Source organism: Coregonus lavaretus, assembly GCF_964263955.1.
Source record: "Coregonus lavaretus genome assembly, chromosome: 30".
Classification (NCBI taxonomy): Eukaryota; Metazoa; Chordata; class Actinopteri; order Salmoniformes; family Salmonidae; genus Coregonus; species Coregonus lavaretus.
In genome coordinates this window covers 34,551,578-34,603,834 of record NC_140017.1, presented here as the reverse complement: position 1 = coordinate 34,603,834, position 52,257 = coordinate 34,551,578, and the positions used below count along the sequence as shown (strand labels likewise).

At 43.0% G+C, this 52,257-nt stretch overlaps 1 protein-coding gene and 1 pseudogene across 5 annotated transcripts; both read left to right on the top strand.

Moving 5' to 3' along the window:
• The first annotated feature begins 2,875 nt into the window (after positions 1-2,875).
• LOC311106147 (RAC-beta serine/threonine-protein kinase-like) lies at positions 2,876-36,676 on the top strand. 4 transcript variants are annotated; one of them, XM_084148475.1, is made up of 12 exons: positions 2,879-3,075; positions 9,921-10,068; positions 10,778-10,909; positions 11,206-11,317; positions 11,570-11,717; positions 12,531-12,662; positions 15,089-15,154; positions 15,268-15,459; positions 15,821-15,949; positions 23,318-23,532; positions 32,746-32,936; positions 33,088-33,685. In XM_084148475.1, the coding sequence occupies exons 2-12, from the start codon at positions 10,023-10,025 to the stop codon at positions 33,165-33,167; spliced, it is 1,443 nt and encodes a 480-aa protein (XP_084004601.1). In that variant the 5' UTR covers positions 2,879-3,075; positions 9,921-10,022; the 3' UTR covers positions 33,168-33,685. The 4 variants fall into 4 exon arrangements, with proteins under 4 accessions (XP_084004602.1, XP_084004601.1, XP_084004603.1 ...); XM_084148474.1 differs by having other exon boundaries at positions 2,880-3,075; positions 11,570-11,720; XM_084148476.1 differs by lacking the exons at positions 32,746-32,936; positions 33,088-33,685 and adding an exon at positions 27,514-32,734 and having other exon boundaries at positions 2,876-3,075; positions 11,570-11,720.
• A 5,114-nt stretch (positions 36,677-41,790) lies between these two features.
• Positions 41,791-51,842, top strand: LOC311106148 (cyclin-P-like; annotated as a pseudogene). The gene is made up of 7 exons (XR_014615860.1): positions 41,791-42,350; positions 43,658-43,804; positions 44,567-44,665; positions 44,899-45,052; positions 48,503-48,661; positions 49,172-49,348; positions 49,513-51,842. The product of XR_014615860.1 is annotated as a cyclin-P-like (transcript).
• Positions 51,843-52,257: the final 415 nt, after the last annotated feature.

The following is a 52,257-nucleotide window of genomic DNA, read 5'->3' as shown; positions in this document are numbered from 1 at the left end:
AGTCTGTGGTGGCAGGTAGCTTAGTGGTTAAGAGCGTTGTGCCAGTAACCGAAAGGTCGCTGGTTCTAATCCCCGAGCTGAAAAATCTGTCGATGTGCCCTTGAGCAAGGCACTCAATCCTAATTGCTCCTGTAAGTCGCTCTGGGTAAGAGTGTCTACTAAAATGTGAAATGTTGTCAGTCAGTTGAGAGATCCTGAAACACTAATGATGAAGAAGTTTAATTTTGTTGCCTTTATTGTGCAGGTGATTCATTGTACAGGACAAACTAACAAAATAAATGAACAAACAGGAAATTATTGTGAAAGCGGCTAAAAGGTTATTGGATCTACAGGCTGAAACGTTGCAGGGAATACTATCTGAAGATGCTTCCCCCTCTCAGGCCCCAGAGCCTGTGTAGGGATCTGAGTACAGTGAAGGAGTATATTATTATTTATTTTGAATAATATGAGTGTGTTTTATTTATATATAGTATTTTTTTGTTTTGTTAAAGTATCTCAGTTATTACCCCACCCAGTAGGTGGTGGCAATGCTCCTTTTTGGATGTAGTCCGCCAATAAAACCTTGAAGAAGAAGAAGAAGAGGGTCTCTTGGGGGGCGACGGAAGAAGCAGGCCAAGATGTCGACACAAGTCCAGAGGATAGAATAGACGCCGGAAGGGAAAGGAGGGGGAAAATTGAGTTCTTTGAGAAGAAAAGAAACCGATGGTGGTTAGGAGAAATGCATTATTATCATAAGGAGACGTATACTTGGATGAATGAGGAGGAATGGAGGGAAAAAGAGAGGCAGAGGAGGTCTAAGAGAGAGAGGGAGGAAGACTGTGAGTTTGAGTCGGGAAAAAATGGGGGGGGAAAGGGAGAAGGTTTGTTAAAGAAGAGTGGTAGGAAATGTAAGCAAAGTGAGCTGAAGACAGGAGGAGAAATGTAAGTGAATGAGGGTGAAGTATCGGAGGTGGTAGGTGTGGTGAAGTGCTCGGAGCCAGAGGCTTGCACAGAGGGTCAGGATAAAGATGAGTCTGTGACAGTAGGAGTGAAGTTTGTGGAAAAAGTGGATCCTTGCCTTTTGGCTGATCCATTTGTGGTTTCAAGATGGGTGAAAAAAGCGTTGGGTGTAGTGGAATCGGTGAGGGTAACCAGAAGTGGTCTAGTGATAATTGTTTGTGTTTCTGTTGGGCAGAGGGAGAAGGCGCTCAGAGTTTCTCTCAAGAAAAGGGCGCCATTGAAAGGAGTGATTACTGGGGTAGCAGTAAATGTAAAAGTGGATCAACTGAAGGAGATGATTCCCGGTGTGTGTGATGCTCGTCGTTGGGTGCGACACAAACAGGGGGTCGAGAGTGGGGAAACAGAAGAGTCATTGTCTGTTCTTTTGAGTTTTGAAGTTGAGTCTTTGCCTGACAAAGTGAAATTAGGATATATAAGTTATCCTGTGCGAGCTTATGTGCCGAGTACATTACGATGTTACAGGTGTCAAACTTATGGGCATGTGGCAGCAGTATGTAGGCGGGAGATTCCAAGGTGTGAGAAGTGTGCAGAAGGGCATTAGACAAAGGAGTGTGAAGCAGTGGGGAAAGTGGTGGTATGTGCTAATTTTAGGGGTGGCCATGGGGCTGGGGATCAGACATGTCCAGTGCGAGAGAAGCAGGTTGAGGTTTCCAGGGTAAGAGTAGAGAAGAAATTCATATGCGGAGGCAGTGAAGAAAGTAGAGGAAGAGGGGTCGGTAAGATTGGCTTTTTAGCGTTTATAGCAATGGTTATTAATTGTACTGCAGGGATGGAACGTAAGTCAAAGAAAATTGAGGTTGTGGTGGCAGCTGCAGAGAGATATTTGGGTGTGCGAGGCTTGACAGCAGAAGAGTTACATGGAGTGTTAAGTGGTGATGTCCCATCATTTCAGGTTGAGGGTATGAGGTAGGTGTGAGTATATTTAAATAGTGGAGAAGGGTGGGGTTAATTATTAGTAATAGTTTTGAATTTGTGAGTGTAGTGTTAGATGGTAGGGTATTTCTTTGCTTTGCTTTATTTTATTTTTCAAGGAAAAGAAAAGGGAGTTGTACTCCAGTCTAGTAGGTGGCAGTAATGCAACAAATTGGATGCCAACCGCCGTTAAACCTCATTGAAGAAGAAGAAGGTCTGCCTTCTCAGGTGTATTTGGGTTATATGAAATTCCCTGTGAGATCCTTCGTTCCTAAACCAATTCAGTGTGATAAATGTTAATAATTTTAGCCTAAATGCTGCAATTGTTGTGGTGAACATGCACCCAAATTTCTGAAGTGTCCTGTTAGGGTGAAGGAGACTGAGGTGGCGAGAATAAGGGCTGTCCAGAATGTCTCCTATCCGGAGGCATTGAGAAGAGTGGAAGAAAGAGAAGTTGAAGAAGTAATGGTAGTAGGAGTAGAGGCACAAGATTATGTTCCTTGTCAACATAGTGATCCTGACATGTTGCATGTTAAAAAGGTGGACTTTGTAGCGTTTATTACTTTGGTTATCAACTGCACCGCGCAAACGGAGAGGAAATCGGAGAAAATATGCATCATTGTGAGTGCGGCTGAGCGTTTTTTGGGACTTAGCGACTTTTCCGCAGAGGCATTACAAGGAATCATGTCGATGAATGCTCCGTCCTTCAAGGCACCTGAGCCAGTGTATGGATTTTTTATTTATTTAAATGTGACTGAAGGAGTGGGATGGTTGTTTGATTTATTTTTGTATTATCTCACCTACCCGACTTCTCCTCGACTTTCGTCTACAGTCGGTTTATTGCCTTACCACTCAAACGCGCCCTTTTGAGTGGCAGTGATCAAGACCACTGGGAACTCTGAAAAATAACGAGGTGAAGTCATGACGTCAGTGATCTTCAGGTTGAAAGTCGGGGCTCGAGTTGCCAGAGTTTCCGACGTGGAATTCCAAATTGGATGACTTGTTCAAAATATATATTTTTTCCGAGTTACCAGTTGTTTCAGGTAAGCCTCTCAAACGTCATATCCTGTTTGTGCGCGTGTGGAGGGTTGCTGTTCTGTCTGGTTTGGACGGGGCCTGGCCTGCTGATAGAACTGAAGCACCAGCAATAACAGGGAACTGAAGGTAAAAGCAAAAAAAAAAATTACGTCAAAGGGAGAACAATAATACCGAAAAAGGAATACATATGAATTGTAATTCCAAAACATAACGATTTGTAATTCTTTAAAAGTTGACTAGTCGCAACTAACGTACAATTCGCGAATACACCCGACCATTCTGTTTTACTATCTTGCTACAGTACGTTAATTAACTAACCTGCGACAACACGCCGCCGTTGTGGGAAGAAAAACAAGCTCTGCGAGCATTCGTTGGTGGTTTTTTGGAGGCTGTTTGATGACTGGCAGATGTCAATTCATTTAGTAAACATCAGTCATTGGTAACTAGGTAAGCTTGCTAGATGGCTAGCTAACCGGCCATTGTTCACAGCAGGTCTGGCAGAGGCAAACTGAGTTCGAAGAGCGTGTTAACGAACCATTATCCAGGTGTCATTGTTGTTAATTGACCCACACCTCCATGCAGTTTTATCTGGCAACAACATTATGACTGGGGCAGGTGTAGATATCGACCTAGCCGATTAAACTGAACTCCTCGATGTACGATGAGTTGAGTCGGCTAATATCGACCCAGGGTCACTGCTCGACGAAACGTTACTCTGAAAAGGCCCGGGTATTTGAGGCTTGCCCGCTTCAGTTGAAGTAGCCTAATGTGTGTTTAATGCAGTAACGTTATTTAGCTAAGTTATATCACCCACAACCTAGTTTTTCTTTTAAAAGTAGCTACCCACCTAGTTGATGCTGTTTAAAGTCTATCCGTTTTTGAATTTGTACCAATGCAAGTGGCTATTCCATTATCAAAATTAAGCCATTAAATAGTCCACAGATTTACACTTGATTAGTTTAATATTATATTTGGAATTGACTAAGTGGAAGGGATCCATTGGATTTAATCTCTGCAAACAATACAGTTCAAACAGACACATCAGTCACTTGTGTGTAATGTCAGGCCCCTCCCACTGTTTATAGTTTTATTGTGGTAACAGATCAACATTGAACATTTGACTACTCCTCTCCCATCACCCAATAGAATATTGTTACATCAGTGTAGCCTAGCCTGTAGCAGAACATGTTGTCCATTGTATGTTTCTAGGAAATTATCATGCTGGTTCCCCTGTGGGGAGGCAGGTAGCCTAGCGGTTAAAGGAACATTTCACCCAAAGACGTATGGTATTTGTTTCATTAGTCTCTACTTAGAAAATTGTATATCTTGAAATCTTGATTGATGACATGCAAAACATTTTGGGACTTTATCAACAATGGACTAATAGGTTTTGGGTGGAGTTTTCCTTTAAGAGCTTTGGGCTACTAACCAAAGGTCGCTGGTTCGACTCCCCGAGCTGACTAGGTGAAAAATCTGTCGATGTGCCCTTGAGCAAGGCACGTAACCCTAATTGCTCCTGTAAGTCGCTCTGGATCAGTGCGTCTGCTAAATGACAAATGTATAATGTTATGCTATTTCTGCCATCTTGCCATGATCGTGCTGCTGGGAAGCAGAATGTTTAGGATCCCCACAGACGTCTGACCTATTAGTAGATGTAGGGAAAAGCTCATCCTCAAAAGCGGAACAACTTTAGGTCTAATCTGAGATTTGACACTGCAGTGTTCAGGCATGTTGCCCATCCCTTGGATCAAAATACCCCCCCCCAGTCAAAAGTTTGGACACACCTACTCATTCAAGGGTTTTTCTAGATTTTTACTATTTTTTACATTGTGGAATAATAGTGAAGACATTAAAACTATGAAATAACACATATGGGATCATGTAGTAACCAAAAAAGTGCAAAACAAATATTTTATATTTGAGATTCTTCAAATAGATGACAGCTTTGCACACTCTTGGCATTCTCTCAACCAGCTTCACCTGGGATGCTTTTCAAACAGTCTTGAAGGAGTTCCCACAAATGCTGAGCACTTGTTGGCTGCTTTTCCTTCACTCTGCGGTCTAACTCATCCCAACCCATCTCAATTGAGTTGAGGTCGGGTGATTGTGGAGGCCAGGTCATCTGATGCAGCATTCCATCACTCTCCTTCTTGGTAAAATAGTCCTTACACAGCCTGGAGGTGTGTTGGGTCATTGTCCTGTTGAAAAACAAATGATAGTCCCACTAAGCCCAAACCGGATGGGATGGTGTATCGCTGCAGAATGCTGTGGTAGCCATGCTGGTTAAGTGTGCCTTGAATTCTAAATAAATCACAGACCGTGTCACCAGCAAAGCACCCCCACACCATAACACCTCCTCCTCCATGCTTTACGGTGGGAACTACCCATGCGGAGATCATCTGTTCACCCACACCGCGTCTCACAAAGACACGGCGGTTGGAACCAAAAATCTCAAATTTGGACTCCAGACCAAAGGACAGATTTCCACCGGTCTAATGTCCATAGCTCGTGTTTCTTGGCCTAAGCAAGTCCCTTCTTCTTATTGGTGTCCTTTAGTAGTGGTTTATTTGCAGCAATTCAACCATGAAGGCCTGATTCACACAGTCCCCTCTGAACAGTTGATGTTGAGATGTGTCTGTGACTTGAACTCTGTGAAACATTTATTTGGGCAGCAATTTTAAAAGTTCTTGAAATTGTCCTTATTGACTGACCTTCATGTCTTAAAGTAATGATGGACTGTCGTTTCTCTTTGCTTATTTGAGCTGTTCTTGCCATAATATGGACTTGGTCTTTTACCAATTAGGGTTATCTTCTGTATACCCCCCTACCTTGTCACAACACAACTGACTGGCTCAAATGCAATAAGAAGGAAATAAATTCCACAAATTAACTTTTAAGAAGGCACACCTGTTAATTGAGATGCATTCCAGGTGACTACCTCATGAAGCTGGTTGAGAGAATGCCAAGAGTGTGCAAAGCTGTCATCAAGGCAAAGGATGGCTACTTGAAGATTCTCAAATATACAATATTTTGATTTGTTTAACACTTATTTGGTTGCTACATGAATCCATATGTGTTATTTCATAGTTTTGATGTCTTCACTATTATTCTACAATGCAAAAATAAAGAAAAACCCTTGAATGAGTTGGTGTGTCCAAACTTTTGACTGGTACTGTATATATCTTTTTTAAAGGAACTCAGTCCAGCTTTTAAGTCTTTAAAGTTGTAATAGAATGCACAAGGTGCAATTTCAAAATTGGGTCATCAGTTCCTCTGGTCATGTTAGTCATTGCATACAAATGCATGCACATTTTGTTACGTTACAGCCTTATTCTAAAATTGATTAAATACTTTTTTCTACACACAATACCCCATAATGACAAAGTGAAAACAGGTTTTTAGAAATGTTTGCACATTTATTAAAAATAAAAAACAGATACTTTATTTACGTAAGTATTTATACCCTTTGATATGAGACTCGAAATTGAGCTCAGGTGTATCCTGTTTCTATTGATCATCCTTGAGATGTTTCTACAACTTGATTGGAGTCCACCTGTGGTAAATTCAATTGATTGGACATGATTTGGAAAGGCATACACCTGTCTATTTAAGGTCCCACAGTTGACAGTGCATGTCAGAGCAAAAACCAAGCCATGAGGTCGAAGGAATTGTCTGTAGAGCTCCTTGGCAGGATTGTGTCGATGCACAGATCTGGGGAAGGGTACCAAAATATTTCTGCAGCATTGAAGGTCCCCAAGAACACAGTGGCCTCCATCATTCTTAAATGGAAGAAGTTTGGGACCACCAAGACTCTTCCTAGAGCTGGCTGCCCGTTCAAACTCAGGGAGATGACCAAGAACCCGATGGTCACTCTGACAGAGCTCCAGAGTTCCTCTGTGGAGATTGGAGAACCTTCCAGAAGGACAACCATCTCTGCAGCACTCCACCAATCAGGCCTTTATGGTAGAGTGGCCCGACGGAAGCCACTCTTCAGTAAAAGGCACCTAAAGGACTCTCAGACCATGAGAAACAACATTCTCTGGTCTGATGAAACCAACATTGAACTCTTTGGTCTGAATGCCAAGTGTCACGTCTGGAGGAAACCTGGGACCATCCCTACGGTGAAGCATGATGGTGGCAGCATCATGCTGTGGGGATGTTTTTCAGTGGCAGGGACTGGGAGACTAGTCAGGATCGAGGGAAAGATGAACGGAGCAAAGTACAGAGAGATCCTTGATGAAAACCTGCTCCAGAGTGCTCAAGGCCACCGACTGGGGTGAAGGTTCACCTTCCAACAGGACAACAACCCTAAGCACACAGCCAAGACAACGCAGGAGTGATTTCGGGACAAGTCTCAATGTCCTTGAGTGGCCCAGCCAGAGCCCGGACTTGAACCCGATCGAACATCTCTGGAGAGAAAGTAGCTTTTCAGTAATACTCCCCATCCAACCTGACAGATCTTGAGATGATCTGCAGAGAAGAATGGGAGAAACTCCCCAAATACAGGTGTGCCAAGCTTGTAGCGTCATATCCAAGAAGACTCAAGACTGTAATCGCTGCCAAAGGTGCTTCAACAAAGTTCTGAGTAAAGGGTCTGAATATATATATATATTTTTTTTATGGGGTATTGTGTGTAGATTGATGGGGGGAGAACAATTTAATCTATTTTAGAATAAGGCTGTAACTAAACAAAATGTGGAAAAAGTCAAGAGGTCTGAATACTTTCTGAATGCACTGTACAATAGAGAGCTATTTATAACTTGTCAGAAATGTCCAGATCAACTAGCCCATGTCAGCTGTTTTTTTATTTAGGTTTTTTAGCCCATAGATATTGTTGTAATTTTTTTTGTAATTGGAATGTCACAGGAATACACATTAGACATGGCAAAATGTAGAGAACTGCAATAAAATTGGCTTTAAAACTTTACACATTTCTTTGCACCCCATGACAAAATGTGTAGAATTGCAGGAAATAAGCTTTTAACCTACAAAAATATTTGATAGTATGGTGACCGGGAGTGCTGCCAGCCTGTGCCAGGGCAAGCTGCGACCGGTGGCTGCTGGGCTCTAACTGTGCAGAGCTGGCTGCAGAACAGACACAGACCCAACATTGTCTGGTGATGAGGATTCACATACACACATCCAGGAGGTGTCCAGAAAGGGGAGTCAGTCAACAGACTTGTCGGTTTATTGACAAACATGTCAACCTTGATGATCAAATATTTTGCTCTCCTCACTTTACATCCGCATACCTGTAAAGGCATCCGCATACTTCCCATCCAAAACAGTTCGGAATAGTTAGTGCATATTTTATGACAACATTTTGTGACGTTTTTGTTCGTTTTGGCCTTCGGCAAGGGTTTTTACTTGAGGCAAGCAGAAGTCTACACCCCTTCATCGGTGATTGGTCAACTGTAGGGATTCTTCAATGAAGTGTTGTCATTCAACGATATACGACTCATTTTCATGCACATTTTGTCACTTGAGAAATACTGTACCAAACATCCTATTTAGGTGTAAAATTGTGAGACTAAGATCTACTCTGCAAAAACCTCAAAATTAATGACGGATTTCTTGAGTTATCTTACATTAATTCTGATTATTTTGAGGAAGCCTTAAGAGGCTGCATTTCTGTTTACAATCCTCAGCAGTTCTCCAGTGGAAGTAGGGCAATTCCATGGTAACAGAATTACGTAGACTTCGATTTTTCACTTTAAAATGTATACCTAACAAAAACAATTACTTTAGAAGTTTAACAAACAATAGAACCATGCACAAGGACTACTTTTAACAATTTCCACTGAAAATGTTACAAAAACACATTTACAGGAAGAACTGTGCAGATACAACATTTGCTAACTGTATAAAACTGAGGGAGATTTTACTGTAATTCTGTTACCAAACTTTGCATCTGCACAGTTTTTCCAGTAAGTGTGTTTAGAAAATGTGTTTACTATGTAAATTGTTCGAAGCAGTCATTGTGCATAGAGTTGAATGTTTTTTTTTTTGGCATACATTTTAAAGTGAAAAGTCTCCACATAATTCCGTTACCTTGAAATTTCCCATTATTTAAAAAGAAAAAAGTGTCAGAATTGCATTGAGTGTATGTGCTATCCCTTACTTTACCGTTGTACAGGTGAGGTAATCAGAACCTAGTAGCCTACAGGGATTTGTAGTCTTTGTAGTCTTTGGGTGGGCTGCCAAAGTATGTTTTTCGGTCGCCTACGTCCAACAAGTTATTTGTATTATCATTACTTTTCGTTATGGAAAAACACTAGGTGTAAACTTAAACGACTAAAACAAAATATATAAGTATGTAGAAAAGCTATAATGGAGCTATATATTTTTTAATCAGATCATCTTTGAGAACTAACAATCACCAAAATAAAAGGTAGACAGGGAGAATAGAACATTCCAAAAACCAAGTAATTTAGCAGTATTCATTTTGTTATGTTTGAGCAAAAGAACACTGCATTATCGATGGTAAAATGCATAGAATTGCAGGAAATTTTAGAAATTTGTAGAATTGCAGGAAATTGTCTTTAAAATGCCAAAATGTATCTGCAGCGCCAAGATGGGGGCCTCTAAAACGTTGTCTCGACGGCCGACCACGCCCCCTGCCACGCCCACCACCTAAGCCCCTTTTTGATCCAGTAAAAACCCTGGCCTATTTACCTGGTTGTTAAATGAAACCGGGCACAGAAAAAGTGTAACAGTGTTTTTCCTATCTGACTGTGCCTCTAATTTCAAGTTTACATTACACACATCTTGGAAAAGTTACATTTATGTCATCGTCATGCGGGCATTAATTTTCCATTGTCATACACCTACATGGTGCAATGTTTTCATGATCATCATTAAAGAGTATTCAGTTGTTTTCATATATTTTTTTAAATAATTAACAATGAAAGTGGATCCTCTTTCAATTGTGGCTAATTTCTTGGTATCTTTGTGTTCTTTCTGTCCCCCAGGCATTGTGAGACATTTTCGTCAGAGACACATCTGACGCCCTTCGCCAACAGTCACAGCTCCCCTTCCCCCTAATTCCCCTGTGACCCACCCTGAGCCCCAGCATGAACGACATCAGTGTGGTCAGAGAGGGCTGGCTCCATAAGAGGGGTGAGCTGAGCTTCACTCGTCTGTTCTCACTGTGTCTGTTAGGCTTTTTAGGACACTCTGTGTCCACTTTACTCACAATTAGTTAAACATAAACCCTAATATGTATGGCTCATGTGCCTCTCTTCCCCCCTCTCTCTTCCATTCCTCTCTCTCTTCCATTCCTCTCTCTCTTCCATCCATCTCTCTCTTCCCCTCCCTCTTCCATCCATCTCTCTCTTCCCCTCCCTCTTCCATTCCTCTCTCTCTTCCATCCATCTCTCTCTTCCCCTCCCTCTTCCATTCCTCTCTCTCTTCCATCCATCTCTCTCTTCCCCTCCCTCTTCCATCCATCTCTCTCTTCCTCTCTCTCTTCCCCTCCCTCTTCCATTCCTCTCTCTCTTCCATCCATCTCTCTCTTCCCCTCCCTCTTCCATCCATCTCTCTCTTCCCCTCCCTCTTCCATCCATCTCTCTCTTCCCCTCTCTCTTCCATCCCTCTCTCTCTTCCATCCCTCTTCCATCCATCTCTCTCTTCCCCTCCCTCTTCCATCCCTCTCTCTCTTCCATCCCTCTCTCTCTTCCATCCCCTCTCTCTTCCATCCCTCTCTCTCTTCCATCCCTCTCTCCCTTCCATCCCCTTTCTCTTCCATCCCCTCTCTCTTCCATCCCTCTCTCTCTTCCCCCTCTCTCTCTTATGCCCTTCTTCCATCCCTCTAACCCCCCCCCCGCAGGAGAGTACATTAAGACGTGGAGGCCGCGGTACTTCATCCTGAAGAGTGATGGCTCCTTCATCGGCTACAAGGACAAGCCAGAGATGACGTCCGACCACAGCCTCCCACCCCTCAACAACTTCTCTGTGGCAGGTTGGTCTCTGTCATTTCTGGGACAACTGGAGTCTGGTGGTACTTGGATGATGATTAGAGTTGCCTGGTCGGGTGCACACAGATTGTCTCTCTCTCAATAGTTTCTCTTTGATTCCTTGTGTCCGTCAGCAGGAAGAAGTGTTTCCTCTCCTTGAATCCTCTTCTCACTTTTTAAGCTGATGTTTTGAGGAGGTGTAGAGAAGATGGGAAGAGAGGAATGGATGGAAGACTATTAAGATTCACCGGATGTCTTCAGTAGCACATTCCAACACCTCTCTATTACTCCCTGTCTGCAGAGTGCCAGCTGATGAAGACGGAACGGCCCAGGTCCAACACGTTTGTCATCCGCTGCCTACAGTGGACCACAGTCATAGAGCGCACCTTCCATCTGGAGAGTAACGAGGAAAGGTGAGAACGGAAAGGTCCAGAGGCAGGGACAACAAGTTAAATGTTTTTTTTGTCTTTGTAAGTTGGGCAATGCCCTCCTTCTCCAAGTTGTATTATTTTTACTTCACCAAATATCAGGATTAGAGGTCTGTAATTAGTGACATCACTAGTCACCCTCATCCCCACCGTATCCACACACACACTCACAGACAATGTAGATTCATCTCTTTTGGGCTTGAAGTGATCTACATTTAACCCCCTCTCCCCTTCCAGGGAGGAATGGATGCGGGCGATCCAAGCGGTTGCCAACGGCCTGAAGACGCGAGAGGAAGAGGCGCCCATGGACATCACGTTTGGCTCCCCCAGCGACTGCAGCAGCATGGAGGAGATGGAGGTGGTCATGTCCAAGTCCCGCAACAAGGTGGTCAGTGTCCTCCTGTCCCCCTACCAACCTAGCAGACCTGTCAATTGTCCTGTCCCCTACAAACCTGTCAGTGTCTTCCTGTCCCCTACCAACCTAGCAGCTCTGTCAGTGTCCCGCTACCAACCTAGCCGACCTGTCAGTGTCCTCCTGTTCCCCTACCAACCTAGCAGACCTGTCAGTGTCCTCCTGTTCCCCTACCAACCTAGCAGACCTGTCAGTGTCCTCCTGTTTCCCTACCAACCTAGCAGACCTGTCAGTGTCCTCCTGTTTCCCTACCAACCTAGCAGACCTGTCAGTGTCCTCCTGTTCCCCTACCAACCTAGCAGACCTGTCAGTTTCCCTACCAACCTAGCAGACCTGTCAGTGTCCTCCTGTTTCCCTACCAACCTAGCAGACCTGTCAGTGTCCTCCTGTTTCCCTACCAACCTAGCCGACCTGTCAGTGTCCTCCTGTTTCCCTACCAACCTAGCAGACCTGTCAGTGCTCTTTGTGTTTGTCCAACAGCCCTCCTCTAGATGTGGCTGCTTTTGTCCATTAGAAACTCTGCATCCTAGTTCTGAGTATCTCCTCCTTAGTAACAATACCTCATCACAGCTGGTTTACTATCTCCCTATGTGACCTGGGCCATTGTGTGCGTCTTCTGCTCTATTCTCTGCCCGTTCTTCATCTAAAACCTTTGTGCAGGTCTATGTAAGCTCTTAATTACTTATACGCAGTAATTGTCATGGTCAAATTAATCCTGTCATCCAAACTGTCTCGAATAAGACTGAGATCTGAACCCTCATGGTGTTTGTCTCCCCCCCCCAACAGACCATGAGTGACTTTGACTACCTGAAGCTGCTGGGGAAAGGGACGTTTGGTAAGGTGATCCTGGTAAAGGAGAAGGCCACAGGGATGTACTACGCCATGAAGATCCTGAGGAAAGAAGTCATCATCGCTAAGGTGACCATTTGGCATATAAGGAAATGACAGTCGCTCAGACAGAGGCGTCCAAAGTGGTTTCTTATAAGTGCACTACTTTTGACCAGGACCCATAGGGCGCTGGTTAAAAGTAGTGGTGCACTATATAGGGAAAAGGGTACCATTCTGTATGCAGCCAGACTAGTGTCCCAGATTCACAAAACCTTCTTAAGAAGACATTTCTTCTTAAATGCAATTTTTTTCCCTTAACTATAGATCTTAACAAGAAAGTTAAGCAAAGTTGCTATTCCTCAAAAATGTTCTTGAAATGTTCTTGCGCTATTTCTTATGTTTCTCCTTAAGCAAAAAGTTAAGGAGAAATTAGAATCCTGAAAATGAAGTTATTGGAAATGTTCTTCATTCCAAGATGGATAAAACTCAGGGCAGTGAGAGAATAAGCTAATGAAAACAATTGAACATGTTTAATTCACTCACAAGCCTCATCTGAAGGTTTCAGTATTGATTATTTTAAACCCTAGAACATGTTTTAGAACAGTAATCGCACGACAAAATGTTTGATGGTTTTGATGACAATTTACATTTACATTTGAGTAATTTAGCAGACACTCTTATCCAGAGCGACTTACAGTAGTGAGTGCATACATATTTGTTCGTACTGGTCCCCTTTGGGAATCGAATCCACAACCCTCTACCAAGTGAGCCACACCACGACTTGTCCACGGTTACTTCTTGGTTCTATTGTGGGTTCTTGAGTGGCTCAGAAGTCCAAGTCCAGCTCTGCACTGCTGGGTGTACAGTGAGGGGAAAAAAGTATTTGATCCCCTGCTGATTTTGTATGTTTGCCCACTGACAAAGACATGATCAGTCTAAAATTTTAATGGTATGTTTATTTGAACAGTGAGAGACAGAAAAACAAAACAAAAATCAGGAAAAACGCATGTCAAAAATGTTATAAATTGATTTTCATTTTAATGAGGGAAATAAGTATTTGACCCCTCTGCAAAACATGACTTAGTACTTGGTGGCAAAACCCTTGTTGGCAATCACAGAGGTCAGACGTTTCTTGTAGTTGGCCACCAGGTTTGCACACATCTCAGGAGGGATTTTGTCCCACTCTTTGCAGATCTTCTCCAAGTCATTAAGGTTTCGAGGCTGACGTTTGGCAACTCAAACCTTCAGCTCCCTCCACAGATGTTCTATGGGATTAAGGTCTGGAGACTAGCTAGGCCACTCCAGGACCTTAATGTGCTTCTTCTTGAGCCACTCCTTTGTTGCCTTGGCCGTGTGTTTTGGGTCATTGTCATGCTGGAATACCCATCCACGACCAATTTACAATGCCCTGGCTGAGGGAAGGAGGTTCTCACCCAAGATTTGATGGTACATGGCCCCGTCCATCGTCCCTTTGATGCGATGAAGTTGTCCTGTCCCCTTAGCAGAAAAACACCCCGAAAGCATAATGTTTCCACCTCCATGTTTGACGGTGGGGGTGGTGTTCTTGGGGTCATAGGCAGCATTCCTCCTCCTCCTCCAAACACGGCGAGTTGAGTTGATGCCAAAGAGCTCGAATTTGGTCTCATCTGACCACAACACTTTCACCCAGTTCTCCTCTGAATCATTCAGATGTTCATTGGCAAACTTCAGACAGGCCTGTATATGTGCTTTCTTGAGCTGGGGGACCTTGCGGGCGCTGCAGGATTTCAGTCCTTCACGGCGTAGTGTGTTACCAATTGTTTTCTTGGTGACTATGGTCCCAGCTGCCTTGAGATCATTGACAATATCCTCCCGTGTAGTTCTGGGCTGATTCCTCACCGTTCTCATGATCATTGCAACTCTACGAGGTGCGATCTTGCATGGAGCCCCAGGCCGAGGGAGATTGACAGTTATTTTGTGTTTCTTCCATTTGCGAATAATCGCACCAACTGGTGTCACCTTCTCACCAAGCTGCTTGGCGATGGTCTTGTAGCCCATTCCAGCCTTGTGTAGGTCTACAATCTTGTCCCTGACATCCCTGGAGAGCTCTTTGGTCTTGGCCATGGTGGAGAGTTTGGAATCTGATTGATTGATTGCTTTTGTGGACAGGTGTCTTTTATACAGGTAACAAGCTGAGATTAGGAGCACTCCCTTTAAGAGTGTGCTCCTACTCTCAGCTCGTTACCTGTATAAAAGACACCTGGGAGCCAGACATCTTTCTGATTGAGAGGGGGTCAAATACTTATTTCCCTCATTAAAATGCAAATCAATTTATAACATTTTTGACATGTGTTTTTCTGGATTTTTTTTTTGTTATTCTGTCTCTCACTGTTCAAATAAACCTACCATTAAAACTATAGACTGATCATTTCTTTGTCAGTGGGCAAACGTACAAAATCAGCAGGGGATCAAATACTTTTTTCCCTCCCTGTATGTCTGTCCCTCATGGTGTGTTTTTGTGTGACGTGTTCCATCAGGATGAGGTAGCACACACGGTAACAGAAAGTAGAGTCCTTCAGAATACGAGGCATCCCTTCTTAACGGTGAGTTCCTAACTGACATCTAACCTTAATGAATACTGATTACAACATTTCACCAAGCAGCCACTTGATTCAAATTTGGTCACTAATTCTGACTGTGTCGTCCACACACACAGACACTAAAATATGCATTCCAAACACATGACCGGCTATGCTTTGTGATGGAGTATGCAAACGGAGGAGAGCTGTTCTTTCACTTGTCGCGGGACCGCGTGTTCACAGAAGACAGGGCACGGTTCTACGGTGCAGAGATTGTATCTGCGCTGGAGTACCTCCACTCACAGGACGTTGTCTACAGAGACCTTAAGGTAAAGGCTGCTTCCCTGTCTGTCTAACAAATGGGACTGACAATCTGGCTGATATTTCCCTGACTCACCCATACTTTTACACGTACCTCTTCACATTGAAAGTATATTCTCAAGACTAACATTTCTCACAATAGGAAATATGGGCTGTTTTCCTGGACCCAGATTAAGCCCGGTCTTTGACTAAAAGTGCTTCTGAATTAGTCCAGGGCTAGGCTCAAATCCTACCACAGACTGCATTAGAAGAGCACCAGCCTCTTGGTGAAAAGCCTGTGGTAGCCGTCATGTTAGCGGTGGCATTGTCTGCTGCTGACTCACTCACTCTTGTTCTCTCCTCTCTGTCTCTCATCTCTTTCTCTTCCAGCTGGAGAACTTAATGCTGGATAAAGATGGACACATAAAGATCACAGATTTTGGATTGTGCAAAGAGGGAATCACAGACGGAGCTACCATGAAGACCTTTTGTGGTACTCCAGAATATCTTGCACCTGAGGTAACTACAGCATAGTGAACAGAATCATACATTCCTGTAATGCTTTGAACAGTACATGGCAGTGTGTGCAGTTAACAATTTCAGATGCATTCCTTGCTGGTTTCTCATCTTGTCTTGGACTGGTTTCCAGTCAATAATTATCTATCCAGCAAAGAACGCTTAACATACAAAGTTAATAATTCTACTTTGCCATTGGAAAGTATATGATTATCAACTGAAATAGACAGCCGGACTGCAAATATATATATATATATATATATATACATACATACATACATACATACATACATACATACATACATACATACATACATACACACACACACACACACACACACACACACACACACACACACACACACACTCTCTCTCTCTCTCTACCGGTCAAAAGTTTTAGAACACCTACTCATTCAAGGCTTTTTATTTTATTTTTACTATTTTCTACATTGTAGAATAATAGTGAAGATATCAAAACTATGAAATAACACATGGAATCATGTAGTAACTAAAAAAGTGTTAAACAAATCAAAAATATATTTTATATTTGCGATTTTTCAAATAGCCACCCTTTGCCTTGATGACAGCTTTGCACACTCTTGGCATTCTCTCAACCTGCTTCACCTGGAATGCTTTTCCAACAGTCTTGAAGGAGTTCCCACATAAACTGAGCACTTGTTTAACATTTGTTTAACACTTTTTTTGGTTACTACATGATTCCATATGTGTTATTTCATAGTTTTGATGTCTTCACTATTATTCTACAATGTAGAAAATAGTAAAACAATTAAGAAAAACCCTTGAATGAGTAGGTGTGCTAAAACTTTTGACCAGGTGTGTGTGTGTGTATATATTTTTTTTTGTCATTTAGCAGACGCTCTTATCCAGAGCGACTTGCATGAGCAATTAGGGTTAAGTGCCTTGCTCAAGGGCACATCGACAGATTTTTTACCTAGTCGGCTCGGGGATTAGATCCAGCGACCTTTCGGTTACTGGCACAACGCTCTTAACCACTAAGCTACCTGCCGCCCCCATATGTATGTGTATGTGTATATATATATCTCTATATCTCACACACAGTGCATTCGGAAAGTATTCTGACCCCTTGACTTTTTCCCCATTTTGTTACATTACAGCCTTATTCTAAAATGGATTAAATTGATGAGGGGAAAAACAATCTACACACAATACCCCATAATGACAAAGCAAAAACAGGTTTTTAGAAATTGTAGCAAATTTAAAAACTGAAATGTCACATTTATGTAAGTATTCAGACCATTTAGACAGTACTTTGTTGAAGCACCTTTGGCAGCGATTACAGCCTCGAGTCTTCTTGGGTATGACTCTACAAGCTTGGCACACCTGTATTTGGGGAGTTTCTCCCATTCTTCTCTGCAGATCCTATCAAGCTCTGTCAGGTTGGATGGGGAGCGTCACTGCACAGCTATTTTCAGGTCTCTCCAGAGATGTTCGATCGGTTTCAAGCCCGGGCTCTGGCTGGGCCACTCAAGGATAGGGCTGGTGTGGTGACTGTATTACCGCCACACAGGTGGTCACGAGTCATGACGGCAGTCAAATTCCACATGACCGTTTAGTCACGGTAATTAGGCTTCTCCAAGCTCTGATGCTGCTGCTGGTCATTAGTAGCCTAGCAAACTTGATAACTGCCTGGTATTCAGCACTCTATTGTCACTTAATGAGAGCTCATATTGCGCAACATTTCTATAGGCTATGCAATTACGGGAGAAAACAGAGTGATGGCCACTAATAAAAAGACGAGGATCCCATCAGCTTTCTATAGGCTAGGCCTACTGTATTTATTTCTCAACTTTCCTAATATTAAGCACATTGCTTATATTTACAACAGGAGTATAGCCTACCTGGCTGGCATGAAAATAAACCACAGGGAAAAGTGTCCTCCATTCGGTATTTAAGTGCATAGATGACATGTATTTTTTCCCGCTGCACCTGTTTCGATACAGGTGCATGATAATGGTCCATTCTAAATCAAAACAAATACCACACATATATTATTTAGTATATGTAAAGACAAGATTAAATCAAGAATAGTCTGATGGGTGACAATATTAGCCTATCACTTGTGAATTATGTATTGTCACTTGTGAATGATGCCCAGCATAAGAAACAATGCCTTTTTTTTGCCACATTTTCGAATCATAGTCACACACCTCATGTAGCCTAGCTCATAGGCCTATATGTTTTAGTAAGGTTTGTATCACAACTAAAGTGGCCAAATAACTTCTTAAAATTAAGCACAGTAATCCGCTTTACAAGGGGTGTAGAGCCAAACTTGCATATATAAGCAGCGCGTGAGTTTCAAGTTACGGGAAGATAATTCTCACCATAAATATGCACCTTTATATATAAAAGCATTACATGCATAATTGCATTTTCGGTCACTTTTGATAATGGTGTTTTCCGCTAATGGAACATTCGCACTTATAGCTTACTACCATGTGCGCATTGCTGCACTTATAATGTGAAGAAATAGCCTAATAGTTTATCAACGTTTTACACTAAATGTTCTGATCTGTTGCGTCAGCCACATTGCGTAAAAAATGTTTTCTGATGCTAGTGGTTGTATTAATTTGGGATCTATCGCATCCCACAACTGTCCCAGACTATGTTTGGAATATTTATTTCTCGCACAGTATAGAATAGAACTACCTTTGTACTATGGGGGATAGTAGATTGACATAGGCTAGTGCTTTTGCTGTTCGTTAGGCCTACTCATCTTGTTGGCTGACGAAAAGTAAATGTGGACCGTTCTTCCAATATCTTCAATATGCACCTCGGAATTGGATAAGGACAGTTGTGTCCCCGGTGTGTCTGTCTTCACTTGTAGCCTGTGAGAAAGACCCGATCACGTGACGGAGAGCCATGTGAGTGAGAGACGCTTCGGATTGCGCAGCACACTCAGGGAGAAGGGCACAACGCAGCGCTCTGTGCCGCAAAAGGCATGGATTTTTTTAGGGTGCATTATGGCCACAAAGGGGATGCCGCCGTGAAATTCGAGACATTATCAAGTGCTTGTCAAATTGTGAATGAGAGACTATTGGAGTGTGTACAGCCTGCGCAAAAAAACAAAGCAGAGTTCATGCCTTTCAAGCGACTTTTTTCAAATCATCATTAGTCTCATCATGCAGCCTTACAATGTATTAAAAATCAAAACATAAAGCCCAATGTTTGTAAAACAACTAAAGTTACATGAATAACTCTAAATTAAGCATATAGAAGTATCTATTTCTTTGTTAACCGCTCAACACAGAATAGCCGCATGTGCGCACTCCCTCAAATCGTTTGTAGAAAATATTTATATTTATATGTTCAATTGTATTATTTTATAATATACAATAATTTGACATAGCCACATAAGGACAACTCAGAGTATGCTAGTCTTTTCATCTGAAATAGACTACATTTTCTTCATATCATGCTTCTTTAGACCTGTCTAAAATAAATAATGGATTTATTGTGAAGGTGTAGGCTATATTACATGGATTTATTAGACTTTTTAAATGGCTTGTAGGCTATTTGTGCAAGCCACAAGATGCTAAATGTGTTTATGTTAATTTAATTCAATTACAGTGAGACCAACAGTTTTTGCAATTTTGTGACCGCCACAGCCCTGCTCAAGGACATTCGGAGACTTGTCCCGATGCCACTCCTGCGTTGTCTTGGCTGTGTGCTTAGGGTCGTTGTCCTGTTGGAAGGTGAACCTTCGCCCCAGTCTGAGGTCCTGAGCGCTCTGGAGCAGGTTTTCAGCAAGGATCTCTCTGTACTTTGCTCCGTTCATCTTTCCCTCGATCCTGACTAGTCTCCCAGTCCCTACCGTTGAATAACATCCCCACAGCATGATGCTGCCACCACCGTGCTTCACCGTAGGGATGGTGCCAGGCTTACTCCAGGTGTGATGCTTGGCATTCAGGCCAAAGAGTTCAATCTTGGTTTCATCAGACCAGAGAATCTTGTTTCTCATGGTCTGAGAGTCCTTTAGGTGCCTTTTGTCAAACTCCAAGCGGGCTGTCATGTGCCTTTTTTATTGAGCATTTTGCTACACCCGCAATAACATCTGCTAAATATGTGTATGTGACCAATAAAATTAGATTTGATTTTAGGAGTGGTTTCCGTCTGGCCACTACCATAGAGGCCTGATTGGTGGAGTGCTGCAGAGATGGTTGTCCTTCTGGAAGGTTCTCCCATCTCCACTGAGGAACTCTGGAGCTCTGTCAGAGTGACCATCAGGTTCTTGGTCAACTCCCTGACCAAGGGCCTTCTCCCCCATTGCTCAGTTTGGCCGGGCAGCCAGCTCTAGGAAGAGTCTTGGTGGTTCCAAACTTCTTCCATTTAAGAATGATGGAGGCCACTATATTCTTGGGGACCTTCAATGCTGCAGAAATGTTTTGGTACCCTTCCCCAGATCTGTGCCTCGACACAATCCTGTCTCGGAGCTCTACGGACAATTATTTCGACCTCATGGCTTGGTTTTTGCTCTGACATGCACTGTCAACTGTGGGACCTTATATAGACAGGTGTGTGCCTTTCCAAATCATGTCCAATCAATTGAATTTACCACAGGTGGACTCCAATCAAGTTGTAGAAACATCTCAAGGATGATCAATGGAAACAGGATGCACCTGAGCTCAAGTTCGAGTCTCATAGCAAAGGGTATGAATACGTACAGTTGAAGTCGGAAGTTTACAGACACTTAGGTTGGAGTCATTAAAACTCGTTTTTTAACCACTCCACAAATGTCTTGTTAACAAACTATAGTTTTGGCAAGTCGGTTAGGACATCTACTTTGTGCATGACAAGTAATTTTTCCAACAATTGTTTACAGACATTATTTTACTTATAATTCACTGTATCACAATTCCAGTGGGTCAGAAGTTTACATACACTAAGTTGACTGTGCCTTTAAACAGCTTGGAAAATTCCAGAAAATTATGTTATGACTTTAGAAGCTTCTGATAGGCTAATTGACATCATTTGAGTCAATTGGAGGTGTACCTGTGGATGTATTTCAAGGCCTACCTTCAAACTCAGTGCCTCTTTGCTTGACATCATGGGAAAATCTAAAGAAATCAGCCAAGACCTCAGAACAAAAATTGTAGACCTCCACAAGTCTGGTTAATCCTTGGGAGCAATTTCCAAACGCCTGAAGGTACCACGATCATCTGTACAAACAATAGTACGCAAGTCTGCTAAATGGCATATTATTATTATTATTATTATTATAAGTATAAACACCATGGGACCACGCAGCCGTCATACCGCTCAGGAAGGAGATGCGTTCTGTCTCCTAGAGATTAACGTACTTTGGTGCGAAAAGTGCAAATCAATCCCAGAACAACAGCAAAGGACCTTGTGAAGATGCTGGAGGAAACAGGTACAAAAGTATCTATATCCACAGTAAAACAAGTCCTATATCGACATAACCTGAAAGGCTGCTCAGCAAGGAACAAGCCACTGCTCCAAAACCGCCATAAAAAAGCCAGACTAAGGTTTGCAACTGCACATGGGGACAAAGATCGTACTTTTTGGAGAAATGTCCTCTGGTCTGATGAAACAAAAATAGAACTGTTTGGCCATAATGACCATCGTTATGTTTGGAGGAAAAAGGGGGATGCTTGCAAGCCGAAGAACACCATCCCAACCGTGAAGCACTGGGGTGGCAGCATCATGCTGTGGGGGTGCTTTGCTGCAGGAGGGACTGGTGCACTTCACAAAATAGATGGCATCATGAGGAAGGAAAATTATGTGGATATTTTGAAGCAACATCTCAAGACAGCAGTCAGGAACTTAAAGCTTGGTCGCAAATGGGTCTTCCAAATGGACAATGGCCCCTAGCATACTTCCAAAGTTGTGGCAAAATGGCTTAAGGACAACAAAGTCAAGGTATTGGAGTGGCCATCACAAAGCCCTGACCTGAACCCTATAGAAAATGTGTGGGCAGAACTGAAAAAGCATGTGCGAGTAAGGAGGCCTACAAACCTAACTAAGTTACACCAGCTCTGTCAGGAGGAATGGGCCAAAATCCACCCAACTTATTGTGGGAAGCTTGTGGAAGGCTACCCGAACGTTTGACCCAAGTTAAACAATTTAAAGGCAATGCTACCAAATACTAATTGAGTGTATGTAAACTTCTGACCCACTGGGAATGTGATGAAATTTGAAACCCCACCTCTTTAAGGAATACCTGGAATAGGATAAAGTATTTTTATTTTTTATTTAATCAATTTTCGAATAAGGCTGTAACATAACAAAATGTGGAAAATGTCAAGGGGTCTGAATACTTTCCGAATGCACAGTGCCTAAAATTGATTAAATTAATGACCCTTTTATTCAGTACTTTTTTGTTGAAGCACCTTTGGCAGCGATTACAGCCTCAAGTCGTCTTGGGTATGATGCTACAAGCTTGACACACCTGTATTTGGGGAGTTTCTCCCATTCTTCTCTGCAGATCCTCTCAAGCTTTGTCAGGTTGGATGGGGGAGCGTCGCTGCACAAAAGTATGTGGACACCCCTTCAAATGAGTGGATTCAGCTATTTCAGCCACACCTGTTGCTGGCATGTGTATAAAATTGAGCACACGGCCATGTACTCTCCATAGACAAACCTTGGCAGTAGAATGGCCTTACTGAAGAGCTCAGTGACTTTCAACGTGGCACTGTCATAGAATTCCACCTTTCCAACAAGTCAGTTTGTCAAATTTTCAACTGTAAGTGATGTTATTGTGAAGTGGAAATGTCTCGGAGCAACAACGGCTCAGCCGCCAAGTGGTAGGCCACACAATCTCACAGAACAGGACTGCCGAGTGCTGAAGCGTGTAAAAATCGTATGTCCTCGGTTGCAACACTCCCCACCGAGTTCCAAACTGCCTCTGGAAGCAACGTCAGCACAATAACTGTTCGTCGCACACAAGCTTAAGATCACCATGCGCAATGCCAAGTGTCGGCTGGAGTGATGACTCACGCTTTTCCATCTGGCAGTCCCGACGGGCGACTCTGGGTTTGGCGAATGCCAGGAAAACGATACCTGCCCGAATGCATAGTGACAACTGTAAAGTTTGGTGGAGGAGGAATAATGGTCTGGGGCTGTTTTTCATGGTTCGGGTGTCCACATACTTTTGGTTATGTAGTGTAGGTAATTGTTTACATTGCATCAGAGGTAGAGACAGTTCATTGGCTTCCACAGAATTGGATTTGCTATTTCTCTTTTTCAGTTCTCTCCCCCTCTCTCTCTCTTTCCCCCTCTCTCGCTCTCCCTCCCCCTCTCCCGCTCTCCCCCGCTCTCTCCCTCTCTCTCCCCCTCCCCCTCTCCCCCTCCCCCTCTCCCCCTCTCCACCAGGTATTAGAGGACAATGACTATGGCCGAGCGGTGGACTGGTGGGGTCTGGGTGTGGTCATGTACGAGATGATGTGCGGTCGACTGCCCTTCTACAACCAGGACCATGAGCGGTTGTTTGAGCTCATTCTCATGGAGGAGATCGGCTTCCCCAAGAACCTGGCCCCCGAAGCCAAGGCTCTGCTTGCTGGCCTCCTCAAAAAAGACCCCAAGCAGAGGTAGGTGAATGGATTTGTGTGTTTCCAATGTCTTTTTTTTTTTATACACTGAAAAGAAATATAAGCACAACATGCAACACTTTCAAAGAGTTTACTGAGTTACAATTCATATAAGGAAATCAGTCAATTTAAATAAATTCATTAGGCCCTCATCTATGGATTTCACATGACTGGGAATACAGATCAAATCAAATGTTATTTGCCACATGTGCCAAATACAACACTTAGAGTGAAATGCTAACTTACAAGCCCCTAACCAACAATGCAGTTTTAAGAAAAATAAGTGATAAGTAAAAAATAATAAAAGAACAGCAGTAAAATAAAATAACAATAGCGAGGCTATATACAGGGGGTACCGGTACAGAGTCAATGTGCGGGGGCACAGGTTAGTCGAGGTAATTGAGGTAATACAGTTGAAGTCGGAGGTTTACATGCACCTTAGCCAAATATATTTAAACTCAGTTTTTCACAATTCCTAACATTTAATCCTAGTAAAAATTCCCAGTCTTAGGTCAGTTAGGATCACCACTTTATTTTAAGAATGTGAAATGTCAGAATAATAGTAGAGAGAATGATTTCAGCTTTTATTTCTTTCATCACATTCCCAGTGGGTTAGAAGTTTACATATACTCAATTAGTATTTGGTAGCATTGCCTTTAAATTGTTTAACTTGGGTCAAACATTTCGGGTAGTCTTCCACAAGCTTCCCACAATAAGTTGTGTGAATTTTAGCCCATTCCTCCTGACAGAGCTTGTGTAACTGAGTCAGCTTTGTAGGCCTCCTTGCTCGCACACACATTTTCAGTTCTGCCCACAGATTTTCTAAAGGATTGAGGTCAGGGCTTTGTGATGGCCACTCCAATACCTTGACTTTGTTGTCCTTAAGTCATTTTGCCACAACTTTGGAAGTATGCTTGGGGTCATTGTCCATTTGACCCATTTGCGACCAACCTTTAACTTCCTGACTAATGTCTTGAGATGATGCTTCAATATATCCACATAATTTTCCTTCCTCATGATGCTATCTATTTTGTGAAGTGCACCAGTCCCTCCTGCAGCAAAGCACCCCCACAGCATGATCCTGGTACTCCCGTGCTTCACGGTTGGGATGGTGTTCTTCGGCTTGCAAGCGCCCCCCTTTTTCCTCCAAACATAACAATGGTCATTATGGCCAAACAGTTCTGTTTTTGTTTCATCAGACCAGAGGACATTTCTCCAAAAAGTACGATCTTTGTCCCCATGTGCAGTTGCAAACCGTAGTCTGGCTTTTTTATGGCGGCTTTGGAGCAGTGGCTTGTTCCTTGCTGAGCGGCCTTTCAAGTTATGTCGATATAGGACTTGTTTTACTGTGGATATAGATACTTTTGTACCCGTTTCCTCCAGCATCTTCACAAGGTCCTTTGCTGTTGTTCTGGGATTGATTCGCACCAAAGTACGTTCATCTCTAGGAGACAGAACGCGTCTCCTTCCTGAGTGGTATGGCGGCTGCGTGGTCCCATGGTGTTTATACTTGCATACTATTGTTTGTACAGATGAACGTGGTACCTTCAGGCATTTGGAAATTGCTCCCAAGGATAAACCAGACTTGTGGAGGTCTACAATTTTTTTCTGAGGTCTTGGTTGATTTATTTTGATTTTCCCATGATGTCAAGCAAAGAGGCACTGAGTTTGAAGGTAGGCCTTGAAATACATCCACAGGTACACCTCCAATTGACTCAAATGATGTCAATTCGCCTATCAGAAGCTTGTAAAGCCATGACATAATTTTCTGAAATTTTCCAAGCTGTTTAAAGGCACTTAGTGTATGTAAACTTCTGACCCACTGGAATTGTGATACAGTGAATTATAAGTGAAATAATCTGTCTGTAAACAATTGTTGGAAAAATTACTTGTCATGCACAAAGTAGATGTCCTAACCGACTTGCCAAAACTATAGTTTGTTAACAAGAAATTTGCGGAGTGGTTGAAAAACGAGTTTTAATGACTCCAACCTAAGTGTATGTAAACTTCCGACTTCAACTGTATGTACAGTCGTGGTCAAAGGTTTTTAGAATGACACAAGTATTGGTCTTCACAAAGTTCGCTGCTTCAGTGTTATGAGATATTTTTGTCAGATGTTACTATGGTATACTGAAATATAATTACAAGCATTCCATAAGTGTCAAAGGCTTTTATTGACAATTACATTTAGTTTATGCAAAGAGTCAATATTTGCAGTGTTGACCCTTCTTTTTAAAGACCTCTGCAATCCACCCTGGCATGCTGTCAATTAACTTCTGGGCCACATCCTGACTGATGGCAGCCCATTCTTGCATAATCAATGCTTGGAGTTTGTCAGAATAGGTGGGTTTTTGTTTGTTCACCCGCCTCTTGAGGATCGACCACAGGTTCTCAATGGCATTAAGGTCTGGGGAGTTTCCTGGCCATGGACCCAAAATGTCGATGTTGTGTTCCCCGAGCCACTTAGTTATCACTTTTGCCTTATGGCAAGGTGCTCCATCATGCTGGAAAAGGCATTGGTCGTCACCAAACTTGTCTTGGATGGTTGGGAGAAGTTGCTCTCGGAAGATGTGTTGGTACCATTCTTTATTCATGGCTGTGTTCTTAGGCAAAATTGTGAGTGAGCCCACTCCCTTGGCTGAGAAGCAACCCCACACGAATGGTCTCAGGATGCTTTACTGTTGGCATGACACAGGACTGATGGTAGCGCTAACCTTGTCTTCTCCGGATAAGGTGTTTTCCGGATGCCCCAAACAATCGGAAAGGGGATTCATCCGAGAGAATGACTTTACCCCAGTCCTCAGCCGTCCAATCCCTGTACATTTTGCGGAATATCAGTCTGTCTCTGATGTTTTTCCTGGAGAGAAGTGGCTTCTTTGCTGCCCTTCTTGACACCAGGCCATCCTCCAAAAGTCTTTGCCTCACTGTGCGTGCAGATGCACTCACACCTGCCTGCTGCCATTCCTGAGCAAGCTCTGCACTGGTGGTGCCCCGATCCCGCAGCTGAATCAACTTTAGGAGACGGTCCTGGCGCTTGCTGGACTTTCTTGGGCGCCCTGATGCCTTCTTCACAACAATTGAACCTCTCTCCTTGAAGTTCTTGATTATCCAATAAATGGTTGATTTAGGTGCAATCTTACTAGCAGCAATATCCTTGCCTGTGTAGCTCTTTTTTGTGCAAAGCAATGATGACGGCACGTGTTTCTTTGCAGGTAACCATGGTTAACAGAGGAAGAACAATGATTTGAAGCACCACCCTCCTTTTAAAGCTTCCAGTCTGTTATTCTAACTCAATCAGCATGACAGAGTGATCTCCATCCTTGTCCTCGTCAACACTCTCACCTGTGTTAACGAGAGAATCACTGACATGATGGCAGCTGGTCCTTTTGTGGCAGGGCTGAAATGCAGTGGACATTTTTTTGGGGGATTAAGTTCATTTTCATGGCAATTAATTGCAATTCATCTGATCACTCTCCATGACATTCTGGAGTATATGCAAATTGCCATCATCAAAACTGAGGCAGCAGACTTTGTGAAAATTAGTATTTGTGTCATTTTCAAAACTTTTGACCACGACTGTACATGTGGGTAAAGTTAAAGTTACTGTGCATAGATGCAGTGCATTCGGAAAGTTTTCAGATCCCTTGACTTTTTTCACATTTTGTTACGTTAAAGCCTTATTCTAAAATGGATTAAATTGGGGAGTTGTCTCCTCATACACACAATACCCCATAATGACAAAGCAAAAACAGGTTTTTAAAAATGGTTGTAAATGTATTACAAATAGAAAACGGATAATACATTTACATAAGTATTCAGACCCTTTACTCAGTACTTTGTTGAAGCACCTTTGGCAGCGATTACAGCCTTAAGTATTCTTGGGTATGACGCTACAAGCTTGGCACACTTGTATTTGGGGAGTTTCTCCCATTCTTAATATATTATAATAATATAATAATAATAATCCATTCTTCTCTGCAGATCCTCTCAAGCTCTGTCAGATTGGATGGGGAGCGTCGCTTCACAGCTATTTTCAGGTCTCTCCAGAGATGTTCGATCGGGATCAAGTCCGGGATTTGGCTTGGCCACTCAAGGGCATTCAGAGACTTGTCCCGAAGCCACTCCTGTGTTGTCTTGGCTGTGTGCTTAGGGTCGTTGTCCTCTTGGAAGGTGAATCTTCGCCCCCAGTCTGAGGTCCTGTGCGCTCTGGAGCAGGTTTTCATCAAGGATCTCTCTGTACTTTGCTCCGTTCATCTTTCCCTCGATCCTGACTAGTCTCCCAGTCCCTGCCGCTGAATAACATCCCGACAGCATGATGCTGCCACCACCATGCTTCACCTTAGGGATGGTGCAAGGTTTCCTCCAGACATGAGGCTTGGCATTCAGGCCGAAGAGTTCCATTTTGGTTTCATCAGACCAGAGAATTTTGTCTCATGGTCTGAGAGTCCTTTAGGTGCCTTTTGGCAAACTCCAAGCGGGCTGTCGTGCCTTTTAATGAGGAGTGGCTTCCATCTGGCCACTACCATAGAGGCCTGATTGGTGGAGTGCTGCAGAGATGGTTATCCTTCTGGAAGGTTCTCCCATCTCCACAGAGGAACTCTGGAGATCTGTCAGAGTGACCATCGGGTTATTGGTCACCTCCCTGACCAAGGCCCGTCTCCTCCGATTGCTCAGTTTGGCTGGGCGGCCAGCTCTAGGAAGAGTCTTGGTGGTTCCAAACTTCTTCCATTTAAGAATGATGGAGGCCACTGTGTTCTTGGGGACCTTCAATGCAGCAGAAATGTTATGGTACCCTTCCTCAGATCTGTGCCTTGACACAATCCTGTCTCGGAGCTCTACGGACAATTCCTTCGACCTCATGGCTTGGTTTTTGCTCTGACATGCACTGTCAACTGTGGGACCTTATATAGACAGGTGTATGCCTTTTCCAAATCATGTCCAATCCATTGAATTTACCACAGGTGGACTCCAATCAAGTTGTAGAAACATCTCAAGTATGATCAATGGAAACAGGATGCACCTGAGCTCAAGTTCGAGTCTCATTGCAAAGGGTCTGAGTACTTATGTAAATAAGGTATTTCAGTTTTTTTTAAAATATATTTTCAAACGTTTCTTAAACCAGTTTTCGCTTTGTCATTATGGGCTATTGTGAGTAGATTGATTGAGGGGGGAAAATATTTCATCCAATTTAGAATAGGCTGTAACGTGAAAAAGTAAAGGGGTCTGTATACATTCCGTATGCATCTGTTGGTCAATCAATCACATGTATTTATAAAGTCCTTTTTACATCAGCAGATGTCACAAGTGCTGTACAGAAACCAGCCTAAAACCCCAAACAGCAAGCATTGCAGATGTAGAAGCACGATGGCTAGGAGAAACTCCCTAGAAAGGCAGGAACCTAGGAAGAAACCTAGAGAGGAACCAGGCTCTGGGGGTGGCCAGTCCTCTTCTGGCTGTGCCGGGTGGAGATTATGACAGTACATGGCCATTAAGGCCAGATTGTTCTCCAAGAGGTTCAAACGTTCATAGATGACCAGCAGGATCCAATAATAATCACAGTGGTTGTAGAGGGTGCAACAGGTCAGTACATCAGGAGTAAATGTCACTTGGCTTTTCATAGCCGGACATTCAGAGGTTGAAATAGCCCACGAAAATCTCCTCCACCACACGAGCCCGAGGGGGCGACAAACCGGACAGGAAGATCACGTCAGTGACTCAACCCACTCAAGTGACGCACCCCTCCTAGGGATGGCATGGAAGAGCACTAGTAAGCCAGTGACTCAGCCCCTGTAATAGGGTCAGAGGCAGAGAATCACAATGGAGAGAGGTGAACCGGCCAGTCAGAGACAGCAAAGGGCGGTTCGTCGCTCCAGTGCCATTCCGTTCACCTTCGCACCCTTGGGCCAGACTACACTCAATCGTAGGACCTACTGAAGAGATGAGTCTTCAGTAAAAATGTAAATGTCAAAACCGAGTCTGCGTCTTTCACATGGATAGGCAGACCATTCTATAAAAATGGAGCGCTATAGGAGAAAGCCCTGCCTCCAGCTGTTTGCTTAGAAATTCTATGGACAATAAGGAGGCCTGCGTCTTGTGACCGTAGCGTACGTGTAGGTATGTACGGCAGGACCAAATCGGAGAGATAGGTAGGAGAAAGCCCATTTAATGCTTTGTAGGTTAGCAGTAAAACCTTGAAATCAGCCCTAGCCTTAACAGGAAGCCAGTGTAGAAAGGCTAGCACTGGAGTAATATGATCACATTTTCTGGTTCTAGTCAAGATTCTAGCAGCCGTGTTTAGCACGAACTGAAGTTTTAGTGCTTTATCCAGGTAGCCGGAGAGTAGAGCATTGCAGTAGTCTAATCTGGAATTGACAAAAGCATGGATTAGCTTTTCTGCATCATTTTTGGACAAAACGTTTCTGATTTTTGTAATGTTACGAAGATGGAAAAAAGCTGAGAGATCTTGGTCCAGAGTAACGCTGAGGTCCTTCACAGTTTTTTTTTTTTTTTTTTTTTAGACAACTGTACAACCATCAAGATTAATTGTCAGATCCAACAGAAGATATCTTTGTTTCTTGGGACCTAGAACTAGCATCTCTGTTTTGTCCGAGTTTAAAAGTAAAAAAGTTGCCGCCATCCACTTCCTTTTGTCTGAAACACAGGCTTCCAGGGTAGGCAATTTTGGGGCTTCACCATGTTTCATCGAAATGTACAGCTGTGTGTCGCCCGCGTAGCAATGAAAGTTAACATTGTGTTTCTGAATGACATCACCAAGAGGTAAAATAGATAGTGAAAACAATAGTGGTCCTAAAACGGAACCTTGAGGAACACCGAAACTTACAATTGATTTGTCAGAGGACAAACCATCCACAGAGACAAACTGATATCTTTCCGACAGATAAGATCTAAACCAGGCAAGAACTTGTCTGTGTAGACCAATTAAGGTTTCCAATCTCTCCAAAAGAATGTGGTGATTGATGGTGTCAAAACCAGCACTAAGGTCTAGGAGCACGAGGACAGATGCAGAGCCTTGGTCTGACGACATTAAAGGTCATTTACCACCTTCACAAGTGCAGTCTCAGTGCTATGATGGGGTCTAAAACCAGACTGAAGCGTTTCGTACAATTTTTGAGAGGAATGGGAGATTCGATATAGGCCGATTTGAGTTTTTAACATTTTCTGGGTCAAGAGAGGCTTTATTACTGCCACTTTTAGTGAGTTTGGTACACATCCGGTGGAGAGGGAGCCATTTATTATGTTCAACATATGAGGGCCAAGCACAGGAAGTAGCTCTTTCAGTAGTTTAGTTGGAATAGTGTCCAGTATGCAGCTTGAAGGTTTAGAGGCCAATACTATTTTCATGAATGTGTCAAGAGATACAGGATAAAAAAACTTGAGTGTCTCCATTGATCCTAGGTCCTGGCAGTTCTGTGCAGACTCAGGACAGCTGAGCTTTGGAGAAATACGCAGATTCAAAGAGGAGTCCGTAATTTGCTTTCTAATGATCATGATATTTTCGTCAAAGAAGTTAATGAATTCATCACTGCTGGTCACAGATACCTTTAAAAAAAAAAAGTATGGGCGTGGATCAGAAAATCAGTCGGTATCTGGTGTGACCACCATTTGCCTCATGCAGCATGACACATCTCCTTCTCATAGAGTTGATTGTGGCCTGTGGAATGTTGTCCCACTCCTCTTTAATTGGGCTTCTGAGTGGTGCAGCGTTCTAAGGCACTGCATCGCAGTGCTAGTAGGCGTCACTACAGACCCGGGTTCGATCCCGGGCTGTGTCACAACTGCCCGTGATCGGGAGTCCCATAGGGCAGCGCACAATTGGCCCAGCTTTGTCCGGGTTAGGGGAGGGTTTGGCTGGGGGGGCTTTACAAGTAGGCCGTCATTGTAAATAAGAATGTATTCTTAACTGACTTGCCTAGTTAAATAAAGGTTAAATAAAATAAATAAATAAATAATAATAATGGCTGTGCGAAGTTGCTGGATATTGGCGGGAACTGGAACACACTGTCGTACACGTCGACCCAGATCATCCCAAACATGCTCAATGGGTGACATGTTTGGTGAGTATGCATGCCATGGAAGAACTGGGACATTTTCAGCTTCCAGGAATTGTGTACAGATCCTTGCAACATGGGGCCGTGTTCATGCTGAAACGTGAGGGGATGGTGGTGGATGAATGGCACGACAATGGACCTCAGGATCTCGTCACGGTATCTCTGTGCATTCAAATTGCCATTGATAAAATGCAATTGTGTTCGTTGTCCGTAGCTTATACCTGTCCATACCATAACCCCACCGCCACCATGGGGCACTCTGTTCACAACGTTGACATCAGCAAACCGCTCACCCTCACGACGTCATACACTCTGTCTGCCATCTGCCCGGTACAGTTGAAACAGGGATTCATCCGTGAAGAGCACACTTCTTCAGCATGCCAGTGGCCATCGAAGATGAGCATTTCCCCACTGAAGTTGGTTACGACGCCAAACTGCAGTCAAGTCAAGACCCTGGTGAGGATGACGAGAATGCAGATGAGCTTGCCTGAGACAGTTTCTGACAGTTTGTGCAGAAATTATTCGGTTGGGCAAACCCACAGTTTCATCAGCTGTCTGGGTGACTGGTCTCAGATGATGCCGCAGGTGATGAAGCCGGATGTGGAGATTCTGGACTGGCGTGGTTACACATGGTCTGCGGTTGTGAGGCCGGTTGGATGTACTGCCAAATTCTCTAAAATGACATTGGAGGCGGCTTATGGTAGAGAAATGAACATTAAATTGTCTGACAACAGTCAGCATTCCTGCAGTCAGCATGCCAATTGCACGTTCCCTCAAAACTTGAGACATCTGTGGCATTGTGTTGTGTGAGACAACTGCACATTTTAGAGTGGCCTTTTATTGTCCCCAGCACAAGGTGCACCGGTGTAATGATCATGCTGCTTAATCAGCTTCTTGACATGCCACACCTGTCAGGTGGATGGATTATCTTGGCAAAGGAGAAAATCTCACCAACAGGGATGTAAACAAATTTGTGCGCAAAGTTTGAGAGAAATACGCTTTTTTTTCTCGTATTGGAACATTTCTGGGATAATTTTTTTCAGCTCATGAAACATGGGACCAACACTTAACATGTTGCATTTTTATATTTTTGTTCAGTATATATTGAGTGAAGAATATAATGGTGATGCTGATAATTCTGTAGACTTGGAGGTGGCCAAGAAGATGCCAAAGACGTGATGACACACAAGTTCTTCGCCACCATAAACTGGCAGGACGTGGTAGAGCGGAAGCTCTTGCCTCCCTTCAAGCCCCAGGTGACGTCAGAGACGGACACGCGCTACTTTGACGATGAGTTCACGGCACAGACCATCACCGTAACGCCCCCGGACAAGTGTAAGTTCAGGAGTCGGTTTGTTTTTGTCTCGCTGTTAAAAATGTCTTCAAATCTGGATGTTTTTTAATTGTAAAACAGGTTTTGTTAAAAAAAAAAAAAATGGTGTAGTAAATCTCCTGGTTTTCTCTCACTCTCTCGTGTTTACTCCAGATGACAGCTTAGACGCAGAAGACCAGGACCAGCGCACACACTTCCCTCAGTTCTCTTACTCCGCCAGCATACGGGAGTGAAGTCTCTAACACACACACACTCACATGAGCAGGCAGGCTAACACACGTTCACACACACACTCGCACTGCTGGGGAATTGCGATGACACACACAAACTGACACTCTCAAACAAACACACTCACACAACACACACACTCTCACACCGAGACGCGGTGAAAACATGGATCCTAGAGCATGATGTGGTCACTGACCTCAGCAGGTCTGTCTCTCATTCTGATGGGACCAGGTGGAACAGGACAGGGCTGCCCTTAGCCATGCCTGCAGGACCCCGCCTGTCTACCCTCCACACTACTACACTGGGCACATCAAAGCATCAACAGCACTTCACCATCCCCGGGTTATGCCAGCAAATACCACCTCACCACCAGCCGAATGCGTTCTGCAGCTATCCAACACACACACTCTGACAAGCAACACATCAATCCTCCCATACACTGCAGATTTTTTTTTACTACTGGATAAAAAAATATGTAGAACAAATGTAGAAACACATGAAAGAAGAACACATTTTTTTCAAATTTTTTTTTTCTTTTGATTGTTACGGTTTTAAAAGCCATATTTCTGCAATTTTTACGAGTGCTCTTGCTGAAACTTGCTGTTACAAATCGTATGGACTGTTCCTACAGAGGGAAAGAGAGGTGGGGACAGAATGAGGGGGGTGTGGACCTCGAGGAGGGTAGCCATTTCCCTGCTTGCACAGTGTATGTGTGAATGAATATGTTTGTATGTTTGAGTGTGTGGAAGAGAATGTATGAACAACCATTTGAATCTAAACATCTGTTTTACGTTTATGTATGTCTTTTGGATTCTGTATGACTGCTAAAGGAGGAGGAGAAAGAACACCACAGTCAAGGAGAGTTTTAAAGGGAAAGAAGAGAGGTGGTGGAGTTGTAGCTTCAGCTGCCCTGTGGATTGACTTGTTCCCCTGGTGGTTAGAACGGTCAGGATGAAAGAAGAGGAGACCAATCCCCTGTCTGGAGCCCAGTCCAGATCCCCACACAGCAATGAACATGGTTCCAGGAGCTGTCACTCCCTCTGAGCAGAAATATCCAGGAGAATAGCTGTCAATCATTTGTTCCAATATTCTTTTTATTTTGATGTATCGATGTAAATATCTTTTTTTTTTTTCTTTTTCTTTTTAAGATAATTTGATGTTCCCATATTTAAGAATGCAAACTATTAAATCATGGATCACTGATTATTTGTGATGAGGCCAAGCTAGACTGACTGGTGGAAAATTGACACTTCAGTTCGTTAATGGTCGATATTGAAGGTTGTGGTTCGTATTTTCAAAGTAATGCAAGCCACAGACTAAGTCCTTTGTCAGGACATCAGAGTAGGACCATGCGAACTAGAGTTCGGGTCAGTTCCATTCCAATTCAGTCAATTTTGGATGACAACTGAGTTAACGTCATGGATTGAAATGTAATTGACCCCAATCCTGGTGTGAAACAGATGCTGTATATAATGACGAGATGGTCTCCGCTTTAACAATGGGAGTCGTTGTCCCAAAGGCGGGAAGGCAGTCGTTCTGCTTATCGCTGTATTCCATCATGGACAGATTTTTTATTTTTTCTCGCTTCGCCTCTTCCTCGCTGCGTGAACCTCCCACGATTCACCAGTCCGAAATGCGCGCGTACACCCTTTCTGACATATAGAGGAGTGGTTACAGGTTAAACAACCATTGTGGTCCACAGTTAAGTGCTGTGATATATATATTTTTTTATTGCCTTTTTTAAAAAAAGATTCCTTCACTCAAGGAACATTAAGACATGTTTCTTATCATTTTTCATTGTTTTGTTTTTGAATTGTTTTGTTACATTTTGGTCCACCGATTCCTTACTTTGGAAGACATTGTCTCGTTTAATATTATATATATATATATATATATATATATATATATATATATATATATATATATATATATATAAAATAAGTTTAAACATGTTGGTTTTCCTTTTGGTTCTTCATTTTGGTCATTCATGTGTTTCTTTTTTTTAAGTGTGTGTGTGTGTGCTTGCGTACTCATGCACAGCAGCAGGTTGATGTGGGTCTTTGTAGAACAGCTCTCTAGTCTGTGCTCTATACCTGTATCCTTTAGCCTCTGTACCTCAGTACCTCAGTAGGGTAGTACAGTCTGACTGCTGGACGCAACGGCTGAGGCTATGAGAAACATCCCTATCTTCACTATCCTTTCTTAGACTTGGGCCCATGTTCAGGCCTTGTAAAGGCAGCTTCAGAAACGGCAGGACCGGATTTCAGGAACAACCTCCCTCTGATGGATCGCTCTAATGTCGCCTTCAATGTTAGGACGGACACCAGGAGGTGCTGTAGACCTTTTCTAAAGTTAATGTTAGGACGGCCACTAGGAGGTGCTGTAGACCTTTTCTAAAGTTGACACTGGCAGTAAAGCCACGCGGTCTGCGCCTTGTCGCTGTCTGTCTCAATAAAGTGACCACGCGTTGTCTAGTCTAGTGTGTACGTCTAACATGCAAGCCACCACCCCTGACCTCTCCTGTAGGCTCTGCACACAGACAATCGATATGGAACTCTTCACTGGCTATGTAAATACCAAAAAGGCTTGATGATGATGAATGCATCATTTGTAGGCTAGAAGGGGGGAAATCCGCCTCTTTGTTGATGGAATTTGAGTTATAGTGTTAGTGATTACCTTGCTTCTCTTCTCTGTATTTTGAATGTTGATCAATAGTCACGAATGTCATATCTCAATGCTGGTGTACCAATAATTATTTGCTTGTTATTGAGTTGAGGTTTAGCCGGGGAGGAGGTATGGTAAGCAATCTTTTAGGGAGAAGACTATGTCCTGGTAGACAGCTTCAGCCCCCATGTTGCAAGATTTTACACTTTTAACAGGTGTTACCTGCTACAATATATGGTAGTTTATAATATTTGCAATTATATGCCAGTAAAGACTTTGACTGAATTAAGTGTTTGCGTCTCTTTCTTCATTAGGGTTATGAGCTTCAATATCCCATATGCTTCCTTCTGCCGTTGTGCGCTCTCGCAACGAACTTTACCGCTAATTTCTCCAGGGGCCCTGCTCCCAGCCTGTGATGTGTATGTTGTGTGTCTGTTTGGGTACCGTGACATTTTTTTTTTTAGAATTTCCATTCAAATAGACCAATTAAAGCAAGCATTGTATTGTAAAAGTTTTGAATTTCAAGTGGATTGATGTAGGCTAATTAACTCTATGCCCCAGTTTACCAAAGGCCTAATTGACCAACCCTATTCCTCATCATCCAAATTCATACTGAATATGTAAGTGTGTAAACTGATCAGGGATCAGTCACGCACATGCAAATCATGATGTATACGTCCCCACCCCCAATTAGACAATCACCTGTGTTTATTAGCCGACCCTTAGATAATGTTGGCTGTTTTCATCTCTTTTCTCATCCGCCTTCCCTCGTGGTTTCAAGTAGCTGCAGGGCCTCTTAAGTGCATTTGCTGTCTCCGGATCGGAGCATCATGGCCAAGACCGGATTATGCGATTCCATGCCACTGGTGGATTTACACAAGAAGGTGAGTTAAAGTTTAAATATAATGCTTAAAGTTGAGTATATTCAACGTCCCATAATGTGTCCAAACATTTAAATGCGCGCAGTGCAGGTGACCCACAGCTGCGTGTTTGTTTATCCCTTTCCAAGTAAAACAGTTGAATATTAACTTTCTGTGTTTGGGACTGGTTTCATAGAAAATTAGTAGCTCTTGATCATGAAGTTCAGTTCCATTACACGTAAGTCATTGGACGAAGACGTCTTCTGTACGGGGGAGTTTTGTTAAGGGTGTTTTCACATATATTCCTCTTTTAAAATAACCGATCTCAGTCCTCTTTTAAGTAGTCCTCTTTTAAGTGAACTCTGGGGTAAAATAATAAAAAGGCTGTTTATATACTGTCCTTGCGTTTGAATGAGGACTCCACTCTTGCCAGTTCACATCAACTTTTTTTGTAGGCCTGAGTCCTCTTTGCGTTCATTGTTATGTTTAGAAAATAACCAATATCTTTTTCTAACATTCACCCAATGCACTCTGGGATTTGGAAGAATTACTACAGATGAAATAATGCTGTAATTACAATTATTCACCCAATGTAGTCTAATGCCCCTGTTGTCTTATCACACTATTCAAACCCCACAATCGAATAATCAGTTTAGGAAGCTGTCTTGGCCTATAGATCACATATTGCAAACAAATAATCTGAACTAAAAACATTTTGTATAATTAATATCCAAAAACGGTACAATTGTTTTTTCTATTTTTCCCTTGAACCTGCACATCATCATCCAACACAATCTCTCACTCAATTCGTGCAAATATGTACAAAATATATTTCAGCAGATTTCGTGCGTTTTTGTGCGTCTTAATTCGTGTGCAAAACACACATTTTTGTGCGACTTCCTTCATAGGAAAATAAATTTTGGGGGACGAACTTCTGAGAAACATTTTTAAAAGTTCTTGGAGCAATGCATTTTGGGCAATGGTGTTCTACACTGCCTTTTTTTGTGTCCCACATTTATTTGTATAAAAAAACAAACGTGTTAACAACCCAATATTGTTAATGAGCAAGGTTGTCACTGAAATACTTCTAATAGTAGCCTGCCTTTTTATTATTAATGCCAATACTGTTTTCTATGCTTGTTTTCACTTAATACTTTGGGATACTGGTGCTATATTGGATTTTATGAGGGTTGCCAGTTTGGAGTAAAAAGCTGTATGTCTTTTATTTTTTTGTGGTATTGAAGGTATTTGATTGGGGAATGGGAATAGATTTTCATGAATTAATGCATCAATAAATGTAGGGAAACAGAAGAAAAAATAATGTTTCAGGATGATTATTACGGTCGTGTCAATCATGTTATATACTTAGGCTATTGTAACAAGGCATATGCCAGCATTGTAGGCCTACTGCCTCAGCCTAAAAGGCCTCTGGGCAATCATAGCAATTGGCGTTAGAGCTCACTTTACCACATGAGCCCTGGTTAGAGTCCCTGTTGCAGCTTTCACTTTCTTCTTCTACATTGGTGGCAGCTTTGGGATCACGTCCAGCTCCCGTCTAGTTATGTGATCTAGTGGTGGGAAGCATTCTGTTTTTCAACATTGTGTTGGGTGTAATTACGTTGATATATCTAGTGAACAATGGATAAGCAACAATGGGCTTGACGGATAGAAGTAGTCACTACAGGTGTGATCAAGCCTTACGTCAAAGTTGCCTGAAGCTGAATGGAAAGTGCTATGCACTGACCAGTTATTCAGAAGAAAATTATCTGACTGTCTAACCTGCCTGTTCTGATCTAATGAGATGGATGTAGGATTTTCTACAGCCTAGAATGAAGGCCTTTCCCAGTCATGAAGGACATAGCTAGGTCCCTCTTGGTTCTCATTGGTGAAAACTGAACTCAAGTTAGGGGTTATATGTCAGACTCTCCTATTGCCGCTGACATTGAACATAGGTTAGGGTATTTAATCAATTTCAGACTCTGCTACACCACTATACCCAACATCTTATACCCCAGAGGTTGTAATATGTATTTACAGTAGTGTGTTGGTTAATTATTGCTTTCTTTAGTGGAAATACAGAATGTGTGAAAATGCCAAATATACCAAAAGCTAAATCAAGTAGAGATTTACGACTATTTAACCATGTTAATCATTACTGAAACATGCAAACTACAAACATTTTAACCAGTTAAAGATAATGAATACATACAATATTTTATTAAAAATAATTCATACAAAAGCCAAGAGTTGGCTATAACATGAGTACAAACAAAGTGAGTGTGTATATGCGTGTGTATTATAATTTCCCGTCATAAAAATGTATCCCCATTCCCCAAATACCTTCATTGATACCGCCCCAAAAAATAATAATCTGGCAACCCTCATAAAATTCGACATAGCCTTGTATAAAATGCATTATGAAAGAAATTGTGTAATGTACAAGAAAAAGTGGCCCACTCCTCCATACAGACCTTCTCCAGATCCTTCAGGTTTCGGGGCTGTCGCTGGGCAATACAGACTTTCAGCTCCCTCCAAAGATTTTCTATTGGGTTCAGGTCTGGAGACTGGCTAGGCCACTACAGGACCTTGAGATGCTTCTTACGGAGCCACTCCTTAGTTGCCCTGGCTGTGTGTTTCGGGTCGTTGTCATGCTGGAAGCCCCAGCCACGACCCATCTTCAATGCTCTTACTGAGGGAAGGAGGTTGTTGGCCAAGATCTTGCGATACATGGCCCCATCTATCCTACCCCCAATACGGTGCAGTCGTCCTGTCCCCTTTGCAGAAAAGCATGTCTTTTATACAGGTAATGAGTTCAAACAGGTGCAGTTAATACAGATAATGAGTGGAGAACAGGAGGGCTTCTTAAAGAACAATTAACAGGTCTGTGAGAGCTGGAATTCTTACTGGTTGGTAGGTGATCAAATACTTATGTCATGCAATAAAATGCAAATTAATTACTTAAAAATCATACAATGTGATTTTCAGGATTATTATTTTTTGATTCAGTCTCTCACAGTTGAAGTGTACCTATGATAAAAATTACAGACCTCTACATGCTTTGTAAGTAGGAAAACCTGCAAAATCGGCAGTGTATCAAATACTTGTTCTCCCCACTGTATGTGGAACACACAAAGGCAGTGTAGAACACCATTGCCCATCATGCATCGCTCTAATAACTTTCTGAAGTTCCCCCCCCCCCAAAATTTTTATTTTCTTACGAATTAAGCCACACAAAAACGCACAATATGCTGAAATGCAACACAACCAACATCTTCTCTCTTTTGTGGGGTTATGGCAAGGAAAATGGTGTTGCTGTAGTCTAGCATGTGGTGTGGGAATACAATTAAAGCAATTATCTGGCAACAACTCTGGTGGACATTCCTGCAGTCAGCATTCCAATCGCACGCTCCCTCAACTTGAGACACCTGTGGCATTGTGTTGTGACAAAACTGCACATTTTAGAGTGGCCTTTTATTGTCCCCAGCACAAGATGCACCGGTGTAATGATCATGCTGCTTAATCAGCTTCTTGATATGCCGAACCTGTCAGGTGGATGGATTATCTTGGCAAAGGAGAAATGCTCACTAACAGGGATGTAAACAAATTTGAGAGAAATAAGCTTTTTGTGCTTATGGAACATTTCTGGGATCTTTTATTTCAGCTCATGAAACATGGGACCAACACTTTACATGTTGCGTTTTATATTTTTGTTCAGCATAGATAGCCATAGATAACACCTGTGTAAACTAAAGGACACCACAAACATGTTGTCACTGAAAAGTACTGTCGGCTGCAACTGTTAAAACCGCTTAAAATAGTGTAAGTGTATTTTGCATTGGTGAAAGAGGGATTTATGTTTTCTAGAACCTTACCGCAATTGAGAATCGGTTCACGTTTTAGATGGACTTTTAAGTTGTTTTGCCTTTTCTAAACATTTCATGCAATTCTACGAAATGTTACATATTAGTGGGAAACTATTTTTTTTTTTTTATACCACACAAATTACTGAAATGACAGGCCTCTCTCTGGCCATTCTTAGCCTATGTTCATCTTACCATATTTCTCCATTGCCAAATTAATGTCTTGTTTGCAACTAAACTGTTCCTGTTTGCAAATAATTACTGAGACATCATTAGGAATCTGAGCGTGGTACTTTCAAAAGTTAGGCCTACCTTGCCACCCCAGACAGAGTAGGCCTACCAACGCAGAAACATTTAAGCTTTAACTGCTGGCTACACTTCCGTGGCTTAACCCAACGAGAGACTGTCACAAGTGTTTCCCTAAAAGCAGTCTTCTATTGTACAGAAAGTGAATAGCTTAATCAATTGAAAGTGACATAATTAGATTATTTCCCAAGCAAACTCAGTCTCTGAATGTCAAAGAAACAAAACGATGATATCCCCATATGCATCAGTCACGTCTTTCCCTGGTATTATATAGCGCAGTTATAGATCATTTTATATAATTGGATCAGTTTTATTTTCTACAAAATCTTATCTTGGCGCTCTCGTTTCTCAAACTGAACAGAACATAGGCTATAGGATAGTCAGTGCGCAAGATAGTTATTATATATATATTTGGAAGGAACCTTTGACTCTCCTCCTGAACTGCCACCGTAGCCCTACACACAGCCATTGGTTACGCAGCATACCGTTTTTGATAAAGAACAGAGCAGGGCTCAGGGTTAGAATATCTGTTGCGGTGTGTAATGCAGCCTGGTTTTATTTACACCATCCCAGCAGCTGTCTTTAGAAATAGAACTTTGCTCTGTGCTTCTCTGAGCATGCACTTCGTAGCCTATGGATCATTTTGCTTGAGACCACACTAAATAGCCTATAGGCTCAATTGATATTGCGCGCCCAGAGGAGAATCCGAGATGAGGGACAACATCGGGCACACACCTCTATCTCCTAATAAGCAACTCATTCTAAAACACTGAAATATAAAAATTACTAAACCCTCCACTTGACTGAAATTGAAAAAGTATCACCCTCCCCCGTTTTCCTCCAGGTAACCATTCTGTACATTTTGATCTGTTGCTAAGATGTATTTTTGGCTGCCTCCCACACAGGTGGCGGAAGAGAGACGAGCCCCCTTAAGAGACTTGGCCAACGCCTGTGGGCCCAAAGAGCACTGGAAGCCCCAGGACGGAGAGCTCAGGGGGACCCACCAGAAGACTGAGCCAGAGAGCAGATGGGTACGCCTCCTCTCTCCTGCTACAGCCTGACCTCTTCCTGCTGTTAACGCTCTTCAGTCTGTTCAGGGGTGCAATCATTAGTCCAAACAGTAAAATGAGAATTTCTATTGGACAAATTCAGGTAGGTCCCTCCCCGTTTCATCCGTTTAAGAAACATTTTGCAACAGAATCGGCTTAATGAATACAGCCCAGCTGCAAAGGCCCACAAGTGTCTCTCGCCCCATAAGCCTCAAGTACTCTTCACATCAAATCCTTTATTGAAGTCTCAGAGCAGTATGTGAAGTCTCCGTATTAATGCACTCTTACCAATACCATATGTTTTGACATCTTATCCTTCCTTTGTGCCACGCTCTGTGTTAATTTAATTGTCCTGTTGTGTATTTCTGTGCAGGCCAGGAGGCTGCCTGTGTCGACAGACGATGGCATTGTCATGGGCTTCCATGAGGACGACAGCCCCTCTCATTCAGGTCACTGCAATATACTTCTGTACCAAATGTAGTATATCAACTCGGCAAAAAAATACCCTTCTCATCTGTGTGAATGTGCCTTAGGCATACTGCAAGAAGGCATGAGGACTGCAGATGTGGCCAGTGCAATAAATTGCGATGTCTGTACTGAGATGCCTAAGACGGCGCTACAGGGAGACAGGATGGACGGCTGATCGTCCTTGCAATGGCAGACCATGTGTAACAACCCCTGCACAGGATCGGTACATCCGAACATCACACCTGCGGGACAGGTACAGGATGGCAACAACTGCCTGAGTTCCACCAGGAACGCACAATGCCTCCATCAGTGCTCAGACTCTCTGCAATAGGCTGAGAGAGGCTGGACTGAGAGCTTGTAGGCCTGTTGTAAGGCAGCTCCTCACCAGATGTCACCGGCAACAACGTCGCCTATGGGCACAAACCCACCGTTGCTGGACCAGACAGGACTGGCAAAAAGTGCTCTTCACTGACAAGTCGCGGTTTTGTCTCACCAGGGGTGATGGTCGGATTCGCGTTTATCGTCGAAGGAATGAGCGTTACACCGAGGCCTGTATTCTGGAGTGGGATCGAGGTGGAGGGTCCGTCATGATCTGGGGTGGTGTGTCACAGCATCATCGGACTGAGCTTGTTGTCATTGCAGGCACTCTCAACACTGTGCGTTACAGGGAAGACATCCTCCTCCCTCATGTGGTACCCTTCCTGCAGGCTCATCCTGACATGACCCGCCAGCATGACAATGTCACCAGCCATACTGCTCGTTCTGTGCGTGATTTCCTGCAAGACAGGAATGTCAGTGTTCTGCCATGGCCAGTGACGAGCCTGGATCTCAATCGCATTGAGCACGTCTGGGACCTGTTGGCTTGAGGGTGAGGGCCATTCCCCCCCCAGAAATGTCAGAGAACTTGCAGGTGCCTTGGCGGAAGAGTGGGGTAACATCTCACAGCAAGAACTGGCAAATATGGTGCAGTCTATGAGGAGGAGATGCACCGCAGTACTTAATGCAGCTGGTGGCCGCACCAGATACTGACTGTTACTTTTGATATTGAACCCCCTGTTTGTTCAGGGACACATTATGCCATTTCTGTTAGTCACATGTCTGTGGCACTTGTTCAGTTTATATCTGTTGTTGAATCTTGTTATGTTCATACAAATATTTACACATGTTAAGTTTGCTGAAAATAAACGCAGTTGACAGTGAGAGGATGCTTCTTTTTTTTTTTGCTGAGTTTAGTTGTGTGTTAAGCCATGCGTCTGTGCTAAGTTAACCTTTTCTCTCCGATGGTCAGATGGCTGTATGGAGGAAGAGGCTGTGCTGCTCTACCTGCATGGCCTCCAGGGTCTCTATAGCCTGCAGGCGTTAGTGCCTGGCCTGCTGACGCTGGGGCTAATCTACGACAGGAGCTACGCATGGGGACATCTTCTCTGACATGATGGTGGTAATAATAATCATAATAATAGAGGTGGTTCCATGAGCCATGTAATGAGTAACCTTGCCTGAGACCTAGGTAGCCTTGTTAGATCCCGGAGTTAATTCCTTTAGCTCCGGCTTTAGCTCACACTCTTGTGGCACAAATGTAACAAGGTTGGGAGTAGGCTTGTATTGTTAGTGTCCAGGATAGCTCTACGTTTTAATCAGTAACCCCGTTTCCATCCACAGTTTTTATGCGAGTAAAGGTATACCGTATATAAAGATACAATCACGGTAGCCGTGATGCAAACAGGAAGTTTCGGAACAATTTTTGTAAATCCTGACAGATCATTTGTTCGTTCAACATAGTGTGATCTTTGTCGGTTAAATTAATTATGCGAGAAATGGCGGTGGAAACGCCTTAATGTGCAAATATTGATATAACAACCATCAACAACCATAAACTTTGAGTCACGCGATGACATGGTGTGGTATTTTAACGCAAGTTTTTGTGTCCAAAATATCGGTGGAGTTGGAAATGCGACTGAAACACATGAAACTTGAGATTTGTTTTGTACATGACAACTTCAGCGAAAAATAAAATTGTGTGCACTACATCACGCACTGATTCTTATCTGCAACAAGTCAGTTTGGTGGAAACATCCCTGGTGGGAAAATGTTAGCATATCTGCATGAAAAGCTGTCGCCACTTGGATGGAAACTTAGCTAGTGAAGTTATTTTGTTGTTTTGCTGTACCTCATTCACTGACACTGCCTTCTTTTCCAGAGAAGTCAGTTGCGGTTCACCTTCCCCAATGCAGACCTAGCCAGACCTTTCACAGACACCACCCGTGCCATACTGGTCGACTGGCTCATCCAAGTCAATGTGAGTTCCCCTCATGTGTAGCTCTACTATTTATCTAAAAGGATTCCCTGGTTAAAATGTACTCAACCTGCTACTCCTCAAATGTAGGAAAGGCGCACTTACTTGAAAACAGGTTGACCCTCCATAATGAAGCAGTTTTTAAGCAGGTGCCCTTCAGCTTACCTAAGACAAAATGTATGTGGTAAAATTCAGGCCACTGTGTGCTCCCCATCACCCCTTCCTTCTTCTTACAGGAGGTGTTCCATTTCTCAGAGGAGACCCTCTACCTGTCTGTCCACCTCCTGAACCGCTGTCTACATAAAATCAAGCTGAACACTGCCAAACTGCAGCTGCTGGGAGTGGTCTGTCTCTTCCTGGCTGCCAAGAAAGAAGAGTCTTCTCCCTGAGGTATTCTACAACAGATACATATGGAGTTCTTTACCAACTTTTTCCCTCACTGAAGCCATTATGCGTAGCTTGCTGTAGCATAATCAAGTAAGCGTTGCATATACAATGCATTCTGAAAGTATTCAGACCCCTTAACTTTTAACACATTTTGTTACGTTACAGCCTTATTCTAAAATCGATTAAATAAAACATTTTCCTCATCAATCTACACACAATACCCCATAATGACAAAGCGAAAAACGGGTTTAGACATTTTCGCAAATGTATAGAAAAAAAAAAGATGCCGTATTTACATAAGTATTCAGACCTTTTGCTATGAGACTTGAAATTGAGCTCAGGTGCATCCTGTTACCATTGATCATCCTTGATGTTTCTACAATTCGATTGGAGTCCACCTGTGGTCAATTAATTGATTGGACATGATTTGGAAAGGCACACAACTGTCTAAGGTCTCGCAGTTGACAGTGCACGTCAGAGCAAAAACCAAGCCATGAGGTCGAAGGAATTGTCCGTAGACCTCAGAGGAAGGATTGTGTCGAGGCACAGATCTGGGGAAGGGTACCAAAAATATTTCTGCAGCATTGAAGGTCCCCAAGAACACAGTGGCCTCCATCATTCTTAAATGGAATCAGTTTGGAACCACCAAGACTCTTTCTAGAGCTGGCCGCCCGGCCAAACTGCGCAATCGGGGGAAGGTCCTTGATCAGGTAGGTGACCAAGAACCCAATGGTCCCTCTGACAGAGCGCCAGAGTTCCTCTGTGGAGATGGGAGAACCTTCCAGAAGGACAACCATCTCTGCAGCACTCAGGCCTTTATGGTAGAGTGGCCAGATGGAAGCCACTCCTCAGTAAAAGGCACATGACAGCCTGCTTGGAGTTTGCCAAAAGGCACCTAAAGGACTCTGACCCTGAGAAACAAGATTATCTGGTCTGATGAAACCAAGATTGAACTCTTTGGCCTGAATGCCAAGCGTCATGTCTGGAGGAAACCTGGCACCATCCCTATGGTGGTGGCAGCATCATGCTGTCGGGATGTTTTTCAGGGGCAGGGACACTAGTCAAAATCAAGGGAAAGATGAACGGAGCAAAGTACAGAGATCCTTGATGAAAACCTGCTCCAGAGCCTCATACTGGGTTCACCTTCCAACAGGACAACGACCCTAAGCCCTCAGCCAAGACAACGCAGGAGTGGCTACGGGACAAGTCTCTGAATGTCCTTGAGTGGCCCAGCCAGAGCCCGGACTTCAACCCGATCAAACATCTCTGGAGAGACCTGAAAATAGCTGTGCAGCGACGCTCCCCATCCAACCTGACAGAACTTGAGAGGATCTGCAGAGAAGAATGGGAGAAACTCCCCAAATACAGGTGTGCCATGCTTGTAGCGTAATACCCAAGGACTCTAAACTATAATCACTGCCTATGGTGCTTCAACAAAGTACTGAGTAAAGGGTCTGAATACTTACAGTATCAGTCAAAAGTTTAGACACACCTACTCATTCAAGTGTTTTTCTTTATTTTTACTATTTTCTACATTGTAGAATAATAGTGAAGACAACTATGAAATAACACATGGAATCATGTAGTAACCAAAAGTGTTAAACAAATCAAAATATATATTTTAGATTCTTCAAAGTAACCACCCTTTGCCAGCTTTGCACACTCTTGGCATTCTCTCAACCAGCTTCATGAGGTAGTCACCTGGAATGCTTTTCCAACAGTCTTGAATGAGTTCCCACATTCTGATCACTTGTTGGCTGCTTTTCCTTCACTCTGCGGTCCGACTCATCCCAAACCAGCTCAATTGGGTTGAGGTCGGGTGATTGTGGAGGCCAGGTCATCTGATGCAGCACTCCATCACTCTCCTTCTTGGTAAAATAGCCCTTACACAGCCTGGAGGTGTGTTGGGTCATTGTCCTGCCTGTTGAAAAACAGATGATAGTCCCACTGAGCGCAAACCAGATGGGACGGCGTATCGCTGCAGAATCACAGCTCATTCATGCTTCACGGTGGGAACCACACATGCGGAGATCATCCGTTCACCTACTCTGCGTCTCACAAAGCACAGCGATTGGAACCAAAAATATCAAATTTGGACTCCACAGGACAGATTTCCACCGGTCTAATGTCCATTGCTCGTTTCTTAGCACAAGCAAGTCTCTTCTTATTGGTGTCCTTTAGTGGTTTCTTTGCAGCAATTTGACCATTTTACATTTTACTCATTTAGCAGACGCTCTTATCCAGAGCGACTTAGTTAGTGAGTGCATACATTTTCATACTGGCCCCCCGTGGGAAACGAACCCACAACCCTGACATTGCAAGCGCCATGCTCTACCAACTGAGCTACACGGGGCCATGAAGGCCTGATTCACGCAGTGTCTGAACAGTTGATGTTGAGATGTCTGTTACTTGAACTCTGTGAAGCATTTATTTGGGCTGCAATCTGAGGTGCAGATAATTGCTGATTTCTGAGGTTGGTAACTCTAATGCACTCATCCTCTGCAGCAGAGGTAACTCGGTCTTCCTTTCCTGTGGCGGTCCTCATGAGAGCCAGTTTCATCATAGCGCTTGATGGTTTTTATGACTGCTCTTGAAGAAACTATCAAAGTTCTTGAAATTTTCCGGATTGACTGACCTTCCTTTCTTTAAAATAATGATGGACTGTCGTTTCTCTTTGCTTATTTGAGCTGTTCTTGCCATAATATGGACTTGGTCTTTTACCAAATAGGGCTGTCTTCTGTATACCACCCCTACCTTGTCACAACACAACTGATTGGCTCAAACGTGTTAATTTGTAGAATTTCTTTCCTTAACTTTTAAGAAGGCACACCTGTTAATTGAAATGCATTCCAGGTGACTACCTCATGAAGCTGGTTGAGAGAATGCCAAGAGTGTGCAAAGCTGTCATCAAAGCAAATGGTGGCTACTTTGAAGAATCTCAAATATAAAATATATATTTTTGATTTTGTTTAACTCTTTGGTTACTACATGATTCCATATGTGTTATTTCATAGTTTTGGTGTCTTCACTATTATTCTACAATGTAGAAAATAAAGAGAACCCTTGGAATGAGTAGGTGTGTCCCAACTTTTGACTGGTACTGTATGTAAATGTGATATTTCCCTTTTTTTTTTTATATATACGTTTGCAAACCATTTCTAAACCTGTTTTTGCTTTGTCATTATGGGGTAGTGTGTGTAGATTGATTTTTTTTATTTTTATTTTTTTTGGGGGTGGGGGGGGGGGGACGACGACAATTTAATCAAATTTAGAATAAGGCTGTAACGCAACAAAGTCAAGGGGTCTGAATACTTTCCGAATGCACTGTATGTCGGGTTCTTCCAGACCTGCAAATGCCGACTGTGGGAGCTACAGGAAAAGGGGATTGGGCAGGGTTGTTTTTGGATCAGGCCTTTCTCTAGTATTCTCCAACCCCCTCCCTCTCTCCTCCAGGTGTCTGAGCTGTGCTTCCTCATGGAGAACAGCTACTCCAAGAGACAGCTGCTCCGTATGGAGCGCTGAGTCCTCACTGAGCTGAAGTTTGAGATTTCCCACTGCTCTCCGCTGCACTTCCTGCTCCTCTCTGCCTCAATCGCCCACTGCAGCGCCAAGGTGGGTGAACCCGCAACACTTTAACCCAGAGCAGAGTTCGGCCAGGTTTTAGAACGGACACCATGTTTGCTCCTTTACACTCTAAATGTTGGTGATGTAACACGAGAGCGCCTCTGACAGTTCCCTATGAAATGACCCACTGTAAACAAGCAACACAGAGCAGTGAATTTAAGATGTTTTTATTGATTAGCATTCAGGATAATGTGGTTCTGTGTTGTAGTGTCAAATTGTTTCTGCCTTCACTGGAGATCTTCATAGGGATTGAAAACGTTCAGAAATAAAAAGCACAACGCGGCAGGGTCAATTATCACTTAGCAAGTGCTATGGAGGACAAAGTGGCACCCTTGGAAGGTTTAGACAGAAACCGCATTGGCCAAATGATTGCTTTAACCTATTTGCTAGTCAAACTGCTCAGATTATCAGATCCACATGAACATGTTAGTCTTCTGAGATGTGCCGCACGACCGCATTAAAGACAACCTGGACCATCCCCCTTGTTTCTACGTCCAGGTGGTGTGGATGTCTCGTTACCTGCTGGAGCTCTCTCTGCTGGAGGGACAGTGTGTGCTGTTCCTGGCTGCCCACCTGGCTGGTGCTGCCCTCTGTCTGGCTCGTAGGGTACTGCAGGAGCCCCCCACCCCAGAGGGAGAGTGCCTGGTGTGTTGCCGCCAATATCCACATAGGCAGGTGAGGAGAGGCTCTTTCTCAATTGTCAAAATTATTTTATCCTTGTCTCCACACTGATTTTAAAATACACTTGACAGATGATTCCCTATCAGACTTTGAAGTGTAATGTACTTCTTCTCTGTTGTATTTTGACCCCACCTCTTTCTCCTGTCTGCCTCTTTCAGTGAGACGACCCTGCTGAGGATAATGCAAATCCAGGCAGGGGCTGCAGCCCGGGCCCAGAGCAGAGAGACCCGTGCTACTTTCCTCAAGTACTCCACAGCAGGGACCATGCACGTCAGCAGCCACCCGACCCTGCTGAGTGCCCCCTGTCTGCTGGGCCTGCCCACTGCACACACCTGAAGCCCCACCGTAGCCTACACATGAAGAGGAGAGTGAGGTGTGTCACTGTTTTTCTATGGGAATGAACCATTTTAGGAGGAGGGAATGAGGATCACGTTCTAATGAATTCAGCGAGGCAGACGTCCTAAATGAGGATTGACTTCGAGGACAGCAGAGGGTTTGTTGGACCCTAAAGTCACCTGTTACCTCTGACAGACATTTCATATTGTAAACGGGCATGCTTGAGATGGGATGAAGGCTTGCTAGAATACATTTGACCCACCACATCAAGGAGGTGTGTGGCGGAGGAAGGGGACGTCAATATAATATGCAGTATCAAACTGACTTGTTTGGTTAAGCAGGACTTGAGTCCTTGTTCTGGCCTGGCCAGTGCCACATTTCTTTTATGCTCTTATCTTCGATGTAATTGTGAGAAAAAAAAATACACGTTTTGTCTTCCGATCCATCTGTTTAAAAAAAAAAAAAATGTTTTTCTTGTAATTTGTTCAGTTGATGTTGGGACAAAGCAGGCATCTATTGTTTAAATGTGACATGGTTTATTGGAACTTTTAATAATGTTAAATAAAGTTATGACTGCTGCTAAATGTCAGTCTGCTGGCATTTCTTTGTAAGCTACCTCTAGATTTCTGCCTGCCCTTATTCACATAGCCAGGCCATAAACTGTCAACTTAATCTGCCTGAGATTAAAATGGAATTTGAATTTTGGTTCAAATATATTACAATTAATTATGTCTGAGTCAAAGCAACTGAGGGAAAAACTAAATTGCTAGTGTGTAAACCACTTGAATGAAATTACATTTTTGTCAACTCTGGCAGATTTATGGCTAACGTCAACGCCGTTAGTGCTGAAAGATCTGATAGAATAGTTGTTTTTATGGAGGATTTTCAAATGAATCATTTTCCACCAATGTTTGTATTAAAAAAATTTATTCAAGGCAAAAGTGTCTGTTTTTAGTATTCTGAAGAATTATGGTCATCACTGTTCAACATATGCTTAAACAATTGATGTTGCTGTGTTAGACTTAAGGGATAATGTTTGCTTTATAAATGTTTTATGTTCTAAATCTAGGAAAAACATGCCAAAATTTGAATGAAATTAGCACTGTAGCATTTAATAGTGCTATAAAACCAAAAAGTTTTGGAGATTTGTATTACATATTTGAATAATCCAATGTTAGAATTAAATAATCAAGGCCTTAACACTTGTTGGACAATAATTGAAAAATGAAATGCCTTTTATGGTGTCCTAACAGAGTTGACATAAATCCAATAGCATTTTATGAAGAAAAAAAGTAGGTTGTTCCTTTTGTGGTTTGGTAGCTCAGTGGTTCCCAAACGTAGCTATTTATAACTTGTCAGAAATGTCCAGGTCAGCTGTTTAAGCTAGGTTTTTTTTAGCCCATAGATTTTGTTGTAATGTTTGAGTCACTCATATCACATGAATACACAACGGAAAAATGTTGAGAATTGCAAGAAATAACCGTTAAACCTGAAAAAAATAGTTGTCAACAGTTTGGGGGGGGGGGGGGTTTGGTAACCCCCTGTGATAGCTGATACTTTGGTCTTTCAAAATATATATTTCAAACGTTAATATTAAGACGAATATTTGTGGACCTTGCGGACAGGGCCGTGTATTCATGGATGCTAAGGGAAGCCAGACTCTGTGTTTCATACATGTAGCCTTATGCGAATTGAAAGAAATGTATCTCACCAGAAAGCATCCGAGGCTAGCGAACAAGCAGTTTAGCCAGGTAGCCTCGGACAAACTTAAAGCATGTACTGTATGACAGTCATAGACCGTTTAGGCAACATGAAAGAGGATGGGTGAATCAACATGGTTTTTCTACTTGCACGCACACACACAATCATTACCATGGACAGCCACATACTTAGCTTAAGTTGATTGTACTATATCGTTTCGGGTATATTTTAGTTGTCACTGTATTAGACTAAACAGATGTTGAAATGGTGCTGGATTAGTGGAGGCCGTTCCTGTTTTCTTTGCGACTTGGGGTAACTCTCCATGTTTTTAAATCATTAGTTGTTTAGTAGTCTGAAAATGTCGGAAACATTACCTTGCTTGACCATGCTGTAGGTCATGTAACTGTTTGTTACATGCAATATGCTTTGTGGACTTCACTGGACAGATGTTGCTCTCTGGTTTTGTAATAAAACAAATGTATGGTTGAATTTGTTCTGCCACTGTGTCTTTTTATTGTCTCGGATTTAGGCCTATATATCAAGGTGTCAAGGCATATGAACTAACAGGTTATAGAGCAAACAAATCAATTATCACTTGGCTTCCGCGGTGACTTTACCCACGCAGTAGCGTGCGTGCGGAACTGCTACGCCACTTGTCAGGGTTTCTATAGTCTCCCCGGCTGTACAATCAGTGCTCTGTCTGCTAGCAGCATGTGCTCATTTGCCTAACCCCGCCTCCTTAGGCTCTGCTCACGTGCTCGACCAGATCCCGTGGCACTCACTGGCTGAGAGTCGTTCGTCGGAGAGCCATGTGGATGAGTTCTGGACCAGCTGACTGATGAACTATGGCACATTTGACATCTGAG

Bases quoted from the DNA above. Each gene is read 5' to 3' on its own strand.
- LOC311106147 (XM_084148474.1), top strand. From the start codon at position 10,023: ATGAACGACATCAGTGTGGTCAGAGAGGGCTGGCTCCATAAGAGGG. The intron at 12,663-15,088 runs GTGACCATTTGG...GTGTTCCATCAG, and splicing joins AAGAAGTCATCATCGCTAAG to GATGAGGTAGCACACACGGT. The intron at 32,937-33,087 runs GTAAGTTCAGGA...TGTTTACTCCAG, and splicing joins CGTAACGCCCCCGGACAAGT to ATGACAGCTTAGACGCAGAA.